Genomic DNA, 59,694 nt, shown 5'->3' on the forward strand with positions numbered 1-59,694 from the left:
AGGAGCTTCATAATTTAAATTGTTAACCTTTCAACCAGGAAGTTCCTTATAGTGTTACTTTTCATCTAAAACAAATACCAACAGTAACATATAGATCCATCACTACTGCTTCAAATTTCAAATACTTGTACTTTTTGCAGGAATCACTGATAGTGCCCTTAAAACAGTCCTTTGTGAGTGCAAGAAAGTCATATGCAATAGCTGCCTTTTGCAGTTTAAAATATGAAGCACTCTTTAAGGCGTCAACTCTGCTACTCTGGAGGTAGTGGGGCTTGTTTAGCCCGATCCTGGCGATGTGATGCTATAAAAACTGTAATCTGAGCCAGGTTTTTACAAGCTCAGCGGTGAAAATTCTCATCGCGCGGTGGAAATTTTGGTCCACGAAAAAGTTGAACAATATTTTCAACTTTTTCGCACCGCGCTGCGATATCGCAGCCGTGCATGCTTCTGATTGGCTGCTGGAAAATCAAGGTCAGTATAATGACCTTAAAAGGAGATGTAGACCCCACATGTTTTTATCGCGCGATGCTGTGATATTTGAAAAGCATCGCATTATCGCATCGCGCTGCGAAGTGGGGTCAGGATCTGGCTTTTGAGATCGCTCACGAGACCAACTTTGTTCATGTGATGAACAATAATTTTTAAACTCAGATTTCAAAATCTAACATAAGGCAGCCGTTGCACATACAACTTTCGTACATTTACACGATGTGTTGGCATAGTTTCCAAATATACACCAGGCACAAAAAGAAACTCGTCAGTCATCCTTGCTGTTCAAAAACCTGATAATTTTGGATTATTCTGAAATATACATTTTCTTAAGTGGCCCTTGCTTTCTCATTTGAAACCCTGTTCATGAAAACAGAAAAAAATTGACCAAGATATGCGCCTCCCAACCCTCAAATCCCAAAATCAAAAGTTGCAATTTCAATGATTTTCAATGGGAACACATCAATCGTTGTATTGCACACAAGCACCACGGTCCACTCAATAAAGCACACAATATGTAACAGGCATAATTGAATTGTTAAAATTGCAACTTTAGATTTGGAGGTTTGAGGGTTTGGAGGCGCATATCTTGGTGAATTCTTGCTCTACTTTCACGAACAGGGTGTCAAAATTTAATGAGAAATTAAAATCCAATTCATTTCAGAATAATCCAAAATTACTAACTGACAAGTTTCTTTTTGTGCCGACTTGAATATAACAGACATGTGCATGTGACTAATGAAAACACTAGTCTCATCAAGAATTTGTCTATTAACATCTTTTGAACAGGTTTACACTGGTATGCACATGCAATAAATATTATAAACAAGATGTACAATGTATGTGACCGCAATAAAAGTATCCTTGCAGCATTATTTTCAATGTTGATTCTAATTGAATACCTGAGTGGAAGAAGGGCCCAACTCCATCGAAACTGTTTTTGAGATATTAAGAAAAAACTTAATATTTGGAAAAGTTTTATAGACAGAATGTTTTCATCTTCAGGGAACCTTTAATACATGGCAATACATTATTACATACATTCGAAATTATATATGATGTTTCCATGGCAACGGTACAGGTCTTAATACGAGCTGGAGTTGGGCCCTTCTTCCACTAATATATACTGCAAGCAGTAGTTCCGTAAGCAGATGTGTTATAAATAGCTACAGAAATTTGGTAATTATCTATTAATTACTCAAGTAGAAGCATGTAATATGTTAGCAAGAAAGTTTACTGTACTGAAAAGTAGATTTCATGGTGGAACAAAAATTCCTCTTTAACCCAATATTTGTGGAAGGGCCCAACTCCATGGAGTTGGGCCTTTCTTCCATGAAAACCACGATTAAGGGGTGGGGTATGAACGTTTGGACAGTATTTATTGCGGGACATTAGAGCACATCAGACATATCGAATTGCATTCTAAATACGAAGAATGGCTTTCTGATATCAAATAATTTTGATTTTTGAAATTAGCAATGTAATACACATTTTATGGCAAATCATTAAAATTGATATTTTTGATATTTAACAGTACTCAAGTAAACTTTATAAATCTGATGATTTCTACCTAAAGTGTATGTAGGTGGGATGAAAAGCCGACGATCAATTGTAAATTTTGACCTTTCATATTGAAGATATAGATTTTTTTCCCAAAAAAAAAAAAAAAAATAGGTCTTTTTGGGAAAATAATCCATATCTTCAGTATGAAAGGTCACAATTTTCAATTGATCGTCGGCTTTTCCTCCCAGCTACATGCACTTTAAGACTATATCATTAAATTTATAAAATTTACTTCGAGGACTGTTATATCTCCAAATGTGAAAAATATCAAATTTTAATAATTTGACATAAAATTTGTATTATATCGTGAATTTCATAAAATGAAAATTATTTGATATCAGAAAGACATTCTTCATTCAGAATGCAATTCGATAGGTCTGATGTGCTCTCATGTCCCACAAAAATGCTGTCGAACGCTTCAAAACGCTCATTCCAGTTCCCTTAAGTGTACATGGAAGACTATTTAGAGAGTGGATTTTGGCTCATCTTTCACACATAAGGAAGAACAGTCTGCTGGCAATAACATCCAGGGTCTAACTCATTTTTGTTAAAAATTGGAGTTGGGCCCTTCTTCCACTCAGGTATTCAATTGTTATCAGCAGTGCACGCCTGACGCACTTACAGAATCTGCATGTGTGTTCTTTATCACATTACAGGTCTGTATGTGTCATTTCATGTCGCTTCTTGTTACTAGCACGTCTAAAGCCCTTGTCACAATATCTGCATTTGTGTGGTTTATCACCTGTATGTGTCATTTCATGTTGCTTCTTTTGTACAGCCTGTCTAAAGCCATTGTCACAATATCTGCATTTGTGTGGTTTAACACCTGTGTGTGTCATTTCATGTCGCTTCTTTTTACTAGCCTGGCTAAAGCACTTGTCACAATATCTGCATTTGTGTGGTTTAACCTGTGTGTGTCATTTCATGTTTCTTCTTGCCACCAGCCAGGCTAAAGCACTTGTCACAATATCTGCATTTGTGTGGTTTATCACCTGTGTGTGCCATTTCATGTTGCTTCTTGTTACCAGCCTGGCTAAAGCCCTTGTCACAATATCTGCATTTGTGTGGTTTATCACCTGTATGTGTCATTTCATGTCGCTTCTTTTGTACAGCCTGACTAAAGCACTTGTCACAATATCTGCATTTGTGTGGTTTATCACCTGTGTGCGTCATTTCATGTTCTTTCTTGTTACCAGCCTGGCTAAAGCACTTGTCACAATATCTGCATTTGTGTGGTTTATCACCTGTATGTGTCATTTCATGTCGCTTCTTGTCAGCAGCCTGGGTAAAGCACTTGCCACAATATGTGCATTTGTGTGGTTTGTCACCTGTGTGCATCATTTCATGACGCTTCTTGTGGCCAGCCTGGCTGAAGCACTTGTCACAATATCTGCATTTGTGTGGTTTATCACCTTTGTGTATCATTTCATGTTGCTTCTTGTTGCCAACATGGATAAAGCACTTGTCACAATATCTACATTTGTGTGGTTTATCACCTGTGTGCATCATTTCATGACGCTTCTTGTGGCCAGCCTGGCTGAAGCACTTGTCACAATATCTGCATTTGTGTGGTTTATCACCTGTGTGTGTCATTTCATGTTGCTTCTTGTTGCCAGCCTGGCTAAAACCCTTGTCACAATATCTGCATTTGTGTGGCATATCACTTGTATGTGCCATATCCTGTAGTTCCTTGTTTCCAGCCTGGTTGAATTCCTTGCCTCTGGATCCCATCACTGTAACAATTATAATCAGTTACAAAAATGTTCTACAAAATATCTAATTAGCAAAATGCTCTACGCTACTTGAATGGTGGAGTGTTTCTGTTACTGAATGGTGGAGTCTTTCTGTTACAGCAGTCAAGTTAGCTCAATCGATAAGGCATTCCACTATGGTGCGAGAGGTTGCGGGTCAGTTGAACCAGACTTGTAACGAGTCATGACTCGAGACTCGACTTTTCAAAAATGAAATGACTCGACTCAGATTTTCAAATTTTCCCCATAGAGATTGTACAGTGACTCGACGACTCGACATATACTATTGCAAGAAATGACTTGACTCGACCGTGAAATGACTTGACTCGTTACAACTCTGGTTCAAACCCAGGCAATGGTTAGTACACTCTCGCGTAAAAAAAATTGAGTTAACTTGAAATTCCCCTAGACAAGGAACTTACTGCCAATTGTCTCATTGTAACCCGTACGAAACTCAGGAGCTGATCCTGGTTGCGATGGTCTATTGTGGAATGTCTAGGGTGTGCGCTTCTTAGCTGCAAGTCCCTGTGTTGGTGTTTAATGGTTTATGGAATGGTGTGGGGCCGTAGTGGTCAGCGAAAACCAAAGTGGCTGAGGCTTGTGTATCAACATGTAGGCATTGTGCCTGTGCGTAGCACACTATAAATCACTGCGCTTTTTTTTTTACTTACTGTTCTATTTAATGGTGGGTCAAAGATTCCTGCAATTAAGTCAACTTTCTCCATGCATAAGTAAATTTTATGAAATTTATTAGTGCATGAAGACATTCAAGGGTGTTGGGTCATGAATGTTTTGAAAAAGTAGCATAGCCAGAATTTAAGTGTAAAGGGGCAAAGCCAAATTTTCATCCCCATTTGTCAATATTTTGTCCAAAGTTAAGTCATTTTAAGGACACTTTAGTCTTTGCCATCCCCATTTTATCCCTGAACATTTTCTGTGTGGGAGCAGTTCCCCCTGGCTATACACCCCTGTTTTGGAATACCTATGTGTACATTATTTTTATCACATTATTTGAAGAACCTTTGTCTTAATTCAAACTACAAGCACCCCATATATAAACGATACCACATACATGTACTTGACATTAAATAGCATTGAAAAAATAGTATTATATTCCAGATTAATCCATACAACCCTGGGAGACATGACCAAGTTAATCTTTTATTCAGGGAATGTGAATGTGGGGTTTAATTAAATGGACAAATTCATTTGAAAACTACACCCCCTGTGTGGGAGAGATTAAGGTCATGTCTTCCATAGGGGGTGTATGGATTTCAACTGGAATAGCCCATAAAAAATGGCATAAAACTAACAAGCTGCACTCACTGTTCTACAGACAAATGCAGGTAAATGAGGCATCTATGGTCACTTTGAGATGAATTTTTGTTATATACATCACAATATATCACATTTCATAATGGCATTCAAATTAATAAATAAGTTGCATGCCCACATTGGTACAATTCTAGTTTACCCTGCGCACCCTATTTGTTAGGATTAGGGTTATAATTGTGTGCAGAATTATTCCGCCTAGTGTTCTTTCCATTGTTCGTGACTTCTTGCATATGTACCATGGTACAAAAGTTAACAACACACACCAAAAGACAGTTGTACTTCGTTGCAGAACCTAGGATAAAAAAATCCCATACAAAGACTTCAAGTACAATCCAAACGTAGCAAAATTCTAATCCTTTAGTTATTACTAACTGGCAATAAATTGTGTGCAATTTGAAGGAAAACTGTGCAATTTTTGTCACTCGCACTCGCCTGGGATCAGCGGCACTAAGTACTGAGTATGCACTACGATCAGGAACACTGCATAATTATGCACTCCGATCAGAGGCACTGCATAATCAATGATTATCATGCAACAGCCACTGCAATCAGCAGCACAGAGTCAGCACTGCAAAATTTATGCACCTTAAAAGTAGAACACTTAATATAAGGATTCATACTTTTCGTTTTAGGTTTAGTTTTGATACCAAACTTACCTAGCACCTATTATAATAGTTCTAGCGTTGATGGTTCGCTATACACCCGGGCTATACACTCTCCTTCTTTAAACTGTTTAATATTTTCTTCCTGACTCTTTTCTTCTTGATACAAAGTTCCTTCTGTTTGTTTGTGCCACTGTTAATCACAACTGGTAAGTGGTATGAGATGACTCCTCAGCGATTCTGTGTATTTCTGTTGGAATAGAATGTAATATAGCAAGGTTTGTTACCAACACAGTGGATCAAGGCTGGGACTCCCACACTTTTAACTAATTGGATTTGTATAATCTAGGTAACATATGACATGGTATTGTTTGGGGTATTATGATATACAGCGGCAGCGGAACGATTTTGAAAGTGTGGGGCAGTCAGGGTGATGTAAAAATCGAAATAATGGCCGCAAAAGCATGACGCAGGGGGTGTTTGAGGGGGAAACTTTTGCAAAATGAAGGCCCAATTGAAACCATTTGATGGACTACTTTTGGTACTATTATTGTGTACAATTGAAGCCATTTTGTGCATCATTTTTACACTTTAAGAATGATTTGATTCTTTATGTTCACCCAGACATGTTACACACAGCACATTATGGGTTGAAAGTGGGAGGCCAGGCCCCCTAAACCCCATGTATACAGCTAATTTGGTTGTACAGTTACACAATCACGTGACCAAACATGCATGTTTAAGCAGCTCAAATGCTCAAAGTTCATTAGTCTTTGGGACAATGGCAGCGGAAACATTAAAATTTAGGGGGGTCAGGGACAAGCATATTTTGTTTCTGTTTTACTAGACTTTTTGTGCACAAAAAACTTAATTTCAGACTATTTTAGCCCCAAATGAAGGTATGTTTTGCTATTTGATGGGTCAGTGCGTGTAAAGCAAAGCGCACAAAATTTTGCAATTCTACCCTATTTGGGCCCAAAAGGTATTTTTTGTGCTAAAAAGGAAGATGCACAGGACAATTATTGCTTATTTTGTTCTATTATTATTTTTAGGGGATATCCCCCTTGCCAAAATGTAGGGGGGGGACGTGTGTCTATCCCCCCTCTTCCGCAGCCTATGCTTTGGGAGACAGCATAGTATGAACCTTGGTGTGTGCCAAGTCTGAGCTGGACACTTAAAAGTAACATTCAATATCTAAAAGTTTTTGGTTCAAATTGCTTGGGGAATTAGTCAAGGTTAAAATTTATCCATGTAAATTCAGTTCTGTCTGTCATCAAAGTAACAGGTGCATTGTCCGGGGGCACTCAACAAAGTGACGGGTATGTGCCTACCGGAGTCACGAAGTAGGGACCTATCGGGTCCAAAACGTTATTTTAAAAAAAGGGGGGGTCATTGGGTACAAACAAAACAAGGCGGTTCTCGAACCACAAGTCTCGCCTGCTTTTGTGACCACCTGCTTTTGCGATTACTTTTGGTAGAGGTAAATGAATTTGGTGGTTATCGGCTGGGCACGATTATCTGCCTGATATTTGACCTCAGATGACCTTGAAATGACCTTCCAAAATTGGGCTTTAAATGTTGACTGTACCCACCAAGTTTCATGCCCATACAACAGTTTTACTCATTTGACCTCAGATGACCCCTAGTGACCTCGAAATGACCTTCCAAAAATTTGGCTTTAAATGTTGACTGTACCCACCAAGTTTCATGCCCGTACAACAGTTTTTACTAATTTGACCTCAGATGACCCCTGGTGACCTTGAAATGACCTTCCAAAAATTTGGCTTTAAATGTTGACTGTACCCACCAAGTTTCATGCCCGTACAACAGTTTTTACTAATTTGACCTCAGATGACCCCTGGTGACCTTGAAATGACCTTCCAAAAATTTGGCTTTAAATGTTGACTGTACCCACCAAGTTTAATGCCCGTACAACAGTTTTTACTAATTTGACCTCAGATGACCCCTGGTGACCTTGAAATGACCTTCCAAAAATTTGGCTTTAAATGTTGACTGTACCCACCAAGTTTTCATGCCCATACGACAGTTGTTACTAAATTGACCTCAGATGACCCCTGGTGACCCCAAAATAACCTTCCAAAAATTTTCCTCTAAATGTTGACTGGACCCACCAAGTTTCATGCCCATATGACAGTTTTTACTAAATTGACCTCAGATGACCCCTGGTGACCTTGAAATGACCTTCCAAAAATTTGGCTTTAAATGTTGACTGTACCAACCAAGTTTCATGCCCATACGACAGTTTTTACTAATTTGAGCTCAGATGACCCCTACATGACCTCAGTGACCTTGACCCACTAACCAATACAAACCGGTTCTGTCTCGGGTCAAGATGCACCCACCCACCAAGTTTGAGGAACGTGCGACTCATCGTCTCCGAGAAAATAGGCGGAAGGCAAACTTTAACCAAAACTTTAACCAAATTTGTCACATACACACACACATACACACACCCCTACATACGGAAAAGTGATTATATAGTCTCCTGCCTTATCAGGCGAGACAATAAAAAAGGGGGTCATTGGGTATAATACTTTGAAAAAAAAGGGGTCATTGGGTAGAAACAATTTTTTGGGGGACACTCAACTTTAGAAGTGACGGGTATGTGCCTACCGGAGTCGCAAAGTAGGGACCTATCGAGTCCAAAACGTTATTTAAAAAGGGGGTCATTGGGTACAAGCAAAATAAAAAAGGGGGTCATTGGGTATAAGATTTCAAAAAACGGGTCATCGGGTAGAAAATTTTTGAAAAAATGGAGCAAAATTCTATTTTCTTGTTTCGAATTTTCCAAATTTCCAACACAAATTTGTTGAAATATTGGAGAATTTGAAAGTTTCAGCATTATTTTGTGGCATTTTGATGATGCTATTCTAGAAAATAGAGGGTCGTTGGGGTAGCCGCAACTAAAAAAAGGGGGGTCATCGGGTATGACTTTAAAAAAAAGGGGGTCATCGGGTATAGTCGACTTCAAAAGAGAGGGCCTATTTACAGGCACATACCGTCACTTGAGTTGAGTCCCCCCTCGGTCTTGTCAGTTCTTCTGTGGAGAACTGGCCAAGCAGGGCTTTATATTTTTCATGCTAACCAAGGGACACTGCACAGTGTCAACACCCTGTATTATAAATATTTTTTTCCATACAGCTCAATACTCCGTTGAAATCAATATTCTATTATTGACACAGATAAAGAAAGTTACATATGCATTGTGTTATAGGACGTGCACCTGGAACTTAACTAAATGGGCTAAACGCGTTCCTTTATACCTATAAAGTATAATTGTCATTCTCAAAATTAAATATATCTGAATTTTTACGTTGGATTTCAAATTTTTTACATTAAAAATGCAGTAAAAGATATCCACAGCAAGCTGCAAGGCCCCGCTAATTAGTGTACTGCTTTTCGAGTGAGTGTACTGGAAACAAAACCCTGGTTTTACCTGAGAACAAATTTTTTTCTTGTAATAGAAACATATGGGGTACTAGAGCATGTACAAATCGTAATAATGTGTAGAATATAGAAACGCTGTGGTATCTCATATGATAGTCATGGTATGCTTAGCCTGAGTCGCTCGGCCTATCTCGAACAAAATCGCGATGCGTAGCTGTTAAAAAAATAAGAGGATTCGCTGTACTATCATGGCAATTTTAACACAAAGATATAGGGATGATGACGATGTGCACTGATAACCTTAATTTAAAGTGAGATGAACTAACTCATCTGTTTATCAAAACCTAATCTAAGTATCTAAGTAATCTAAACAATCAAAACCTAATCTAATTAAGAACTAATTAACATGCATTCATGTCAATTAAGCAACAATAAAAAATTAAAATAATAATCAAGAGGAACAAGGAATGCATGATTCAACGTACTCTTGTGAGACATCTGAATTCTGAAATACACACTTAAAATTGTCTCTGGTGTGCATGATTTGAACATAAATCAATCAAACAAGAAATATCATAAAATGATAACTTTGGTTTCTTATGCTTAAAACTAAATATAACATGTAAACACAAAACATAACAAACTAGTGGCAAATGGTGGTCATAGACCACAAACCTAGCTGGGGCGTGTTGGTGTTGTGGAGGTATCTGACCCCTGCAAAATGTTCCCCTGGTCATGAGGTTTGTTGTCACCGAGTTTGAGTCCCGTGATTTCTTACAGATGTTCAGAAAATGCTATTTTAAGATTTGACCCCAGATGACCTTTAACCTGACCCCTACAAAATGTTCCAAAAATGTTCCCCTGTTCATCTAGTTTGTTGTCACCGAGTTTGAGCCCGACACCTTATAGATGTCCAGAAAATTCATTTCTAAGATTTGACCTCTGTATGACCTTTGCCCTGACCTCTGCAAAATGTTCCCCTGTTCATGAGATTTGTTGTCACTGAGTTTGAGCCCCAAAACCCTTACAGATATCCAGAAAATGAAATTATAAGATTTGAACCCATATAACCTTTGACTTGACCCATGCAAAGTGTTCCCCTGATCATTAAGTTTGTTGTCACCAAGTTTGAGCCCCATACCCCTTACAGATGTCCAGGAAATGCATTTCTAAAATTTGACCTCTGCATGACCTTTGACCTGACCCCTGCAAAATGGTCCCCTGGTCATGAGATTTGTTGTCACCGAGTTTGAGCCCCATACCCCTTACAGATGTCCAATTCTGTATGCAAGTTATAGGCGTGTAGTATAGCCGATGCATATATGCAAATGACATCATTGTACTATATAATATGTGGTAGAAGAAGCATTTTGAAGGTATTTGGTTAAATACCAGAAATGCCCCATTAATGACCTTTGACCCCAATTCTGTTTAGACTATGGGCACTGGACATAGCCGATACATATGTGCAAGTTACGTAATTGTAGGGTGTAACATGTAGGAGAAGAAGAAGCATTTTGAAGTTTGTTGGCAGAAGAAAGAAAGAAGAATCGGAGAGCATTACAGTACCTAGCTGGGGGGTGTAAACCCCCAGCTAGGTAACAAAAACATAAAATGGTACCAATATTGGCAAACATAATTTGGGGGTGCTTTAGGGCCAAACACAGTTTAATTTGTTTTGAAAAGTTGCAGTCAAAACTTAGTAGAGCTGTAATAAGTCTACACTTAGGCATATAATATAGCCTTAACTGTGTAAGTCTGCACATAGAGTTTAACCTTTTCCACAAAATGGGTGTATCCTTCGTGTAAGAGAATACCAAACAAATCCCAACTCGAATCCTAACCCTAATCCTACCCTAACCCCTAAATCCTAACTCTAATTGTCTGTGGTGTGCATGATTTGAACATAAATCAAACAAGAAATATCATAACTGGTAACTTTGCTTTCATGTGCTTACAACTAAATATAACACATAAACACAAAACATATCATGCCCGTATTTTGGGCTTTGGGGGCGCCAGCCCCCCGGGCAGGCCTCCAGAAAATTTTCTGCTGTCTGGGAACTTAATGATAAGTGCTGGAAATTTTCTGTGAAATAACTGAAATAGGCCTATGTGCGCGTAGCGGACATCACGAGCGCGAAGTCCTAACGGCCGGGGTCCAGGGCCCGCTTAAGGGCCCTTGAAGCTCTCAGGGTTTAGATGCTCTCTCGTGCAATCTGAGCCTTATTTTGGAACAGTTTTCTATAAAAATTTACATCCTTTTTCACAAAAAAACACAACTTAAAATTTCAAAGTATTACTGTCAAAACTCACAAATTTCCAACAATGTTGTCATTTTTTTTGTCGCAAGTCGTAGTACATATATATAGTAATAAGTATATGATTGATCACAGGTATAATCACATCTAGGGCTCAACCGATTATTGGATGTCGGATGTCGGTAAAAAAAATTCAAAAAACAATTTTTTATTTATTTTTTAACATTTTTTTAGAAGTACAGTATTCTGCAACTTTGAAGAACCACTGGTCCTATTCTGAAGGGCTAGGATTATTCACAGATAATTTGAGAAAAAAAAATGGAAAAAAATTACAGTTTGTTATCCTTAATATGCAAACCATTAACTTGTGTTTACCTCTTCATCTAGCACATATTATAAATGCATGGAAAACCAATACATCTATAATATGTGATAGATGAAGAAATAAACATTAGTTAATGGTTTGCATATATACAGGACGAACTGTAATTTTTTTCTGATTTTTTTAAAATTAACTGTGAATGATCCTGAACTTTCATAGGTCCAGTGGTTCTCCAAGGTCGCCGAAAACTTTGGAAAAAGTTTTTTTTGGTTTTTTTGCACTTTGTTTTCTGTGACATCTGTGACCTTTCTGGGAACGCTGCCTCCCTGCTGGTTTTTGGAGGCCTGCCCCGGGTCAAAGTAGGGGCGGCAAAAAGCGAAGGGCAGCAAAAACAGGGCGGCAAAAATGAAGGGGCGGCAAAAATGAAGGGTGGCGGCAAAACGAATTAGCAAAGAAAAAAGGGCGCCAAAAATTGAAAAAGCATAAAAAATTTTGAAAAAAGTTTGCTTTTGGGACGCTAGCGCCTAAAATCCTTTTTTTTATTTTTTATTTGCTCTTCACTTTTTCAAACGACCATGAAAAAAATTGGGTCAACCTTTTCGGGCTGTTAAGGAAGGGCGGCAAAATTGTTTCTTCTTCAGCCCCGGGGTTAGGGCGGCCACGGTACGCCACTGCATATAACATATAAAATAAACAAAAACATAAAAAAATTGGGAGTGCTTTAATAGACACATTTAGGCCAAACACAGTTTAATTTGTTTTGAAAAATTGCAGTCAAACTTACAAATGTAGAACTGATTATGTTCCACAAAATATGTTAAAAAGATAAACAAAACATCATATGGATTCAGTACAGAAAGAGCTCAAGAATATTCTAATGATCATGTTTTGCAAATGACATGCATGTTGTTGATCAATATGGTCTAATTTTGTTCCTAAAAGTCCACATGTCTAAATCTTTGGTCATTTAAAACAATATTAATCTAAGGTTCAAATTTACTGAACCTCAAGTGATATCATGCAGAAAGCATTTAAAACATAAAACAATTGGTATATTCCAAGAAGTAAAACATATTTTGCCCGGGGCACATCCCTGCCATTACAGATAGGGAGTGCCCCCCCCCCCCCCCCGGGATTTTGGTATAAAACATATTTTGCCCTATTTAGTTGGCATAGCAACATGCTTTCTAACAGTTTGTACCTTAAAAGTTAATTGGATCAACCATCAATATGACATTGTCATTTGCATTTATACCTTAAACCGCCTGTCAAGTTTTGATTTCATCCCTTATACAACACATGTACTGGTCTGGGCTTGCTCACACCACTTGGATGGATGCAGCAATATACTTGTACAGGGTACACAATTTGCCCAGGACAATTTGTGCGTGGCTGGTATGAATGTGTACTATTTTAAAAGCATGGTGACTTTTAAGAGCAATCATTTGGATAACATGGTGAAAATACTAGTAATATGCAAGTAAACATGCAATATACCAATAAACAAATACATGAATAAACAAAATTTGACACTTGCACTGGAACTGGAAATGTCAAACAATAGGCCTAAACATACATAATCAAATCACAAAATATGAACTGGAGATCGAATGACTATCTGAACATTATAAAAAATGACACAAAGTAGAGTTGTAAAGCAGCTATCTCTTTGTTAAAAGTTTGGTACATCCACTGAGATACATAAACTGAACATTTAATATCTCAACTTCCTTCTGATTTATTTATAGAGCTTCACAACTAAGTCTTAAATACTCGAAACAAATATTGAGAGCTCAAATTTGGATGAAATACATAAGTTTTTTAGAATTAAAACACAGAAATTGAATGAACACAGAAATATTATCAGCAGAAAAACCACAAGGATAATCCAACATACCTGTACATGATGAGAAGACATGGAAATGAACCTGTTGATGTGGGCAGGGAAGTGAGTAGGTGAGTTGTGAGGGAAGGTCAGGGTCAATTAGGAGGTCATCCTTGGGTTTGGGCTGATTCATTTACACTTAGAGGGGAGTCAAATGCAACCTGCTATAGGCCTATACATTTAGAATTTCCACAACATTATTTTTCACATTGATATGTTAATTTTAAGAAATATCCCAAAACCTTTCAAATAGAGTATACTGGTTAGCATCAACTACAAACTCAGGAGCATATACAGCACTTCCGCAACCAGGGGGGCGCGAATTTCTTGGTGAGCTAAGAAAGGATCATGAAATGTATAAGGGGTGGTGCAATAATTATGTGTACCCCCGGGAAGATTTTTTGGCAGGCCAGAAGGGGGGCAAGCATTTTTTGGCAGGTCAAAAGGGGGGGGTCAGGCGATTTTTGGCAGGTCGAAAGGGGGGCAAGCAATTTTTGGCACAGATATTTTGGGTACCGTTTCTACATTACGCCCTAAAAAGGCATAGGAAAATATTAGGAACACATTCAAATATGCAAAATTTCCTGCTCGCTGCGCTCGCATTATATGATAAGACAATTTAACTTTTTTGAGGTTTTAAATTCGGGTTCCCCAAAATCTTGCATGTGTAAGGGGGGCAAAGATTTTTTGGCACGTCAAAAGGGGGGGCAAAGGTTTTTTGGCACGTCGAAAGGGGGGGGGGGCAAAGATTTTTTGGCATGGCCAAAGGGGGGGCAAGCGTTTTTGGCAGACCATTTTGAGAATTCACCCCCCCCAGGGGTACACATAATTATTGCACCACCCCTAAGGGACCGCTCACAAACACTTGTTAGGGGGGACAAATTCGAATGAATTATAGGGGGAAATTATAGGGGGGGCAAAGATTTTTTCGCAGGCCAAAAGGGGGGGGGGGGCAAGCATTTTTCAAATATGCAAGATTTTCTGCTCGCTGCACTCACATACATGATAAGACGATTTAAGGTTTTTAAGTTCCCCAAAATCTTGCATGTGTAAGGGGAGGGAGGGGGCAAAGGTTTTTGGCACATCAACAGGGGGGGCAAAGATTTTTTGGCACAGCCAAAGGGAGGGGGGGGGGACAAGCGATTTTTGACAGACTATTTTGAGAATTCACCACCCTGGCCCTGGGGTACACATAATTATTGCACCACCCCTAAATTTGCCTTTATTAAATGCTAAAATGGTATTTTCTTCGGAAGAGGGGGGTCATGAATATGTTGGTGACCGGAGTCAATTTTTATGACCCCCACCCCCCACACATATTGACAACAAATTATTAATTGCTGGAACTAAGGCGCAGAGCGCGCCAAAACTTTAATGAGAAGAAAGTGTGTTGAGTGCATTAAAATTTTGGTCTATAAATTGTATGCCCCCCTTCCGAAGAAAATGACAGCCCCCTTACATGCACACAGGCATTTCCCTTCTCTTTTTCTCCAATTTCTTTTTTGGATACCCGGGGGCATGCACCCATTTAAAAAGGGACCTGTATATGCTACTGAAACAAGGGAGTTGGGCACTCATCTATAAAAGTTGTAAGCAATGTCTATCTTTGTTTAGACTGCTCCATTTGAATTTCATACACCCTCTGAGAATGTTTCAATCTGAATCTTCCATTGAGGGAGAGTGAGTTTCAAATGGAGCTGCTAATGTGTACTAGTACATTCGCTATGAAATTCATACTCCCCCTGTAGGAGATACTTCCAAAATCTTCTCCAGGGGTAGTGTGGGTTTCAAATGGAATAGCCCAATGTGAGGTAGAAACACAACACAGATATGTTACAATGGAAACACACTGTCCACACACCTTTAAATGGAATAGCCAATGTGAGGTAGAAACACAACACAGATATGTTACAATGGAAACACACTGTCCACACACCTTTAAATGGAATAGCCCAATGTGAGGTAGAAACACAACACAGATATGTTACAATGGAAACACACTGTCCACACACCTTTAAATGGAATAGCCAATGTGAGGTAGAAACACAACACAGATATGTTACAATGGAAACACACTGTCCACACACCTTTAAATGGAATAGCCCAATGTGAGGTAGAAACACAACACAGATATGTTACAATAGAAACACACTGTCCACACACCTTTAAATGGAATAGCCAATGTGAGGTAGAAACACAACACAGATATGTTACAATGGAAACACACTGTCCACACACCTTTAAATGGAATATCCCAATGTGAGGTAGAAACACAACACAGATATATGTTACAATGGAATCACACTGTCCACACACCTTTAAATGGAATAGCCAATGTGAGGTAGAAACACAACACAGATATATGTTACAATGGAATCACACTGTCCACACACCTTTAAATGGAATAGCCAATGTGAGGTAGAAACACAACACAGATATATGTTACAATGGAATCACACTGTCCACACACCTTTAAATGGAATAGCCCAATGTGAGGTAGAAACACAACACAGATATATGTTACAATGGAATCACACTGTCCACACACCTTTAAATGGAATAGCCAATGTGAGGTAGAAACACAACACAGATATATGTTACAATGGAATCACACTGTCCACACACCTTTAAATGGAATATCCCAATGTGAGGTAGAAACACAACACAGATATATGTTACAATGGAATCACACTGTCCACACACCTTTAAATGGAATAGCCAATGTGAGGTAGAAACACAACACAGATATATGTTACAATGGAATCACACTGTCCACACACCTTTAAATGGAATAGCCAATGTAAGGTAGAAACACAACACAGATATATGTTACAATGGAATCACACTGTCCACACACCTTTAAATAGAATGAATTATCATACAATTCAAACATAGACCTTTAATATGCACCAGCTAAAACATATTACATTGATCTGGATGGACAAGTATGTCAGTATCTACCAATTTAAAAGTTGGTTTACAGCTGGTAAAATTATTTTGTGTTAAACTTAATTTGCTACTTTGGGTACATAAGAGCTTAAAATAAGAAGGGCCACCGGGCAAAAAGCCTTTGAAAATCATCCTCCCCCTCCCCTGGCAGGCCCACATGACATGTAGAATCACATTGATATCATGACTCAATGGTGACTTGATCAATGGCATTACCTGTTGTCAATTTTCAAATCTGCAGTGTTTAATACAAAAAGGGACCTGTGTTATTTGAGCTTGGCCCATGAAAATTGACGAGGGCCCATTAATATAGATCCCGGGTTATAGATGTCAAACCCAAGGGCCTGAATGCTCTTGAAGATTTTGCCTTATTTCAAGCACTTAATGCCCACTTGTTCCAGCGATCATAACTTTGAACACATTGATTTTAACCAATCAAATTGATGAATGTAAAAAGAATTTTACTATCTCCTTGATGATCAGGCCTGCACACAGAATTTTTTTGGGGTGCAGATTTTTAGTGGACCCCCCTGTGTATGGGCCCAAGTATTGATACTGGACTTGTGTAAAAACAAACCGGTATTGTTGAGCAAACGATTGATCATTGAATGAAATTTGGTACAAATTTGAAGGAAAAAAAAACCTTTTAAGGTGAACTGGTAATAAAACAGGTACATATGAAATTACATATCTTTCTGGAAAGAAAATAACACAAAGAATAAAACTGTGTAACTTGAAAATTTTGAAAAAATAACAAACATTTTGTGAAAATCACAAACACCTATAGTTACTTGTTATAAAATCTACATAATCTATTCTAGAGTAACATTAAAAACTGTTAAAATATGTATTTCCAACCCTGGCCATAATTTTACAACCACACAAGAAAAAGTACCGTAATGATTCGCCTAATGACGCTATTGGGCTCTCTTGACATAAAGTTGAATTTTATGCACAACCTGAAAGTGCCCTCCCGCAAAATTCCCACCAGCAAAATAAGGGCCTGGAACCTTGTTTGTATTTCAGATAGAGGAGGTAGCTCTCTAGATTTACCCCAAGGCAAAGGAGCCCAAATGCGCCATTATTCGAGTCTTCACAGAAGGAGACCAAAAAAAAACCACACTGTTTTATGGGAGGGTGGATTTTTGAAGTAGAGTCAGGATTTTTATAATTTTTTTTTCTGGAGGCTAAAATGACCATAAAAAATCACTGAAAGCTTGTAAAATTTGGCAAAAATTTGATGTTTCTTTTTGCAAACATATTTTGAAATATGAATTTTGTCAGGTTTTGTCTTAATGCTTTCACGTTTCCCATTTTGATGGTTTAATTTTAGCATATTTTTTATGCCTTTTGCATTTTCCAAAAATGCAGAAATCTAAACTTGATTGTGTTCTGGGCCAGAGTTGTGGTAATTATCAAAATAATGATTGTCCTTACATAACACTTTTAATTTTAAGGTCAAACTGTGATTAGGCTAAAATACTAGTAAACACAACACTACTCCCAATTCCAGAAAAATATGGCCCTAAATGTTAGAATGAAAGAATATTATCCGGTTTTGCCAAATGAAACATAGCTATAAACCCTAATCCTGCAGTTATAGTTCTAACTTAGTTCTAACTGGAAGAAAAGTCCAAATATTTAATATTTGGACAATTTTCGGAAATCAAGGCCACAAACATGGGTGTTTTTTGTATGTTGTACCAATAAAGACAGGTTAAATGCATTCTATTTTTTAGAAAACACATAATTTTCTAATATCTTTTATTTAAAAAAAAAATACACATGTATCCCAATTAACATAATATAATAAAATTATGAGAAAACTCTATTTGCGTATACTCAAGAATGTGAGTGCTTTGACTGTTTTTGTGTTTTGTGACTGCAATTGTTAAGATTTCTAGATTTGTACATTTTTGGCCCATTTTCATTCAAATTGTAAAAACATTTATTGCCAGTTTGTACTAACCATTAGGATTAGGATTTAGCTATGTTTCATTTGGCAAAACAGGATATATTTTTATCCAAAAGAATTAGAACTGCATTTTTCTGGAATTTGGAGTAAATGCATTTATATCTTACATAACAAAAGCACCAAAGTACTGTAAACAACTACAAGTACAAATGTATGCAATATAAGAGGTCTAGGACTGAGGTAATAGAAAAGACATTGACAGCCACACATGCTCACCAATTTTACAAGGTTTGGATTTAGGGTTATGTCTTTAAAATTAAGCCACGCATCGTATGCATAAATGTTAAGATTTGCTGAGAGGGTACCCTCAATTTGTTTTACTTTTTCTGATATTGACTCAATTATGCATTGTAATTAATTTACTTTATAATGATGACCTGCTAAACAAGACCCTAAAGTGCTGTATTATTTTGTGAGTAAAATCGATTAGATCTCGGGATCGTAAGATTTGATGCAGCCAATCAGATCTGCAGATACACACTTTCACGATCTGGTGCTGCCATGAGGGTTTTTCTGTCATATATTACCTTATTTGGTCAGCTTAAAATTAAACGGGCACATATCTGATAGTGAAAACTATAAAAAAATTTCCAGAAACCTTAAAATATTAATTTTGTTGTGGTAGAGCAGTATTGTCAAATAATGTATTAATTCCATTAACCACCATGGCCCTAGAAGTGCCCAACCAGAAACTTTTCTACACATGGCCACCATCAATGTGTGCATTCAACTACACATGGATCAAACACAGAACATAAAATCCAGCATACTTTAATTTGGGCCATTTATTACATGCAATTATGTAAACAATGTAAAAAATAAGCGCCCATCCAAAATGACTTTGTTAACACCCTGGGCAGTGAGCGGACAATGCGGTTAATGGAATGAATGTACAGTACATGTAAATACGATAATACATATATAAATGAAGTCAATCCTTTAAAACGAAATAAGAAATCCACAGATATTTATATACAGTGGAACCTCGCTGAATGATTTGCAAAATCCGCTGAATCCAAAAAAATCAAACATTTTGCATTTCTTGTATAAATGCGTATATGCTAACATACCGTGCAAGTGATAAGGCCAGTAACTACCTTAAAGACATAATGTATGATCTTTTAATATGAGTGGTCATTTTTTTTCAAACATGATTTTTTTGTCATTAATATTTATAATGTTTACACATGTCCCAACTCACACCTTATTTGATTTCAGTAGCCAAATTCATTGTGTTTTTAGGACAACATAGCAAGTTTGGATAAAAGTCATTATTTTTTTTAATTCCCCTATAGAATACCACAGTTAAGCAGCTAAGTGAATTTTCTTTCATTTTACCTCATTAGTTTAGCTTAGAATTACCACCAAACTCTTGACATTTTTTACTACTATTTTATAATATTTGGCAAAGAATAACATTTGACCAAAATCATATATAACGGCTTTAAGGATAAACAAGGCATTGAAAGGAGCTTCATATAATTTGTTAACCTTTCAACCAGGAAGTTTTCTTCCTTCCTTGTGTTACTTTTTCATCTAAAAACAAATACCTACATGTAAAGTAACCTATCCATCACTACTGCTTCAAATTTCAAATATTTGTACTTTGTTGCAAGAAACGCAGACAGCGCCCTTAAGACATAGTTCTTCATTTATATGAGTGCAAGAAAGTCATATGCAATAGCTGCCTTTTGCTGTTTAAAATATGTAGCACTGTTAAGGCTACTCTGGAGGTAGTGGGGCTTGTTTTAGATCGCCCCCTGGACCAACTTTGTTCACTGAATGCAAGTAAGTCACATATGCAATATCTGCATTTTGCCGTGTACGATATGTAGCATTCTTAAACACTTGAGAACGTTCCTGCAATCTTATTGGTTCTTACCCAGCTTTACCCGTGTGATATGACACGATATCACACGGGTCAGCGCTGTAAAGCCAACGCGATCGCATACTCGCTATTTGGACCAATCGGAGGCGCACAGCAACAACGGGACTGGTCGATTTTAAGCCCTAGGTAATTCCTTGCAAAATGTAGATTTAATTTGATTAAAATTAGTATAATGTTTTTATTTTAATTGAAGTGTTTAAGAATGAGAATAAAGGTATTGTTTTAGACGCTGCGTGCATCTATCGTCTCATATAACAGGCGACATCATTATTTTTGGCGTAAAACAACTCGGCTTCGCCTCGTTGTTTTACTTAAAATAATGATGTCGCCCGTGTTATATGAGTCGATAGATGCACTCCAGGGGCTAAAAACAATACCTTTATTCTCTAACTCTTTAAGGCATCAACTCTGCTACTCTGTAGGTAGTGGGACATGTTTGAGATCACTCCCTAGACCAACTTTGTTCACGTGATGAACAATTTTAAACTCAATGCCGTAATGAGATTAACATTTTTGTTTCTGGAATCCTCTACAAATGATATTTCAAAATCTAACATACAACTTTTTTACATTCACACGATGAGTTGGCATAATTTCCAATATACATATATTAACAGGAATGTGCATGATGTGACTAATTAATGAAAACACTTGTGTTATCAAGAATTTGTGTTATCAACTTTTGAGTTCACAGGTTTTCACTGGTAGGCACATGCAATAAATATTATACAGACAATGTATGTGACCGCAATAAAAAGGTACCATTGTTGCATCATCCATATTATTTGCAATGTCGGTTCTTGTTATCTGCAGCGCACGGCTAAAGCACTTAATATCTGCATTTGTGTGCTTTATCATACTACAGGTCTATATATTGTGTCATTTTATGTCGCTTCTTGTTACTTGCCTGGCTAAAGCACTTGTCACATATATCTGCATTTGTGTGCTTTATCCCCTGTATGTGTCATTTCATGTTGCTTCTTGGCACCAGCTTGGCTAAAGCACTTGTCACAATATCTGCATTTGTGTGGCTTATCACCTGTGTGTGTCATTTCATGTTGTTTCTTGACACAAGCATGGGTAAAGCACTTGTCACAATATCTGCATTTGTGTGGTTTATCACCTGTGTGTGTCATTTCATGTTCTTTCTTGTTATATACATGACCAAAGCACTTGCCACAATATCTGCATTTGTGGTGTTTATCACCTGTATGTGTCGTTTCATGACGTTTCTTGTTACCAGCCTGGTTAAAGCACTTGCCACAATATCTGCATTTGTGTGGTTTATCACCTGTGTGTGTCAATTCATGTCGCTTCTTGTGGCCAGCATCGATAAAGCACTTGTCACAATAACTGCATTTATGTGGTTTATCACCTGTGTGTGTCAATTCATGTCGCTTCTTGTCACCAGCCTGGGTAAAGCACTTGTCACAATATCTGCATTTGTGTGGTTTATCACCTGTGTGTGTCATTTCATGTTCTTTCCTGTCACCAGCCTGGCTAAAGCACTTGCCACAATATCTGCATTTGTGTGGTTTATCACCTGTGTGTGTCATTTCATGTTGTTTCTTGTTACCAGCATGGCTAAAGCACTTGTCACAATATCTGCATTTGTGTGGTTTATCGCCCGTATGTGTCATTTCATGTTGCTTCTTGTGGCCAGCCCAGCCAAAGCACTTGTCACAATATCTGCATTTGTGTGGTTTATCACCTGTGTGTGTCATTTCATGTTGCTTCTTGTCACCAGCCTGGCTAAAGCCCTTGTCACAATATCTGCATTGGTGTGGTTTATCACCTGTGTGTGTCATTTCATGTTCTTTCCTGTCACTAGCCTGGCTAAAGCACTTGCCACAATATCTGCATTTGTGTGGTTTATCACCTGTGTGTGTCATTTCATGTTGTTTCTTGTTACCAGCATGGCAAAAGCACTTGTCACAATATCTGCATTTGTGTGGTTTATCGCCCGTATGTGTCATTTCATGTTGCTTCTTGTGGCCAGCCCGGCCAAAGCACTTGTCACAATATCTGCATTTGTGTGGTTTATCACCTGTGTGTATCATTTCATGTTGCTTCTTGTCACCAGCATGGCTAAAGCTCTTGTCACAATATCTGCATTTGTGTGGTTTATCACCTGTGTGCATCATTTCATGTCGCTTCTTGTTGCTAGCATGGTTAAAGCCCTTGTCACAATATCTGCATTTGTGTGGTTTATCACCTGTGTGTATCATTTCATGTTGCTTCTTGTCACCAGCCTGGCTAAAGCACTTGCCACAATATCTGCATTTGTGTGGTTTATCACTTGTATGTGTCATATCCTGCAGTTCCTTGTTACCTTGGTTACTGTTTCCAGCCTGGCTGGTGAATTCCTTGGCTCTGGATCCCATCACTGTAATAATTATAACCAGTTATAAAAATGTGCTACAAAATATCTAATTAGCAAAATGCTCTTGTGTTATTGTTCTATTAACAATAGTGGATCAAAGATTCCTCCATTTTGACAACTTGCTCCATGCATACATGTAAGTAAATTTTATGAAATTTATTAGTGCATGAAGACATTGGGACAAAGCCAAATTTTCATCCGCATATGCGGATGAAAATTTTTGACAAATTTTTGTCAATTTTTTTTGTCTAACTAAATTTTAATCATTTTGAGGACGCTTGACTCTTTGCCATCCCCATTTTATTCCTGAAAATTTTCTGTATGGGGGCAGTCCACCATGGCTACACCCCTGTTTTGGAAGCTTTCAATGGTCTTTTTACCTAGATGTGTAAATTATTTTGATCATATTATTTATAAAAGAACCTATGTCTTAATTCAAACTACATGCACCCCATATATAAATGATACCACGTACTTGACATTAAAGGAGTGTTTCGTGATCCTAGCATCCTCTTTTTATGACATTTTTCAGTACATATCCACGAAAAAAGCCTATTCCCAAAATTTCAGTTGATCCCGATTTTGCGTTTGCGAGTTATGCATGATTATGTGCATTATACTGCTCCATAGACAATGCGTTGTAATTTCGTTCTGGTGCACCAGAACGAAATTCAAATTTCACGATATCTTTGCAAAACGAATTAATCTGCAAGAAATATTTTGTACATAAACATTATGTAGCCAGAGGTTTCCAGTGATATAAAAATCTCAACTTTTTTTGAGAAAAGTGGGGGATGAGGCTGTGGATCACGAAATGCCCTTTAAATAGCATTGGGCTATTATATTCCAGTTTAATCCATACAACCCAGGGAGACATGACCAAGTTAATTAGAGAATAAAGGTATTGTTTTGAGCCGCTGGAGTGCTATCGTTTCATATAACATGTACGGGCGACATCATTATTTTAAGTAAAACAACGAGGAGAAGCTGAGTTGTTTTACGCTAAAAATAATGATGTCCCTGTGTTATATGAGACGATAGATGCACGACAGTGGCTAAAAACAATAGCTTCATTCTCATTCTTTAACACTTCAATTCATATAAAAATATCATAAATTATTACAAATTTTAATCAAATTAAATCCTACATTTTGCAAGGAATTACCTAGGGCTTAAAATTGATCAATCCCGTTGCTGCTATGCGCCTCCGATTGGTTCAAATAGCGAGTACGCGTATCGCGTCGATGCACACATGCTGACCCATGTGATATTGTGTCATATCACACAGGTAAGAACCAATAAGATTGCAGGAACATTCTCAAGTGTTTAAGAATCTTTTATACAGGGAATGTGAATGTGGGGTAACTTGAATGGGCGAATCAATTTGAAAACTACACCCCCTGTGTGGGAGATTAAGGTCTTCCATAGTGGGTGTATCATGGATTTCAACTGGAATAGCCATAAAACCAGGCATGAGAATACTCATCCATGAAAAATCTGTAAAGTTTGAAAAAGCCTGAATGAAAAACGTGTGAAATGAGGCTAAAAAGGCCAAAAACGGGCAGATTTTAAAAGAAAGTGTGGAAATTTGGACCACAAAAAAGCATGAAATCCTGCAAAAACATGAAGATTCTCATGCCTGTAAAACTAATAAGCTGCACTCACTGTTCTACAGGCAAATGCAGGTAAATGAGGTATCTATGGTCACTTTGAGGTAAATGAGGCAACTATGGTCACTTTGAGATGAAATTTTGTTATACATCACAACATATCACACTTCATAATAGCACTCAAATTAATAAATAAGTTGCATTCCCACATATGGTACAATTCTGCCTAGTGTTCTTTCCATTGTTTGTGACTTCTTGCAAATGTACAACCATAGATTTTAAATAAGTGAGGGTCAGGGGCCATATGAATGTTAAGTGTTCAAATTTGTAATCTCAAGCTACAAATCAACAAAATGTGTGCACTTTACAATTTGGGTGTAACACTGACTCCAATGAGTAATAATTTTTTAGCTAATCAGTTAATGACCATAGGGGTCGATCCCGGGGGATGGGGGATAAACCCCCCCCCAATATTTTGATAGGGGGATGGTCCATACAATATTTGGTCATTTTAAAATAAAAAGTGCCACTAAGCGCAAATTAATTCCAGTTTTGTACTATATTTCACCAGTTTAGCTTCAATATGGCAATTTTTTTTGCACGCATTTGTACCATTATCTTATTTTGTCAGCGAAAGGATTCAGGTGGATTCACTGGACTTCAAGAAATTTTCTCCAACCCCATAAATCTATGTCATTGTTAATAATGATGTGTATTTTTGGTTTCTTTTTTAGGACTTGAAGGGGGATCAAAAAAATTTTAGACCATAACAAGACGGTTCTCGAACCACGAGTCTCGCCTGCTTTCGCGATCGCCTGCTTTTACGATTACTTTTGGTAGAAGTAAATGAACCTGCAACAACCCATGGCGATTTGCCTCTTCAATTTGAGCTTGATTGGACCAATATTGGAATTTGACCTTTGATCCCTAAATTTTGGTGGGTCTCGGCTGGGCACAATTACCTGGCTGATGGTGACTGTACCCACCAAGTCTCATGCCCATCCGACAATTTTACTAATTTGACCTCAGATGACCCCTACTGACCCCAAAATGACCTTCCAAAAATTGGGCTCTAAATGTTGACTGTACATGTCATGCCCATACAAGTTTTTAGTCATTTGACTTCAGATGACCTCTGAGTGACCTCAGATGACCTTGCAATGACTGTCCAAAAATTTGGCTCTAAATGATGACTGTACCCACCAAGTTTCATGCCCCTGTGACAGTTTTTAGAAATTTTGACCACAGATGACCCATGGGTGACCTCAGATATCCCTGAAATGACCTTCCAAAAATTTGACTTTAAATGTTGACTGTAACCACCAAGTGTCATGCCTATGGATGACCTTTGATGATCCCAAAATGACCTTCCAAAAATTGGCTCTAAATGTTGACTGTACCCACCAAGTTTCATGCCCATACAACAGTTTTAGTAATTTGACCTCAGATGACCCCTGGGTGACCCTGAAATGCCCTTCCAAAATTTGACTCTTAATGTTGACAGTGACCACTTAGTATCATGCCCATACGACAGTTTTTAGTAATGTGACCTCAGATGACCCCTGAGTGACCTTGGATGACCCTGAAATGACTTTCCAAAAACATGACTCTAAATGTTGACTGTACCCACCAAGTTTCATGCCCATACGACAGTTTTTAGTAATTTGACCTCAGATGACCCCTGGGTGACCCCGAAATGCCCTTCCAAAAATTTGACTCTTAATGTTGACTGTAACCACTAAGTGTCATGCCCGTACGGCAGTTTTAGTAATTTGACCTCAGATGACCCCTGGGTGACCTTGGATGACCCTAAATTACCTTCTGAAACTTTGACTCTAAATGTTGACTGTACCCACCAAGTTTCATGCCCATATGGCAGTTTTTAGTAATGTGACCTCAGATGACCCCTGTGTGACCTTGGATGGCCCCGAAATTACCTTCCAAACTTTGACTCTAAATGTTGACTGTACCCACCAAGTTTCATGCCCATATGACAGTTTTAGTAATTTGACCTCAGATGACCCTTGGGTGACCTCGGATGAACCCGAAATAACCTTCCGAAAATTTTACTCCAAATGTTGACTGTACCCACCAAGTTTCATGCCCATACGACAGTTTTTAGTACTTTGACCTTAGATGACCCCTGGGTGACCTCGGATGACCCCGAAATAATCTTCCGAGCATTTGACTCTAAATGTTGATTGTACCCACCAAGTTTCATGCCCATACAACAGTTTTTAGTAATTTGACCTTAGATGACCCCTGGGTGACCTCGGATGACCCCAAAAGAATCTTCCGAACATTTTACCCTAAATGTTGATTGTAACCACCAAGTTTCATGCCCATACGACAGTTTTTTTTTTTTTTTCTTCAGATGACCCCTGGGTGACCTCAGATGACCCCGAAATAATCTTCCGAACATTTGACTCGATGTAGCACCCCAACAGAGACATTTTTGACATAAAAACCTGTTTTAGACATTTTTTTTGAAAAAATGCTTCCTTCACCCTAAAAAGGTGGTTTTAAATATTCAGTTTCCTATCCTTTTGTACATGAGAGACATTCTTCAAAGTCTTTTTTTGGCCTAATAACTTGGCCTACATGACCGAAATTGATATATATAATGCGCAATATAAAAACATTATTTCATTAAATTTTTGACCCCTCCCTCAACTTCGAGTGTGTGGGAGGGGGCCACATGGGGGGGTGCTAGTGAACATTTGACTCGATGTAGCACCCCAACAGAGACATTTCTGACATAAAAACCCGTTTTAGACATTTTTTTGAAAAAATGCTTCCTTCACCCTAAAAAGGTGGTTTTAAATATTCAGTTTCCTATCCTTTTGTACATGAGAGACATTCTTCAAAGTCTTTTTTTGGCCTAATAACTTGGCCTACATGACCGAAATTAATATAAATAATGCGCAATATAAAAACATTATTTCATTAAATTTTGACCCCCCCCCTCAACTTCGAGTGTATGGGAGGGGGCCACATGGGGGGGGGGGGGTGCTAGTGAACATTTGACTCGATGTAGCACCCCAACAGACATTTTTTGACATAGAAACCCGTTTTAGACATTTTTTTCAAAAAATGCTTCCTTCACCCTAAAAAGGTGGTTTTAAATTTTCAGTTTCCTATACTTTTGTACATGAGAGACATTCTTTAAAGTCTTTTTTTGGCCTAATGACTTGGCCTACATAACCGAAATTGATATATGTAATGCGCAATATAAAAACAATATTTCATTAAATTTTTGACCCCCCCACCCAACTTTGAGTGTGTGGGAGGGGCCACATGGGGGGAGGGTACTAATGTGCATCCTCTCGTCATACTACCCCCTACCACATTATGTTGACCGTACCCACCAAGTATCGTGCCCATACGACAGTTTTTAGTCATTTGACCTCAGATGACCCCTGGATGACCTTGGTGACCTTGACGCACTAACCAATACAAACTTGTTCTGTCTGGGGTGAAGATGCACCCACCCACCAAGTTTGAAGAACGTGTGACCCCTAGTCTCCGAGAAAATAGGTTTTTGCATTTTATGCGTAAATTATGCAAATTAGGTACTTAATTACCATATTTTGCGCTGAAAATCGAATCGGGTTGAGATCCTCTGGTCATACTGCCCCCTACCACGTTTCATCATCATAGGGCTTAGGGATCTTACGAATCCCCCAGATACGGCTCCACAAGGCGGATTTCTTCAGATTTCCAACCATATTTGTAGAATCGTTCCGCATAAATTATGCAAATTAACAACTAAATGCGCATACTTTTCAGCGAAAAACTAATCAGGTGATCAGCAGATGTGTATCATAGCTGACACCAGGTTTCGATTACAATGCGCCCGACGGATCTTGAGATAGTCTGTCCACAAACTCCGCTATCAATTTGCGCTGATTTGCGCATAAATTATGCAAATTAGCTATGTTAATTTGCATATTTTCCCCGCATACGGTTACGGAGCAAACTTGGATACCCTTCCTCCCACCAAGTAGCGTCCCGTAAGTCTTACGGTTCCCCAGATACAGCTCGGACGGACACACATACATACACACACACACACCCCCCCACACACACACCCCCACCCACATGCACGGACAGACAGAAATAGTGATTACTAAGTCCCATCCTGAACAAAGTTCAGGCGAGACAAAAAGGGGGGATCAAAAAAATCCACCCTTTTTTAGGGGGGATCAAAATTTTTTGATGTCCGAGGTTCAAACTTTTCCAACCACCCCCACCAAAGTATTTATGAACACTCCCTTATAACATTTCAAGGATGAGGATTTTATGAATGTTTTTTTTTCAGTAATAAACAGGGTATCATAAGTACATGTAGTACCTCTCCCTCGCATATAAATTGGCTATTGCAAAATTACTGTGAATCTATGCTAAGGCTACGCACGAAATAGAACCGAGAACAATATTGATCATGGGGTGAGTACAAAGTCCAAAACCAAATTTATTTCTTATTTATCTGGCCAGCTATCCATGTGATCGAGAAAAAACAATAAGAACCCCCTTTTTTTCAATTTCGTGGACATTTGTGGCTTTGTGCGATAAAACACCCCTATTTTTCCAATTTCACAGACAATTTTGTCCGCGAACAAGCCCTAAAAATTACCCCTTTTTCCGCGATTTTGGTAACGATCGTGCGGTCAGTATTGCAAGTTGAGTGACCCCACCGGGATGGCTCCCAAAAGGCCCCTGGTTCTCAAATAAATACCTGTGACCAGGGGCCACCTATTTTGTTTAAACAGGCTCCTTGCCGTAATAGTCGTTTTGACTATTACTATCAGAATTGTGCATTTTGTTCATAGAATTTAGGTTATTTCTTGCATTCTCTGTCTGTTCATCTGGTTATTAAGGCATTTATCATTAACATTGTTGAACATCAGTAATTTAATGTACTTTCAAAATAGCCAGTCACTGGTTCATTGAAAATAGTCTGTGGTTCCCTGTAAAACCCTGTGAACTTTACAGAGTATCTCGCTGCTTCTTATTTCCCAGCCTGGACAACACACACATTAAGGTAGTATTTCGTTGCAGAACCTAAAAAAATCTCACCCAAAGACTTCTAAGTACAATCCAAACCTAGCGAAATTCTAATCCTTTAGTTATTACTAACTGGCAATAAATTGTGTGCAATTTGAAGGAAAACAGTGCCATTTTTGTCACTTGCATTGTATGCGCTAAACTTACCTATCACCTATAGTTCATGGTTCACTACACTCTTCTTCTTTTAATTCTTCCTGACTCTTTTCTTTCGATACCTGGTCGTCTTCTGTTGGTTTGTGCCTATATTAATCTCTACTGGTGAGCAGTATTAGATGACTCCTCAGTGATCCTGTTTTTTTTTCTGTTAGAATGGAATTTACAACAACGTTTGTTATCAAAACAGTGGCCGAAGGCTAGGACTCTGTCACTTATTTGAACTCATAAATTTATGTACATTTGGGGTGTTATTTAGCTATTAGAGGAACCAATGTTTTTTTGCCATCCTTACACATCCATTTTTCTATATCGACCCAATCCAGTCCACTAAAGGCTAAAAGCCATAAGAGTAAGTATCAGTCCAAACCCCATGTTTATAGCTGATATGGTTGCAAAGTTACACATTTGTACAGAATTCATGCACAAGAAGAAAAACATCTAAGTTTGGTACTTATTAAAGGGGCACTTCGTGATCCACAGCCTCATCCCCCTACTTTTCTCAAAAAAAGTTGAGATTTTTATATCACTGGAAACCTCTGGCTACATAATGTTTATGTACAAAATATTTCTTGCAGATTAATTCGTTTTGCAAAGATATCGTGAAATTTGAATTTCGTTCTGGTGCACCAGAACGAAATTACAATGCATTGTCTATGGAGCAGTGTAATACACATAATCATGCATAACTCGCAAACGCAAAATCGGAATCAACTGAAATTTTGGGAATAGGCTTTTTTTCGTGGATATGTACTGAAAAATGTCATAAAAAGAGGATGCTAGGATCACGAAACACTCCTTTAACTTTTACAAATCTTTTTTACCAGTTGTTTTTCAACAACTCATTTCTCTACATAGCAACAGAGGGCATCCTGGCACCTATTTCTGGCTACAATACTTTTGCATTTGCTGACATTATTAGCCTGAGTGCACTAAATCGGGTCACATATACCCCATAAGGTCACAATGAGGCCAAAACTCAACAAGGTAGTTCTTCAACCTGCTTTTGTGACTGCCTTCTTTCATTATTACTTTCAGGTCATCCAAAGATATCAGAGGTGAACACCATCACAGTAAATTACCCCAGGATGACCCCTGATGACTCTGAAATGACCTTTGACCTTGGATGACCTCAAGTTGACCTTTTCATGTTCTCCTCATATCAAGGATGATTTACACCAAGTTTAAGCCCCAGGGTTTAAGCCCAATTGGACAAATTTTAACTTTTAATGACCATGTTACCCTTTTTCATATTCCCCTCATATCAAGTATGAAGTTTAAGCCCAATTGAACATTTTAATATTTTACCTCATTTGACCTTTGACCTCAGTTTGCCTTTTTCATGTTCCCCTCATGCTTTGCACTAAGTTTAAGTCACAATTGGGCAAATTATAACATGTGACCTCATTTGACCTTTGACCTTGGATAACCTCATGCTGCCTTTGTCATGCTCCCTTCATATCATTTAATATCAAGGATGATGTGCACCAATCGGGCCCATTACAACATTTGACCTTGGGTGACCTCATGTTAACTTTTTCATGTACCCCTCATCAATGATTCTTTGCACAAGGTTAACCATGTTTCTTGCCCATTCCGCACTTTTTTACATTTGTGTTCAAAAATCATTAAAATCAGACAAAAAGAACAGAAGCAAGAGAAACGGGACAAGCAATATGTGTTGGTATTGCCCAACCCTAACAATATTGCGCCCTTACCAACACACATTTCTTGCGATCCTTTATGTACATGGCCTAGTTTCTTAGGAGGTGGAACACATAAAAACGGCTGTCCTATATATAGAACCCTCAAAAAGAGAAAAAGGTTCTTGAAAATTTAAAGAACCAAAAATGGTTCTTTCTGGCCTTTCCAGAACCCTTTTCAAGTATAAAATGATTCTATTCTTTCTTAGGTTCTACTTAGAACATGTTTGTGAAGATTATCATTCATCCAGGTAGTAAATAATCGGGCTGATGATGCGTTCAGGATAGAACGTGAAAATCTCCCAGTCAAAAACGAAAGTCCAGTTGCCTAGATTGTAGTTCAAAATATTTTATTTTCTACTTAGAACCATTTTTTCTAAGAGTGGGTGTACGTCTCCACCCAGCCCTCTTTTGACAAAATTACCAATTTTTTGTTCTTTCCACTTTTTGACAATTCAGGTTGAATGCCCCCCCCCCCCCACCCAACACATTTGAAGAAAAATTGACACTAATGGAGTAAAGTACATTTTTTTCCTGCTGTTTTTGGATACCCTAAATGTGATACTCACGTAACATGCCCTGATGTGAAAAAAAGACCCATTTTTTGGGTTTTTTTGTACACAGGTGATATATAACTTGAAATATGAAACTAACAAATGAGCGTTTTGTTACAAACTGAAGGACAGAGCTATTGTATTTGTTCACTGGTTTTTACAGGAATGTTACAATCTGGCTTTAAATTGGGCAAACATAGTGTATTGATCACAGTAATACAGGATGATGCCCACCAGGATTTTTTTTGGTCTTTGCCCCCTTCTAATAACTGACCCTGAGCCACATGTAAAACATGTGCAACTTGGACCCCCCCCAAAAAAGGGATAAAAACCACACTGCCAGAATATAGACTTGTTTCAAGTCCTTTGGCGTCCATAGTTAGTAAATGTAAAATTCATGGAAGCTTTGCCACAAAAATTTCTGTTTCAAAAGTTATTCTTTAGAAATAATTATTTAGCATCATAACTTTGTAAAAATGTATTTGACATTTGAATTGTGGAGGCCAGATAGTGGACTTTCTTTACTCCAGGCATACTGTGCACTGCAGGGGTAGTGTTTGAGCAAAATGCCCACCACGCCCACCCCACAAGGCACACTTCCTCCCTAGCTCATGTTGCCAGCGCCAAGGACTTGTAGAGTTGGTAATTGATTACATAATACACCATGGGAGGCTTTCAGTTATTTTTCAAAATCTGGGAAAGTCCATTTATTTTAGTAGGTTTGTACTGCAAATTATACACAAAATGTAAAAAGAAATATATAATATTTATACAAATAATGTCACTTCATTTGTGATGGTTAAGCTTGATTTCACAAGAATGGGATATATAGTTCTTCCTAGTTGAACATTTCATAACAAAAGCATTATTTTGTTTTAATGAAATTCAAAGTTGGTCCTTTTTTAAAGTTATGATTCCCAAATAGCAGTGACTTAAACAGGGGAAGCCTGTGATTGGTTTCTTCAGATCTGTGTTGCAGATTATTTGCTCTCCCATTCATTTGTGTAGGGCCAGATTTAATCCAATTACAAACCCGTCAAGGCTTTCGTCCTACACAAAAATCTGACATGACTAAAAATTTTAGAGAGTCCAGTATATGATAGGCCTACTTCTACCACTGATTTATACATGGATCCAATGAAGAGCATGAATAGAGAAAAAGTAAGGAGGAAGCCTTGATCAAGGCTACCAGAATATTGAACAAGACACAAGATTAAGATTAGATCGGTATACAACATTCTATATCCTTCGATATGAGATTATTTGGACGATTTAAAAATTTTGACAATATTGTTGAAAAGTGTGACGTAATGACGGAATTGCCCACAGAAACATACTTTACAAAATGATAAACTATTTCCACAATTCCACATATTTTATATCAATGACATGGGTACAATTTCATTGCACATGAATACAAAAATTTTAGTATCATTAATGTTTCCTCTCTGTCCTTTGATGTAGAATGGTGGGGGGGGGGTCAAAATAGTTTTGAACCTAATATGAGGGGCAATCAAAAAAACAAGTTTTTATCGCACCGGCGATAACTAGGGCCAAAAAATAAAGAAAACAATGTTTGCTGAGCGCAAAAAAACCCAAAAAACCAACGAGTGTTGGTTAAATGGGTTAATTCGTTTTAATAATACTTTCGCCTAAATGTTGGGTAAGCACTACAGTATATTATAGGCCTGTTAAAGGTTATACGTTTGTAGAACGTTTCTAACACTACAACAAAATTAAAAACATGTTGTTAAAATGTTATTGTAGACATATATTATTTTGGCAACATTGTTCCAAGTTAGAATATGTTTTGCAGCAAGTGTTCAATGTTTTTGATTGTTATTTTTAAAATGTTTTAAAAGTTTATAATCCACCATTTAAATGTTTAAAGCATTTTGTGTTATTGGGTAAAGACCTACCGGTACTATGTGTACTGAATTCATAATGCATGCGATATAGACAACACCATCAAAACTATTCAGTTTTAAAAAAAACCAATGTGTCATACATTTACAAAAATGATATCATAATTGGCCAAACGTTTTTCTACAGCTATAGGCAACCCAGCGTTTAACTTTGCTTTAATTGAACTGCAACAATTGATGATATGAATCCACCTCGAGATAATTCCGTAGGCCTATAGTTTTTGTAACCAAAAAGTTTTCCTCTCGGTAAACGGCACTAAGCATGCTAAGAAGGCCTATGCCTATAATAATTGTAGGCCTATTATAGTCAAACACTTCCGCCCATGGTGTCAAACGCTTCGCTTTAACATGTTTAATAAATCCTCTTTTTGGTCATTCGAGTCAGGTGAACATAAAGCTGAAAATAACTCACTTTGTGTAACTTGATAACTCTTTGGCCCAATATCTTTGCAGAATGGGAGTCTTTCTTACACCCGTTTGTGACCAAAATACACCAAATTAGAATTAGGCTAAGATTTTTATACCCGCATGCAATAGCATGCAGGGTATCTTCCCATCCTGTGGTTTCTTCTCCTCCTTTTCCTCCTCCATCAAACACATCATTCTGTCAAGATTAGCGCTAAAACTACAAAGGCCCTGGGGCCCATATGTGGTACACTTATGGGCCCTACCCACTCAGAAGTGCCTTTTGCCTATCTTAGCCCCAGAGGTCAAGGTCACGGGCCCCAGGGGCCCAAATGTGAAAATACAAAGCACGCCATTTCTCATCAAATGAAGCAGCCTCAGGGCCCTGAGTTGGTACACTGATAGCCCTAGGGGTACTCTATATTTACAAATATTCAAGAGCCCCATATGTTATATATTATGGGCCCCAGGGGCCCAAATGTTAAAATATGGTGCAACAGATTGACAAGCCTAGCTCTAAAAGTACAAGATCACTGGGGCTCATATGTGGCATATGTATAGGCCCTAATTTGTAGATGTGCCTTTTGTCCATTTTGGCCCCAGATGTACAAGGCTGAGGGCCCCATGGGCCCTAATGTTAAAACAAAGGGCCGGCCGTTTCTCAGCAAATAAAGTAGCTACAGGGTTCAGATTTGGTACACAGATAGGTCTTTTAGTATTATATTGTCGTATGTATATATAACCCCCATATGTCACATAATATGGGCCCCAGGGCCCCAAACGCTAAAACATAGGGCCGGCCGTTACTCAGTAAATAAAGCAGCTATAATGTCCAGCTTGAGTCTACTGATAGGACTTGAGAATCATACTTCAACATATGTACATGAGCTCCATAAGTCATATATATTGGGCCCCAGGGCCCCAAATGTTAAAACAAAGGGCGGCCGCTCATCATATAAACCAGCTTTATGGCTCAGAGTTTGTACACAGATTGCACCTGAGAATTACATTGTTATATGTACATATGAGCCCCATATATCACATAATATTGGCCCCAGGGCCCCAAACGCTAAAACATAGGGCCGGCCGTTACTAAAGTAAATAAAGTAGCTACAGTGGCCAGCTTGAATCTACTGATAGCACTAGAGAATTATACTTCAACATAATTATGTACATGGGCCTCATAAGTCAAATATTATGGGCCCCAGGGCCCCAAATGTTAAAACCAAGGGCGGGCCGTTTCTCATCAAAGAAAGCAGCTTCGGGGCTCAGAATTTGTACACAGATAGCACCTGAGAATTATATTGTTACTAACACCCACACACCCATCCACCCCACACACGTGGGACTAAACAGGCATATCGTATTATATCATAATTGGAAATACCAGCGTGAAGCGTTAAGGCTGTTCCAGTTAAATTACATACCCATTGGCTGTTCCATTTAATTTACATACTCCCTCTGAAATGGCCCCCAAAAAGGCTGTTCCGTTTAATTTACATACTCCCTCTGAAATGGTTGTTCCATTTAATTTACATACTCCCTCTGGAATAGTTTCCCCTAATCAAATTGCATAGCCTCACTGTGAGTAAGAGAGACTGACAACAGCAACCTATGGAGAGTAAGAGAGCGACTCCCCTGGGAGGGACTTTTTACAATTTCTTTATTTCAAGTGCTACGACAGTGCAACCTACATTCAATTAAAGCTTGTGACTTGGACTTTCACTTTTTACATTTTCTGCCCAATTGGGCGACTTTTTACAATTTCTTTATTTTAAGTCCTCAGCAAAGAAGGACTGTAAGTTTAGGTACACCGATAACATGCGGGTATAGCCGTATTTGTGTACAAATATATAGCCTTCTAGTTTAATATTCTTAGCCTTAATAGTCGACATCATTATAATTGTTCATAATTATGGATACTTCTTAGCCTAAGTATCTTAGGTAACTTGTTTTTACAGTGAAAACTTTCCTGCGTAAACAGACAATTCCTTTTTTGTGGCCATATGCGTAAATAAACGCTGATCCGGCATCAGATCGCGCTTCATACCAGCGCGTTGGCATGCACCAAAATATCCATGTACGCAATTAACTACGCATGGTGTCGCAGAAAAAATGCATTTTTGACCTATTTTGGTCAATTTACGCGAAAACTAGGTCCGGTACCCCATTTTTTTTGCGATTTTACAGAGCTTTTTCTTTTCATAACATATATAAAATTAAAAAATTTTGTCTCGACAATTTTTGTATACAACGCAAAAGGTGATATATTTTGGGCAAATTTCTGATTTTGCCATTGAAGTGTAGGGCCTACAGAGATTTTTGGAAATGTACACCTCTTTTAAAACGGCTGTATCTCAAAAGTGAGGTCCGGCACCCCCTGTTTTTTTTCCTGATTTATTATCTACACATATTAATGTACAAAATTTCGTCAATAGGTTTAGTAACGACGGTAAAACCTTAAATTAAGCTCAATTTGAGCATTTTGAAAATCTGACCTAATTTTTTAACCCTGACCTAAATGACCCTGAATTGGCCTGCAAACCCACAACTTTTGTAAAGCTTGTTCATATGCATGAGTAACATGACTATGCACAGCACTATGTGTACATCCATATCAAAAAGATGCACTTGTCGGCTGCTACATGTGTCTCATTTCACATAATAGCTAGAAATAAATACCAGACTCATCTCAAGTGGAGGTCACTTCAAATCATCCCTAAATCACATGGTTATAAGGAATGTTCTCTGTAATCCTAAACCTCGTGACTTGGGATGATTTAAAGTGACCTCCACTTGAGATGAGTTTAGTATTCATTCTGAACTATCATATGAAATGAGACACATGTAGCAGCCGACAAGTGCATCGTTTTGATATGGATGTACACCTATATGCAATCTGTAGGAGTAGCATTTTTGATTAAAATGACCTTTTTTGACCCTTGGATGACCTCTGACATTAAGGGGCTGTGCAATAATTATTTTCCCCCCCGGGGGGGTAAAATTTTCGAACGGCCCGCCAAAAATCGCTTGCCCCCCCCTCTCGAGAAAAAGCACAAGCACCCCCCCTCGGCCCGCCAAAAAAATCTTTGCCCCCCCCCCACCCTTTACACATGCCAAATTTTTGGGTTCCCAATTTTCAAACCTTAAATGGTCTAGATATATGTTAAGGCGCAAGTAGCAGGAAAATTTGCATATTAAAGCGTTTCCGTACTGTTTTCCTAAGCCTTTTAGAGCGTTTTTTTATTTGAAAGGCGCCCCATGAATGTGTGCCAGAAAACGCTTGCCCCCCTCTCGGCTGGCCAAAATTGCTTGCCCCCCTTTTGGCTCGCCAAAATTTCTTGCCCCCCAATTTTACCCTCCCCCCAGGGCTCATAATTATTGCACAGCCCCACAACCCAGAATTTTGTAGCCAGCTATACCAATACTACTTGTGACTAAGTTTGGTCAAAATCCGATCAAGGTCAAGGACAGGCCCGTATGCAGGATTTCATTTGGGGGATGCAGATTTTGAAAAAGTGGACTTTTTTCCAAGGGGGGCATTCGGGGGGCCATTTTGTGAAAAGTGGACTTTCTTCCCAAAATTTGGACCGTATTTATCCAAAAAAGCATAAAAAAACTGATTTTTGCTCGATATGCTCGCAAATTCTGAAAATTTTGGGACTTTTTTTGTATGCATTGCACCCCCACCCATTGCACTGCGTACGGGCCTGATCAAGGATGTGGAAGAAGTAGCAAATTGTGAGAAGAAGAAAGAAAGAAATACAGTAGCAAGAAAGAAATAAGTTTGGCTACCGCGAACTTTAAGAAGGGGGGTCCCAAATATGTCGGTGACCGGAGTCAATTTTTTATATAACCCCCTATCTTGGGTCGAAAAAATGCCAGCCCCCTCATTGGATGACAATTATTGTCATCCTCATCCTTATAAATTTTGTATTGGGACTGATTATTCAGTCTACCTCATCCTCACCTAGTCCGAATAATCAGACCCAGAACAAAATATTAATTTCTGACATGATCCTCACCGTCTACTCTTAGTAAGCTTACCGTTTCCGAGTCAATTTTGCACATTACAGAACACACCGGCCCACAATGGATTCCTGGACACATTCCTGTACAAGCGATACGGTCCTATATAGCTCGAGATACTCTAGCTAAAATACAGGTTTACATCTGGTTTACATCAGACAGGGTCTAATTCTGCATAAAACCGGGCAACGTTATTTCTATAGATCTGCTGCGCATTCAAATTGCATTGTATTGCATCGCAATTTCATTTGTGTCTATATGCTAATTATGTTTACACAACACGAACCCACGTGTTTTCAAGCAAATTCGCCGATAATAGGTGATCAAAAGCGATCGGAATGTTACAAAAGTACAGATTGAAGTACTTCATATGAGATGATCTTTGGAAAGATACGGCATAATTTGTCTTGGTGTGTGCGGAATGCCATGCAGTAAAATATTAATACGTTGCGGCAATTCATGATTGACAACTAACAATCGGCGGAAACAGGACGGTTCGCACCCTTTCAATTTCGGACCCGTGCACTTTCGCCCCCTTTCAATTTCGCACCCGTGCACTTTCGCCCCCTTTTTAAACCGCGGGTAATGTGCTGCTGTTGATTGATGATGCACAATCGATCGCTTCAACTCCCGGCGGTACAGTGGGGTGTTGTATGTGTATAGTATTGGTTGACTTTTGAGTGTTGATTGTCTGTGTTTGCAGTACCGGTACTGGGTCCAGCGTGTACAAAAGCAAATAGTATGTTGATGGACTCTCCGGTTCGATTGAATTTAATAGGCCTATATTATTAATTTATTACGATTCATATATTAAATGTGCTTCGACTAAAGATTGGTATTCATTATGTTTTTGATTTGTTATTTTGTTTTACTTAGGCCTATTTTATTTTATTTCATTTCTATTTTATTTTATTTTAAGCCTATTAATTATTTTTATTATATTATTATTATTATTATTATTATTATTATTATATTAATTATTATTATATTATTGTTATTAGAATTATGTTATCTTATTAGTACTTTATAATAGGCTATATAATTTAGTATTCAATTATTTATGGCCTATAAAGTATAAAATTTATAGGGCCTAATATTGATATGGACAAAAATATGATGGCTTATAATTTATAATTTTATCCCATCTTTATGTTGCCGAATTGATCTTCTTTGACATGACACTAATGGAAAAAAAAAATTTAGCAAATTTCTCAAAGACAAATGCGCACAAGCAAAACAAATGCCTGCAGCAGCTTTGCGATAATGCTGTGCCGACTTTCACCACCTTTCTTCACCGCGAGTATTAGCTGCCACTGGTACGCGAAAGCGCCGGGCGTGACATGGGTTCAATCAATGCAATGGTAGCCTACGGTGACTAGGCAGTAGCACGCATATATTCGTCCCAGAACACACCCGTACCGGATCGATTGCTTGACAAGTCTCCGGGCCACGCGGCCGCGTGATTGTATAAAGTGTGACTCCTTCAACCCATTATGTAATGAATGACTTACGCGAAAGCGCCGGGTATGGTGTGGGTCCAATCAATGGTAGGGTACCGTAAACAGACACGCAAAAGTGCCATATGCCTCTTGACGTACGATCGTAAAATATTATTAATCAGGAAAGTTTTCTGTTCGTTTTAATGAGAAATGTAAATAATGAACCAAATGTTTTAACTTTTATGTCTTTTAATGAATGATGTATTTTGTCTGTGTTCTTAATTAATTTAATATATATTTCTACAATAGTGTTACGTAAATTGTATAAAACAAAGAAATGTAAATACTTTTAATGAATTTTGATATATTTGATGTATGATTTTTTGATGTTTATGCATTTTTATGTTTTTAAAAAATTCTTACATATATAGGGCTTATGTATAATTCTACAAATTGTTATGTATATTGTTTTTATGACACAGAGCCCCTGTAATAGCAGATTTATCTGAAAGGTAGCCCTGTATAAATATGGTTTTAATAAATAACATAAAGTAAATAAACAAATTTGTGGAAAAAATGCTATCCAATTCAGCATTGTAAATGATTGACATTTATGTGTTCATGATTCATTTTGTTTACTGGCCTGTCAATCACGGACTCATTATGACGACGCTTTATTAACACCACGGCACATCTTATATCTTAATCTGCTAAATATGCCGACAATTTTAAGGCGGGATGTTTGAACTCGAAGATGTCAATAATGTAATATAGCATCTATTTCTTAGATAATAAAGATCGTGTAAAGGAGATGAATTTCTTTCTTTATTTTTCTTTTCTTTTTCCTTTTTTTTCGTTTTTATAGTGCCTTTTTTTTTCTTTTTTTTAATCAAGAAAGCTGCTTTGTCTTTTGAACCCTGTTTTGTTGCACGTTGCTGCACATAATAAACAGTTTTAAACAATCAATTTATTTCTATCAATTAGATTTGTTCAGTTCATCTTAATTTCTTTGGATTTCGTTTTTTCTTTTCCTTTCTTTCTTTATTTCCTTTCTTTCTTTTTTCGTTTGCATGATCAGGCTATAGGGGTCCGACGCATAAATGACATCTATCTTAAAGGAGTATTTCGTGATCCTAGTATCATCTTTTTATGACATTTTTAGTAGACATGGTAGATATGCTTGAAAAATCTTATTCCCAAAATTTCAGTTGATTCCGATTTTGCATTATGCGTGTTATGCATGACTATGTGTATTACACTGCTCCATAGGCCACTGTTGTAATTTCGTTCGGGTACACCAGAACGTAATTCAAAATTGACGATATTTTTGCTAGACGAATTAAATCTGCAAGAATTATTTTTTGGACATAAACATTATGTAGCCAGAGGTTTCCAGTGGTATAAAAATCTCAATTTTTTTGAGAAAAGTGAGGGGATAATAATAATAATAATAATAATAATAATAATAATAATAATAATAATAATAATAATAATAATAACTTTATTTAACACGGTAAAACATGTTCAATACAATATTGATCTTCCACATGTCCGTGTGGATATTAAAACATTATTAAAATATAAAATATAAAAGTTTGTTAAAAGATAATTATAATGCAACAATGTACATAGACTAATACAATATTTCACTAAGAGACAAAAAATTTATAATAAATGAATATGATAAAAATAATCTGCATTCATCCGCATATCATTGTTATTCTTCTTCTTATTATTATTATTTTTTTTTTCTCTTTTCCACTGAGCACATACTTCGGTGCCAGTGCTTTTATTTTTTGTTTTTATATACAAAAGAACAATTAAGAAAAATCACAAAAAATCACAAAGAATTACAAACGCAGCATTAATTAAGTGTTACTACATTTTAAACTTAAACAAAATACAAGAGCATACTCAAAAAATCATGTTATCTGAAAACCAGTCTTTAAAAATCAAATAAAATACAGTACATGTACTTACATGCGTGGTACCAAAAGAAAAATTAAAAATCAAACCTCCATTTTTTGAAATGGGCAGAAAGTTTTCCCCTTTTTTTGGCAATAAAATACTCGGTTTCTCTGTTGTTTTTAATAAAAGCCTTACAGCTCAAAAAATTAAGCTTCTTTTTTGAAATTTGCAAACATAAATATAATATTTTATACATAAAATTAAGTATGTAATGAAATTATCTTTACTAATCCCAAAGATCATATCAAAATTTGAAATGGAAAAATCAATATCGTGTTTATCTTGAATAATTTGAACAAAGTTATCCCAAATAGGTTTAACATGCTCACATTCACAAAAGATGTGAATGATTGATTCAGGAAATTTATCACAAAAATCACAAAGTGGGGAATCTTTCCGCTTAATTTTGAATAAAAAATCATTAAAAGCAATTGCCTTATGGAAAACTTTGAAATAAAAGGAACGGAGCCTTGTATCGATAGAACATTTAAAGTTACGTAAATGAATTTCTTCCCAGTCCGTTTCTTCATGGCCATTATCATCAGAATCTTTTTCAACAACAGTTTCCCAAAAATCAATACGACTCTGTGGCATTATAGTGCCTGTCAAAATAGAATAAGAAAACCTTGGAACCTTTTGAGCCTGAAGAAGACCAGAAATAATATCATCAAAGATGTTAACATTATCAGCATTTGAACCCCGAAGCCACGAACTGGGAATACATTTCATGAGAAAATTATATTTCCTTCTGTCTTGATTTGAAATACCGAAGTCCAAAACCAATTCTTCAAACAATTTACTACCTGGTAAGTGAGGATCTAAAAGTCGTTAATATACACAATACCCATGTCACACCACTCATCATAACAAAAATACTTCTTGGTCTTGGACCTAATATTTCTATTGTACCAAAGACATTGATTAAAACCCATGTCAGAAAAATTCTTATTATAAGTTTGTTGACAGGCCCTGTCACGATAAACATACCAAGTCCTGAGAGAGTCAGCTAATTGAGTACAATCAAGTTTATTAAGGAGACTCTCAGGAGCATATGATTTCCATAATAAATCACCATACTGCTGATCCATTTTTGTGAGCTCAATTTTTTTCTAAAAATTATTAAAATCATTATCAAGAAGTAATTTAACCCAATCCATTTTTTGTGCCAAACAGAAATTGTATGGGTCAATCATACGAAGACCACAATAATCAAAATTATTACAAAGATAAACTCTTTTCACTCTATCATTACCACCATTCCAAATAAATTTATAAAACATCTTATCAAGTTCTTTGAAATAATGTTTAGGGATCCTAATACATAAAACCGTAAATAAATAGAGAAGCTGAGGTAAGAGAAGAGTTTTTATGACACATATTTTCCCGATCATAGAAAGATTTCTTGCACGCCAACAGTTCAAGATCCCTTGAATTTGCTTTAACTTAACTTTATAATTAAGATCAAACATACAAGTACTTGTAGATCGGGAATTAAGAGAAAACTCTATACCCAAAGTTTTAAATTGATTTCTCTTCCAAGTAAGACCCTGCTCGCTAAAAGGAAAATTTGAAGACCCTTTTTTTTTTCTAACCCAAATAGACTCAGATTTAGAAAGGTTAATTTTACAACCAGAACAATTTGCAAATTTATTCAAAGTAGCAAAAAGGTTATCAAAAGAATCTTGAGACCCATCCAAAAAACATGTTGAGTCGTCAGCTAAAAGAGAAATTTTCAACTCATCATCACCAATAGGAAAACCTTTAATATTGTTATTTTGACGCACTGCAATAGCCATCGTTTCAATAATTAATAAAAATAAATATGGTGAGACTGGGCAGCCTTGGAAAATTCCTTTTACCATATCGATTGATTCAGTTAAGAATCCATTATTGATAACATAGCTCTTTCTACAAGAATAAATAGTTTCAACCCAGGAAATAAATTGCTCCCCAAAATTAAAATGTTTCAGGACGTGTAATAAAAAATCATGACTAACACTGTCAAAGGCCTTTTCAATATCAAGGAGCAAAATAGCACCAGGAATTTCATTCGCATCGGTATAATCAATAATATCTAAAATTAAACGAACATTATTACCAATATTCCTTCCTTTAAGAAAACCAGATTGATCAGAATGAATAATCTTCTTCTTCTTATTATTATTATCATATTATTATCATTATATTATATTATTAAGTAAACTTTGTTTATATTATTAACATTGTTATTATTATTATTATTAATATTATTATCATATTATTATTATTATCATCATATTACTGAGAAAAAAAAATCGTTCCTCTATTTTGTTATAAAATATCCTTTCTTTCCTTCCTTCCCGGGTTTATCATGACTTTGTGCATGCCCGACGGGCCCAGCACTATAAAACATACTACGCCGCACCGCCGGGAGTTCAAGCAATCGATCGTGCATCAATCAACAGCAGCACAATACCCGCGGTATAAAAAGGGGGCGAAAGTGCACGGGTGCGAAATAGAAAGGGGGCGAAAGTGCACGGGTCCGAAATTGAAAGGGTGCGAACCGTCCAGCATTCCAATCGGCGTGTCCTTCGTATCCTCCACTATCAATTTCTTATCCACTCACTAATCTTCACAAAAGCTTTGTGTTGATTACGTAATGTTTGGAGGCAAATTGCAATAAGTACAATGAAATAATGAGTAGGGCGGGCTCCGAGGTGGGGTTCTTCTTCATCTTACGTAACAGTATTGTTCTCCAAAAAAAACCCGGAAGCTTGTCGTTTGGAGCTCTAGCTGAAATACAGCAAGATAATGCATGGATAATAATGTAAGATAGTAAATGTAAACCTGTATTTTAGCTAGAGTATCTCGAGCTAGTTTACATTTACTATCTTACATTATCTTGCTGTATATGCTACGCTGGCGAAGTTACGTAATAATCGGCTTACCTACCATAGCAATAGGTGAAAACAATTTTTGAATATACCGCGCTGCACTGATACGTTCACGCGGTACCTCTGCATTGAACCATATCATGCCGATCACTTGCACCTGTAAGATTAGTATAGGTGTGAGTGTAACCTGTTTGTAGTGCAGCGCGATATGTTCAAAATTGTTTTCACCTATTGCTATAGTAATTAATCCGATTAATTACGTAACTTCGCCAGCGTATTTCAGCTAGAGCTCCAAACGACAAGCTTCCGGGTTTTTTTGGAGAACAATACTGTTACGTAAGATGAAGAAGAACCCCACCTCGGAGCCCGCCCTACTCATTATTTCATTGTACTTATTGCAATTTGCCTCCAAACATTACGTAATCAACACAAAGCTTTTGTGAAGATTAGCGAGTGGATAAGAAATTGATAGTGGAGGATACGAAGGACACGCCGATTGTTAGTTGTCAATCATGAATTGCCGCAACGTATTAATATTTTACTGCATGGCATTCCGCACACACCAAGACAAATTATGCCGTATTTTTCCAAAGATCATCTCATATGAAGTAAGCTGAATGCGATCTGTACTTTTGTAACATTCCGATCGCTTTTGATCACCTATTATCGGCGAATTTGCTTGAAAACACGTGGGTTCGTGTTGTGTAAACATAATTAGCATAGACACAAATGAAATTGCGATGCAATACAATGCAATTTGAATGCGCAGCAGATCTATAGAAATAACGTTGCCCGGTTTTATGCAGAATTAGACCCTGTCTGGTCCTATATGTCTCCCCAATGCCAATCTTGCCAATTTAAACCCCGGATTTGAACAGATTATTTTAGAAAACTAAGCTAAGCAGAGCTTCCCCAAGACAAATAAGTTCATTCAGTAGCTTTCAGTCAATCGTGTCAATGTGGCGATGGCGCCGTCACCAGAGATAGCATGGAACAACTCCGATACTATAGGCTGATTTTTGGGTGCCACTATCTATCTACATGCAGGAATACCAAGGATTCTCGACTAGTTTATAGGAATACCAGAGATAAGGGGCTGTGCAATAATTATGAGGGGGGGGCAAATGATTTTTTGGCAGGCCGAGATGGGGGGGGGGGGAAGAAGGGGGGCAACTTTTAGCAAGGGGAGCAAGTAATTTTTAGCAAATAGGCAAATAGAAGTATCCCATCAATTGTCTGTTCTAGTATTCAAAACTCCAGCTGCATAACTAGCGGAGGGGGGGAGGCCGGAGCCCTCTTTCCCCTGCTTGTCCCCCTCAAATGAAAAAGGTAAAATATGTCTACTTCTGAGAGTTGTTAATAAACCTCATATTGGGTCATTTTAACCTTAAAACCCCCAATTTTTGCACGCTTCACGAACAATTTATTCAACTTTTGTACCATATATCACTAGTTTAGCTTCAATATGCCAACTTTTTCGCACGCATTTGTACCATAAATTTGTTTTATCGCCAAAAGGTGCTGGATTTACAATACTTTTTTCCAACCCCATCCCCCTATGTCAAGAAGAAATCTACGCCACTGTTCGGGGACACATTCCAAACAGATCCCAAGACTCCTCAGACCCCCCCGTTCACTCCCTTGCGGATGATATTAACAAAATCTTCCACAGGGGGAGTGTGGATTTTAAATGGAAAAGCCCAATGACCATCTTCACTTGAAATCTACATCCCCAGTGTGGGAGATTATTAAAGCCATATTATAACATTTCTTTAAAAATAGATTAGTATTCATTTTCAATAAAATATTAGCATTTACTGTCAGATATGTCCCCTTTTAATTTTGAGCCGAACAAGTGAGGTAAAGCAAAGAAAATGGGAATTTACAACTAGCGCCAATGCATGTTACTCCGGCGGTTGTAATTTGGTACTACCCTCTGGCGTGTGTGTGTTTGTCCCGCACGCTGTGTACGTAGTACTGTGTTGACATCGCATACGCGTTCGACTAATATTTCTATCGTAATAATAAAACGCTGATTCAGGCGGTTTATTCAAAATCTCGGATTTTGACTAAACTACAGCACCTAAAGTCTTGATTTTTGCAGAGAATCTTTGTTTACTAAAGTACATTACAATCGTGTAAAAACCTGAATTAAAAATTTTTTTGAGGGCGTTCTCCTCAGCAAATGTTATAATATGGCTTGAAGATAATGGCTTCTATACGGGCAGTGGCGGCACCAGGAATCGTTTTTCGGGGGGGCATGGGGTTAAAGTGAATTTCAGGGGGGCAAAATCAACCAATTTTTCACAAAATTTCCATAATTTTGGGGTTTTGCATCAAAAGTGGGGGAAAACTGGGGGGAAAGAAAAATATTTGGGGGAGGGGGAAAACACCCCTTGCCCCCTGCCACTGCATACGGGGAGGATGTATATGGATTTCACAGACTAGAATAGCCCTAGCCCTATAAAAATTTATTTTTGAATGTTCAGAAATACAATGCACGCTGGAGACATGAGACAACCTTTTTTGGGGGCCTTGGAGACATATGCTTGTAGATGGAATTCTATGATAAAGCTTCCATGTAATCCACACAACAACACATAATTGACTATACACAAAAGTACATTTCTTATTTACATTGCCATTTATTTTTATTACAAAATGTCCTGCAATCTCCACTGCTACAATATTAATGCATATTTTGGAATGTTACAGGCTCTTGTATTGCACCAAACAAAAATTCATAAAAAATTCCAGACAAAATTGTGAGTACTGGCTGGTACCCGTGTGCGGTAGTGTATTCTACCATTAAATGGCACCTGTAAAAAAGCATGATTACTTTGGCTAAAAAATAATTGTTTGTCCTCCACAGCTTTGAAAGCGGAGGTGCAGGCGGGCAGATTTTTTATCCCTTTTTTTATCCAGTGGCTCAAGTTCAGCCATATCGGAGACCAAGGTCTCTCAATATGACCACGGTTTCATTTGGGTCAATGTCTCTTCATGGACCAATTTTGGATAACCCCAACTTCTATCAGTTGGACATCTTCTGTGGTGCTATCTTTATATATGTCCATAATTTTGGCATCTGAGAGAATAATTTTGAGAGAATTTGAGCTTCCAAAAATGCCTTACATAGAGTGTGTATGGATTTCAACTGGAATAGCCCAATATGCACTTGATTGAGATTCCTTCAACATGTTATGATCCAGAAGCTTTATGGAATAAATACCATGAATACACCACTTGGTGATTAGCAAATATGTGGATATCTCAAATATTTTGACTTGAACTTGGCAATACCTTCAGTTTTGCACACTTTGTACTACACACACATTATTGGTGGATTTTGAGTAAGTTAATGTTACAGTATGCATTTGAAGAGACCAGTTTTTGAATCAATATGTTAGAGGAAATAACACATGATGACATAAGTGGTCAATGGACAATATTTCCCTTCATCCAATTCACCATGACTTTAATGCACAGGTCCTCAATAACACAGAATGCACACTCGCACTACAACTGCCGGCCCAACTAATTGGTACGACGCACAGTGTCAACAGCCAGTGTTATAAATATAAACTTAATACTCCGTAGCAAGAACATGAGGCCTACCGTATCTGATTGGCTAGAAATCGATCGCTTTGTCGCTCAGAGGTGTAGTACACACTCAAAATGGAGACATGTATTCAATTCGATTGAAATCGATGTTCTATTATTCATGCAGATAAAGAAAGTGGATAATGTACATTGTATTATAGATACAGCAGCTGGATTTTACGCGGGTTCCTTTGTATAATTCATTTCTCAAATAGTTAAATATATCACAATTTTTACTTTGGATTTCAAAATCTTTACTTATAAAATGCAGTTAAAGATATCCACAGCAAACAGCAAGGCCCGCTAATTAGTGTATTGCTTTTCGAGTTAGTGTACTGGAAACAAAACCTGCGTTTTACCTGAAAACAAATCGAATTTTCTATAATAGTAACACCATATGTGGTACTGATCATGCGCAAATCGTAGAATAGAAACTAAGCGGCAGGCTCTATGGCAGGGCTATGGTATCTCATATCATGTAAATGGTATGCTTAGCCCGAGTCGCTCGGCCTATCTTGAACAAAATCGCCATGCGTAGCTTTTGAAAAAAGAGAGGATTCGCCGTACTATCACGGCAATTTTTGACACGAAGATATAGGGATGATGACACAGTGCGACGTCACCTCATTTGTAATTACAAAAATAATATAATCAAATTTCTCTGACACTTCTTGTTCAGCCTTCCTAGCATTCAATTCATATTGCAATACTCTTCCTATTAAATGGATAACATTTCACAAATTACACACAATAATTACCGTATTCGTTCCAATAAGCGCCCATACCCCAATAAGCGCCCACCCAGCGACTTTGCAACAAACACAATATGAAATTATTAACCGCCCATCCAATGTTGTCAAAATACTTCCAGTAAGCTTACCTGTCGAGTGATTTTACATGCGTGCATGAGGGAAATTGAGCATCAAAAGTATCCAAAATGTTCACCAAAATTAAATTATGACGCTATTTCATAGTGTGCAGATGTATAGATATTAAAAATAATTCACAATAACCACCTGCAAATACCTTTAAAAGGCCAAGTTTGAGCTAATTCTGTCTCAAATTCGTATTTTTTGCCGGCGCGGCAGCGGCCATCTTTATAGTGCGCCCTCAAAAACATTTTGTCAATATAATATTAAATTAAGACACATATGAGGGCGCACTAACTGAGAGTAACTAAATACTTTCAGACGGTGATTGATGACTAAAAACCAGGTAAAAAATAAGCGCCCACCCAAAATGACTTTGTTAAGCGCCCTGGGCGCTTATTGGAATGAATACGGTAGTTGGCCCAATACTGTTCAATTATTTGATTGAATGTTTATCATACTGTTATTGACACTTTAATGGATGTTACCTCTGATCCTGATCTAACGTTTTCGTGTTCTTTTTGATAAATATTTTGACTTTGATCACCATTTTATACAGGCTGGGAAATAAGTGGGGCCAGGGGCCATTTGGCTCCTGTAAAGCCCCAAATGGCCCCTGCTTCTTAGTTGGAGAACAATACTGTTACGTAAGATGAAGAAGAACCCCACCTCGGAGCCCGCCCTACTCATTATTTCATTGTACTTATTGCAATTTGCCTCCAAACATTACGTAATCAACACAAAGCTTTTGTGAAGATTACTGAGTGGATAAGAAATTGATAGTGGAGGATACGAAGGACACGCCGATTGTTAGTTGTCAATCATGAATTGCCGCAACGTATTAATATTTTACTGCATGGCATTCCGCACACACCAAGACAAATTCCCGGACAAATTATGCCGTATTTTTCCAAAGATCATCTCATATGAAGTAAGCTGAATGCGATCTGTACTTTTGTAACATTCCGATCGCTTTTGATCACCTATTATCGGCGAATTTGCTTGAAAACACGTGGGTTCGTGTTGTGTAAACATAATTAGCATAGACACAAATGAAATTGCGATGCAATACAATGCAATTTGAATGCGCAGCAGATCTATAGAAATAACGTTGCCCGGTTTTATGCAGAATTAGACCCTGTCTGGTCCTATATGTCTCCCCAATGCCAATCTTGCCAATTTAAACCCCGGATTTGAACAGATTATTTTAGAAAACTAAGCTAAGCAGAGCTTCCCCAAGACAAATAAGTTCATTCAGTAGCTTTCAGTCAATCGTGTGTCAATGTGGCGATGGCGCCGTCACCAGAGATAGCATGGAACAACTCCGATACTATAGGCTGATTTTTGGGTGCCACTATCTATCTACATGCAGGAATACCAAGGATTCTCGACTAGTTTATAGGAATACCAGAGATAAGGGGCTGTGCAATAATTATGAGGGGGGGCAAATGATTTTTGGCAGGCCGAGATGGGGGGGAAGAAGGGGGCAACTTTTAGCAAGGGGAGCAAGTAATTTTTAGCAAATAGGCAAATAGAAGTATCCCATCAATTGTCTGTTCTAGTATTCAAAACTCCAGCTGCATAACTAGCGGAGGGGGGGGGGGAGGCCGGAGCCCCTCTTTCCCCCTGCTTGTCCCCCTCAAATGAAAAAGGTAAAATATGTCTACTTCTGAGAGTTGTTAATAAACCTCATATTGGGTCATTTTAACCTTAAAACCCCCAATTTTGCACGCTTCACGAACAATTTATTCAACTTTTGTACCATATATCACTAGTTTAGCTTCAATATGCCAACTTTTTCGCACGCATTTGTACCATAAATTTGTTTTATCGCCAAAAGGTGCTGGATTTACAATACTTTTTTCCAACCCCATCCCCCTATGTCAAGAAGAAATCTACGCCACTGTTCGGGGACACATTCCAAACAGATCCCAAGACTCCTCAGACCCCCCCCCTCGTTCACTCCCTTGCGGATGATATTAACAAAATCTTCCACAGGGGGAGTGTGGATTTTAAATGGAAAAGCCCAATGACCATCTTCACTTGAAATCTACATCCCCAGTGTGGGAGATTATTAAAGCCATATTATAACATTTCTTTAAAAATAGATTAGTATTCATTTTCAATAAAATATTAGCATTTACTGTCAGATATGTCCCCTTTTAATTTTGAGCCGAACTAGCGCCAATGCATGTTACTCCGGCGGTTGTAATTTGGTACTACCCTCTGGCGTGTGTGTGTTTGTCCCGCACGCTGTGTACGTAGTACTGTGTTGACATCGCATACGCGTTCGACTAATATTTCTATCGTAATAATAAAACGCTGATTCAGGCGGTTTATTCAAAATCTCGGATTTTGACTAAACTACAGCACCTAAAGTCTTGATTTTTGCAGAGAATCTTTGTTTACTAAAGTACATTACAATCGTGTAAAAACCTGAATTAAAAATTTTTTTTAGGGCGTTCTCCTGAGCAAATGTTATAATATGGCTTGAAGATAATGGCTTCTATACGGGCAGTGGCGGCACCAGGAATTGTTTTTCGGGGGGGGGGGGGATGGGGGTTAAAGTGAATTTCAGGGGGGGGCAAAATCAACCAATTTTTCACAAAATTTCCATAATTTTGGGGTTTTGCATCAAAAGTGGGGGAAAACTGGGGAAAGAAAAATATTTGGGGAGGGGAAAACACCCCTTGCCCCCTGCCACTGCATACGGGGAGGATGTATATGGATTTCACAGACTAGAATAGCCCTAGCCCTATAAAAATTTATTTTTGAATGTTCAGAAATACAATGCACGCTGGAGACATGAGACAACCTTTTTTGGGGGCCTTGGAGACATATGCTTGTAGATGGAATTCTATGATAAAGCTTCCATGTAATCCACACAACAACACATAATTGACTATACACAAAAGTACATTTCTTATTTACATTGCCATTTATTTTTATTACAAAATGTCCTGCAATCTCCACTGCTACAATATTAATGCATATTTTGGAATGTTACAGGCTCTTGTATTGCACCAAACAAAAATTCATAAAAATTCCAGACAAAATTGTGAGTACTGGCTGGTACCCGTGTGCGGTAGTGTATTCTACCATTAAATGGCACCTGTAAAAAAGCATGATTACTTTGGCTAAAAAATAATTGTTTGTCCTCCACAGCTTTGAAAGCGGAGGTGCAGGCGGGCAGATTTTTTTATCCCCTTTTTTTTATCCAGTGGCTCAAGTTCAGCCATATCGGAGACCAAGGTCTCTCAATATGACCACGGTTTCATTTGGGTCAATGTCTCTTCATGGACCAATTTTGGATAACCCCAACTTCTATCAGTTGGACATCTTCTGTGGTGCTATCTTTATATATGTCCATAATTTTGGCATCTGAGAGAATAATTTTTGAGAGAATTTGAGCTTCCAAAAATGCCTTACATAGAGTGTGTATGGATTTCAACTGGAATAGCCCAATATGCACTTGATTGAGATTCCTTCAACATGTTATGATCCAGAAGCTTTATGGAATAAATACCATGAATACACCACTTGGTGATTAGCAAATATGTGGATATCTCAAATATTTTGACTTGAACTTGGCAATACCTTCAGTTTTGCACACTTTGTACTACACACACATTATTGGTGGATTTTGAGTAAGTTAATGTTACAGTATGCATTTGAAGAGACCAGTTTTGAATCAATATGTTAGAGGAAATAACACATGATGACATAAGTGGTCAATGGACAATATTTCCCTTCATCCAATTCACCATGACTTTAATGCACAGGTCCTCAATAACACAGAATGCACACTCAAGACTACAACTGCCGGCCCAACTAATTGGTACGACGCACAGTGTCAACAGCCAGTGTTATAAATATAAACTTAATACTCCGTAGCAAGAACATGAGGCCTACCGTATCTGATTGGCTAGAAATCGATCGCTTTGTCGCTCAGAGGTGTAGTACACACTCAAAATGGAGACATGTATTCAATTCGATTGAAATCGATGTTCTATTATTCATGCAGATAAAGAAAGTGGATAATGTACATTGTATTATAGATACAGCAGCTGGATTTTACGCGGGTTCCTTTGTATAATTCATTTCTCAAATAGTTAAATATATCACAATTTTTACTTTGGATTTCAAAATCTTTACTTATAAAATGCAGTTAAAGATATCCACAGCAAACAGCAAGGCCCGCTAATTAGTGTATTGCTTTTCGAGTTAGTGTACTGGAAACAAAACCTGCGTTTTACCTGAAAACAAATCGAATTTTCTATAATAGTAACACCATATGTGGTACTGATCATGCATAAATCGTAGAATAGAAACTAAGCGGCAGGCTCTATGGAAGAGCTATAGTATCTCATATCATGTAAATGGTATGCTTAGCCCGAGTCGCACGGCCTATCTTGAACAAAATCGCCATGCGTAGCTTTTGAAAAAAGAGAGATTCGCCGTACTATCACGGCAATTTTTGACACGAAGATATAGGGATGATGACACAGTGCGACGTCACCTCATTTGTAATTACAAAAATAATATAATCAAATTTCTCTGACACTTCTTGTTCAGCCTTCCTAGCATTCAATTCATATTGCAATACTCTTCCTATTAAATGGATAACATTTCACAAATTACACACAATAATTACCGTGATTCGTTCCAATAAGCGCCCATACCCCAATAAGCGCCCACCCAGCGACTTTGCAACAAACACAATATGAAATTATTAACCGCCCATCCAATGTTGTCAAAATACTTCCAGTAAGCTTACCTGTCGAGTGATTTTACATGCGTGCATGAGGGAAATTGAGCATCAAAAGTATCCAAAATGTTCACCAAAATTAAATTATGACGCTATTTCATAGTGTGCAGATGTATAGATATTAAAATAATTCACAATAACCACCTGCAAATACCTTTAAAAGGCCAAGTTTGAGCTAATTCTGTCTCAAATTCGTATTTTTTGCCGGCGCGGCAGCGGCCATCTTTATAGTGCGCCCTCAAAAACATTTTGTCAATATAATATTAAATTAAGACACATATGAGGGCGCACTAACTGAGAGTAACTAAATACTTTCAGACGGTGATTGATGACTAAAAACCAGGTAAAAATAAGCGCCCACCCAAAATGATTTTGTTAAGCGCCTGGGCGCTTATTGGAATGAATACGGTAGTTGGCCCAATACTGTTCAATTATTTGATTGAATGTTTATCATACTGTTATTGACACTTTAATGGATGTTACCTCTGATCCTGATCTAACGTTTTCGTGTTCTTTTTTGATAAATATTTTGACTTTGATCACCATTTTATACAGGCTGGGAAATAAGTGGGGCCAGGGGCCATTTGGCTCCTGTAAAGCCCCAAATGGCCCCTGCTTCTCAAGTAAATACCTGTGACCAGGGCCACCTATTTTGTTCAAACTGACCCCTGGCCCTAATAGTCTTTTTGACTATTAATCAGAATTGTGCATTTTGTTCATAGAATTTAGGTTATTTCTTGCATTCTCTGCCTGTTCATCTGGATATTGAGGCATTTATCATAACATTGTCAAACACCAGTAATTATATGCTTTCAAAATAGCCCCTGGTTCGTTGATAATAGCCCCTGTTCCCTGTAAAACCTTGTGAACCAGGGGTTTTTTGTTACAAAGTAGCCTCTGGTCCGGCGCTTCTTATTTCCCAGCCTGATTTTATACTAATGATAATATTTACCATATACGATTGCCAGTGGCGTAGCTGCCGGGGGGAGGGGGGGTATTGCCTGTTTGGGCTCCCGCCCCCTAGCGCTATTTGCCCCCCCCCCAATTCAAGGAAAAAAGAGCAAAAAAAGGAGATAGAGAGGAAAAAATGTGTTGCTTTAGGGCGCTAGCGCCTATAATCCTTTTTTTTTTTTTGCTCTTCACTTTTCAAACCACGGAAAAAAATTCGGGCAACCTTTTGAGGGAGGGGCGTCAAAATGTTGTTTGTTTGGTGGATTTGGGCCCCCGTCCCAATACAGGCTTGCCCCCCCCTAGAAAAAGTCCCAGCTACGCCACTGACGATTGCATAATGCATTGACTGAGCAAAGCCATCTAGGATAACATCGATAAGAAGCCCAACATGGTCAAATGCATCCATGTTAGAATATTTGTACTTTATATTGATGGGATGATGACCTAAGCCAAAGACGTAAATTTTTTTTTTTAAATTGCATTTCTGTACTAACAGCGTTTTACAGCCACATCTAATCGCTACCATTTTATTGGATGGAATAATTTAATAACAACATTTTTTTCCTTCTTTTGCATTAAATTGGAACTCACAATTGCTACACATAATGCTTGAAATAAAGGTGGGCCAGGCGCTCTAGCCAAAAGCCTGTGCAAATCACTGCAGGCCAACCGATACGCTACCCTGTGAAATGTGTACCAAAGCCATGTATTTCAAACACTGACTACACATAATAGAGGTTGTGCATATGATGTATCATACCGTAAATATAGCGGACTACTAAAATGCATTCAACAAAAGCATGATTGCAATATACCGCGATAGTTCATTTCACACACATAACAAATGCACTACGATCAAATAGGTTGATGACAACATTTGATTGAATGGACTGCACTGCGCCATGATTAGGGTGAAGGACACCGTTTCAAACCCCTTGTTTTGAGCCAATCGATGATAGCATGCAGGGCCTCTATACATAACTTCAGGCTCAGTCACAGAAAATTAAACTATTGCTATTTACATTTGTGTTTGTTACATAACTCAAACATGAATTCTAGACAGATCATTAGTTGATTACCATTCAATGTTTTTACTATCATCCAATTGTTTGACAGTTTTTACCATCCCATGATCCTTACTCAGTGAAAGATGGATTGTTCCATTCCACTCCATTCCAATGGAACAATCCATCTTTAACCTTGTGAATATATTTCGACCATTACACTCATAGACAGTTAATATTTGTATATTATATCACTCATAAATAAATTCTAGACAGTTCATTGGTTGATAGCCATTTATCATATTTACCATCAGCCTCTCCGTGTGATAGTTTTTACCATCATAGTGCTGTGCCGTAGTGCGCCTGCGCCAAGCCATGCGCTGACTCTTAGACTCGCCGATTTAGTTATGGGGTGGTCACCAAAATGTTAAGTATGTCACAGCAAAACATGTGTTATGTTAATGAAAAAATGTATTCCCTATCAAAAATAGTATTTTTGAACAACAGAATTTATGTATGAGTGATATAAAACAAATAAAACTGTCTTAAATTCGTGTAAGGGTCGAAATATAATCACTCGGTGAAAAATGTATTGTTCCATTCCATCCATCTTTCACCTTGTGATTATATTTTGACCATCACACTCATAGACAGTTAATATTTGTATACTATCAACTGCAGCATGTGCTATTCATTCACAGCATGCTAGATATACTAGTAATCTGTTGCCTTTTCATTGGCATCAAAGTACATTATATTGGACGTTATTAGCGTTATTTACAAAAACCTTACTGTTCAATACTTTTTACTTGGAACCATGCACATTGCTGCTAAATTACACACCTTGTTTCAATTTTTTGCAGATTTACAAGTCTGCTCATTTACAGAGCATATTTCAGAATCAAAGTTAGGGGGTACAACGTATACGAAATATGGGATATTCCATTTAAAATCCACACTACCCCAGAGGAAGATTCTGGAAATATCTTCTACAGAGGATTTCAAATAGAATGACCACATAGGCAGCTCATTAGGAAACTCACCCTCCCTCTGTAGAAGATTCAAGTTGAATCGTTCTCAGATGGTGTATGGTATTAAATGGAACTGCCTAATGTGTTCATTCCATTTGAAATTCATACTCCCCCTGTGGAAGATATTTCCAGAATCTTCCACAGGTGGAGTGTGGATTTTAAATGGAATAGCACAATGCACCTGTTGTTAGTGGCACAACCTGCAGCTTAAGACACCAGCTTCATGGACATGAATCAATGCAACAGTGCAGTGCACGTCAGTGGTCCATTCATGCTACGCTACAATTGCTTTGTGATGCGATGCGTTGCCGCACTGCATCGTACTTCAAAATACTGCACTGCTGTATCGCAGTAAAGTTAAATACATTTTAATTTGGAAATACGACGAGTTGCGGCAAACAGTAATCAATATATCGGCAACCACCGCACTGCAAAGCAATTACGGCATAGTAAAACGGAATTTTAGACCCCAAATGCCCCCACTACACAAATAATTACGGCATTATTAATTGAATGGGGCTCCTCATGAGGTACAATTCGCTTAGACAGCACAACCATGCAAGTTCCATCCATTTTGGTTCATTAACATCCTAAGTTTTCAACCGTGTTAGTTGCACCCTTCATAAATGTTCTGCATCCCAAGTTTGGAATTAGGTATCAATGAACCAGATAAATACATGTAGTGTGAACCCTGGTTGAGACCACCGATATTGTCACGCCATGAAAGCTTTTATTCATAGTGTCCATACATCCAAATCTCTTCCAACAAGGCATATACTTGATAATACTTCTCCTATCATGTTTTGCTTAATAGAACAACAGATACCCCAAATGCTTAATCTGTACATCCAAATGAACATGAAAGTTGATTTGATGTTTAATCAATGTTACAAGTCACAAGTATACATGTGATGTTGTGGAATGCTTGGACGTTTTCAAGTGCAATATTAGATACACTTAAAGGCTCTATCGGTGGTCCGTTAAATCAGAAAAAAATTTAAAAGTCATCAAAAATCCAATTTTGCATTTTTGTAAAGATAATGGGTACGCTATACCCCATAAATGATAATACAGAACACGGCATAATAAGAGTGAAATTTCAAATTTTGACAAATGTTTGGGGAGTTTGTCAATATGGATACATGCAGCTATATGAATGTACAAACACCTGCAGTTACAAGCAATTGTATGGAGCTTCATAATTATCAATACTTTCGCTTTCTTCTGTTTTGTCCATTTTGTCATGTAAAAAAACCCTAATGACAATTTTATTGACCTATCCTTCACTTCAAGTTTTGCACGGATAGAACCGTTATTAACATGCTCTTTTATTGCTCAGGCATAAATTGTTGGTAACCTTGCTGAAGTGGCATTCTTTTTCCTATCAGATTATTATTAATATATACATATTTCAAAATATTATTAGCTAATTAAATAATAAATACCATAAAAATATTCTATGATACAATTTGTGAAGTGCAAAAAACTATACATTTCAGTTATCTTTTAAGTGCAGTGCTGAATTTCATTATTTTTTATATATATATGTGACCTTACACCACGAATGAGTCAATTTTGTTTTATTTATGTTTAGAAAATATATATCGTAAGCAATAAAATGGTATATCATTTAACTTCAAACGATATCAAGAAGCCGAATTATGGTTTGTTAAACTTTGCTCCTGCAACAAAATGGTATACCTTTTTCGGTTCTACATGTGTCTTTTCCCACATGATATTGCTGGTAATAAATATCAAACAGTCATAATTGGCGGTCATTTCAAATCATCCCCAAGTCAATGAGGTTCAGGAATGTCCTCTCATTGTTAAGACACAATACAATGCTTTGTAACCGTCCACTTGAACAGGATTTAGCCAAAGCAAGCAAACAAACACTAGAGCTATTTAAGAATTCTCTAGACATAGGTAGAAGCTTAATATCCTCTTCAACAATAGTATTGATTGGTTTAAAAGGTGTTTGACTAGCGCTATCAAAATGAGATACATGTAGCACCAACTTGAGGTACCTATGAATACAACCTTCATGCATATGTAACTCAGAATAATGTATTCTACATCATGCTTAAGAAAGCATGTCATCATTTGGCAAAACTATTGACAGCAAATTTGCCTCTTTTTCAGTAAGCTAGTTTAAAACCCAATAAAATGTGCTATAAGTTAAACAAAAAGAGGGAAAGTTAGAATGCTCACTATGTGACCCCAACTACTCAACTTCCAAAAGTAATAATATGGAATGTAATAAGGGAAAAAATGTATGATAAAAATGTCTTCACATAAGAGATTTTTCAAGTTTAAATACAAAGAAGCAAGAAAGAAAGAAAATTAATAATAAATATTGACTTATTGTACTAATAAGAAAACATAATTATGCACAAAAATAAGTTTGGCCTTTAGTACATGCAAGACCTACAATATAAGTATACTTTGCTTCGCCTCAAGTTTGGTAGTGCCATCAATGCGTTTTCATGTGCATGCTGCAAGCGTGCGTACACACTGCCCTTGTACACATGTGTGTATACTCTGCAAGAATGCTGACACACCTCTGTTGCGTTTGTCAAGTCATTCAAAGTGAGGACAAGATATAGTTTCCAACACACAACATAAGGACATTTTGGCATAGCGAGGACAAAATCCTCGCTTTGTAAATAGGTGCATTGGATGACACTTTTTCTGTAGGGGGTATAGGAGAGGTATGGGTGATTTCCTCTCTTTGTATGTGCTAGGCCTATTTAGAGATAGATGAAAAATGTCCTCACTTTGAAAACTCACTCTTGTCCTCGCTTTGAATGCCAGGACAGACACGATACACACGTATCACAAGTCCTCGCTTTGAATGCCGGCGCACGTAGGGGTGTAAATGTGTGTGTACACTCTGCCTCTGCATGAATATCTTTACATGTGATTTGATAC

The 59,694-nt window shown here is 37.6% G+C and overlaps 1 protein-coding gene across 1 annotated transcript; it reads right to left on the minus strand.

Annotated features, from left to right (window-relative positions):
* Nucleotides 1-2,457: 2,457 nt before the first annotated feature.
* LOC140149756 (uncharacterized) lies at nt 2,458-5,987 on the minus strand. The gene is made up of 2 exons (XM_072171809.1): nt 5,795-5,987; nt 2,458-3,785 (listed from the first exon to the last, which is right to left on the minus strand). The coding sequence occupies exon 2, from the start codon at nt 3,781-3,783 to the stop codon at nt 2,956-2,958; it is 828 nt and encodes a 275-aa protein (XP_072027910.1). The 5' UTR covers nt 3,784-3,785; nt 5,795-5,987; the 3' UTR covers nt 2,458-2,955.
* Between the last annotated feature and the right edge of the window lie 53,707 nt (nt 5,988-59,694).

The sequence above is a fragment of the Amphiura filiformis genome, chromosome 4, assembly GCF_039555335.1.
Source record: "Amphiura filiformis chromosome 4, Afil_fr2py, whole genome shotgun sequence".
Lineage (NCBI taxonomy): Eukaryota > Metazoa > Echinodermata > Ophiuroidea > Amphilepidida > Amphiuridae > Amphiura > Amphiura filiformis.

Excerpts from the sequence above, each read along its gene's own strand:
- LOC140149756 (XM_072171809.1), bottom strand. The coding sequence starts at position 3,783 with ATGGGATCCAGAGGCAAGGAATTCAACCAGGCTGGAAACAAGGAACTA.